This window comes from Ylistrum balloti, unplaced genomic scaffold (genome assembly GCF_031769215.1).
Source record: "Ylistrum balloti isolate Yb309-2 unplaced genomic scaffold, AGI_CSIRO_Ybal_v1 Utg370054, whole genome shotgun sequence".
NCBI classification, from domain to species: Eukaryota; Metazoa; Mollusca; class Bivalvia; order Pectinida; family Pectinidae; genus Ylistrum; species Ylistrum balloti.
This window is the reverse complement of record NW_026782105.1, coordinates 277,467-336,797: the sequence shown is the minus strand read 5'-3', so window position 1 is coordinate 336,797 and position 59,331 is coordinate 277,467. Positions and strand designations below refer to the sequence as shown.

General features: G+C 34.7%; 3 protein-coding genes across 3 annotated transcripts; 1 reads left to right on the top strand and 2 right to left on the bottom strand.

The window, feature by feature from the left end:
• Window positions 1-4,987: 4,987 nt before the first annotated feature.
• LOC132549327 (autophagy protein 5-like) lies at window positions 4,988-15,884 on the bottom strand. Its single transcript, XM_060213251.1, has 8 exons — window positions 15,814-15,884; window positions 13,570-13,734; window positions 12,766-12,893; window positions 11,986-12,064; window positions 10,628-10,790; window positions 10,262-10,353; window positions 8,583-8,691; window positions 4,988-8,325 (listed from the first exon to the last, which is right to left on the bottom strand). The coding sequence occupies exons 2-8, from the start codon at window positions 13,675-13,677 to the stop codon at window positions 8,180-8,182; spliced, it is 825 nt and encodes a 274-aa protein (XP_060069234.1). The 5' UTR covers window positions 13,678-13,734; window positions 15,814-15,884; the 3' UTR covers window positions 4,988-8,179.
• A 6,344-nt stretch (window positions 15,885-22,228) lies between these two features.
• Window positions 22,229-23,314, top strand: LOC132549320 (alpha-(1,3)-fucosyltransferase C-like). Its single transcript, XM_060213244.1, has one exon. It carries the CDS (start codon window positions 22,229-22,231, stop codon window positions 23,312-23,314), a length of 1,086 nt encoding a protein of 361 aa, XP_060069227.1.
• Window positions 23,315-29,939: 6,625 nt separating this feature from the next.
• Window positions 29,940-46,215, bottom strand: LOC132549334 (putative uncharacterized protein DDB_G0290989). The gene is made up of 7 exons (XM_060213259.1): window positions 46,139-46,215; window positions 37,708-38,377; window positions 36,669-36,901; window positions 35,991-36,178; window positions 35,172-35,294; window positions 33,123-33,218; window positions 29,940-32,835 (listed from the first exon to the last, which is right to left on the bottom strand). Exons 2-7 carry the CDS (start codon window positions 37,976-37,978, stop codon window positions 31,758-31,760), a joined length of 1,989 nt encoding a protein of 662 aa, XP_060069242.1. The 5' UTR covers window positions 37,979-38,377; window positions 46,139-46,215; the 3' UTR covers window positions 29,940-31,757.
• Between the last annotated feature and the right edge of the window lie 13,116 nt (window positions 46,216-59,331).

Here is a 59,331-nt window from a genome sequence, read left to right as displayed (position 1 = left end):
ACTGATACAATCATATAACTTGCCTAAACCAACGTCATACACTATTATTCTATTAATTTAGACATTGCATTGTCATATAACAGAAATGTTCCGTTTTTTTAAAATCAAACCAGAACGTTGTCAGTCAGTGGGTCACCTCTCTCCGGAATTATTTTCCTTTCACTTGAAGTTTCATTTCACTCACGCTGTTTACACTGTTAACACTGTTAACGCTGGTGATGCTATTGACACTGTTGACGCTATTGACACTGGTGATGCTATTGACACTGTTGACGCTATTGACGCTATTGACACTGTTGACGCAGTTGACGTTATTGACGCTATTGGCATTGTTGACGCTATTGACATTATTGACGCTGTTGATATTATCGACGCTATTGACACTGTTGACGTTATTGACGTTGTTGACGTTATTGATGTTGTTGACACTATTAACGCTATTGAGGCTGTTGACGTTGTTGAAACTGTTGACGTTATTGACGCTTTTGACGTTTTTGACGTTGTTGACACTATTGACGTTATTGACATTGTTGACACTATTGACACTGTTGACGCTATTGACTTTATTGACGCTGTTGATGTTATCGACGCTATTGACACTGTTGACGTTATTGACGCTGTTGACGTTATTGACACTGTTAATGTTATTGACACTGTTGACGTTGCTCACGTTGTTGACGTTATTGACGTTGTTGACACTATTGGCATTGTTGACGCTATTGACATTATTGACGCTGTTGATGTTATCGTCGCTATTGACACTGTTGACGTTATTGACGCTGCTGACGTTATTGATGTTGTTGATACTATTGACACTATTGACGTTATTGACGCTGTTGACGCTTTTGACACTGTTGACGTTATTGACGCTGTTGACATTGTTTCATAATTCTATACTTGTTGCGCGTTTTTATTTTCAAAGAGTTTAAATCGGCTCGAAGACAAAATATCATACATATACATGGAGATTAATCAAGCAGTTAATGTTTTATCCAAAAATGCTCAGTTGACCAGTCTGTGCCGAAAATTCAATCAATGAACGGATATTAATCGATTTTCTTTGTAAACGCCTTGGATGTTGCCATGTAATCGAGTCAATACAAAAGTTTAACCAAAACGAAATTTAACAATCGCTTCATAGCATAATTAAAAATCAATGCATACCATAAAGTTGGAACCAACCACGCAACAACCATTAGCTTAAGCGACGCCGAAACCGAAGGGAGAGACAATGCGACGAATTACCGAAAAAAAAACGTTTGGAATAGAGGCACGGTTCAGAATATTGAATTATGGGGCAATACCTGCCCAACAAGATTCTGACAATGTTTTCAATCACTTCGGATTTCCTTCAGTCGCCTCCCTGACTTTAAATTCTGTTACTTAACGTCACTGACGAGTCGTAGAAGGACAAAACAACTGTACGATGCAGTTTAATTCTTTGTTCGGCTCTACTGTATACGACTACAAATTTGTATTAAAATGCGTTTTTCATTCCCGTGTCTTCAATCTGGCACAACAGAATACTGGTTTCTGCTATATGCTAGCATTACAGTTAATATTCTGAGTTTGTATGTATTTTCTGAACAGGAAATTAATAACTGATACACCGTGTTTGACAATCTGGAATAACCGTAGACCTATCAGTTGTCTAATGACAATTCATTTTTATTGTAATCAGCTTCTATACCGTAGGTAATACATGTAAAGCTTGGATATAAATGTCCAAGACGTTCATTCTGTAGAAACAGGAGCAGAAGGTCTCTCGTAAATTTGGGAAGTAATTTAATATGGAAAAAGACACAAAAATATCACATTTGCATACCTTTAATTTGCGGATTTCTGATCCAGCAGTTATCACAAATCAGTAACTTAACATTCAAAATGTATGGTTCTCCAGTCAGCTTCAACTATCGTTCAGTGAACATTTGAATTGGGTGCATACTTCTCCATTTACAATAAAAAGGTGTGTAACATCCATTATCTTTACATCGTCCTTGGGTGATTTCATTTAAGTCTAGAGTTAATATTTCAATCATGACAACATGCATACACCAAAATAAATAACGAAAAACTCTCTCCGGAAAAATCACATAAGGAAACAAAAAGTCCATAGAGTCTATACCGCTCACCCGGTTTGTTTTGGTCACAACGACTTATATAGACGGAAGAATTATTTAAAATCTTTTCGACGCAAGTCATACAATATTAAAATCCCCTAATCAAATAAAGCTTCAGACTAAAATGGTCTTAATTAATTTTCAACACAGCAGAACAAGACGGACCTTCCTAGCTATTCCTTCATTAAACCTACTAGACCCTATACATATGCTGGAGGGGTTATGCCCCTTCTGCCCCAAGGGGCCCAAATGCAGGGTTTATACAAAATCATTTCACTTCATTCAATGATGATTCAGACCAAATTTGGAGAGAATCCTGACATTCCTACTGAATGAGAAGGATTTTAACGAATTTTCTCTATTTCCTTTTTTGGGCCCTGTCCTTCCTGTCCATTGGGCTTAGACTCGCGACTTATATTATCCCCCTTTATCCAAAAATAATTCCGACTGAATTTGGGCAAAATCCTAGCATTGCTTCAAAAGGAGAATGATTTTTAAAAAATGCTCTATTTTCTGTATTTGGCCACATTCCTCCGCCCAATCAGGATTTACAAAAAAAATGTTTTCCCTTCATCCAAGGGTTTAGACCAAATTGGGACATAATGCTGTAATTACTACAAGAGAATTTGCTCTATTCCCCCTATTAGGCCCACATCTTAAGACCCCAGGAGGCTGAGACCCACCGTTCATACAAAATTTATCTCCTTCACTCATTAATTATGCCTCAGACTAAATTAAGTGAAAATCCTTGCATTCCTAAAAAGGAAGAGTTTAAAGAATTTGCTTTAATCCCTCAGTCCAGATGAGCTAAAAATAGAACTACAGGTACCTTTATATCTACGGCATTTCCAATTTGTCTCAGGCAAAACTAATTGACTTGTATACATAAAATGTTTAAATGTACAAGAATCAAATAGACCTTAGAAACGAGTTTCACATAAATGCTCGTTGCATATTTTCCCAAGAAAGTATTCCAATGTGGATGGCAAAATATGGGATTCCAAAGTAACACATAAATTTGTTAATGCCAAGGAGATTTTACATTGGTTTGATACTTATTTCTTTTGTTCCGCGAATCAGACAGGGTCATGGTAGCACCTTTAATGTGTTTCAATTCAACTTTCCTCCTATATTAACAAGCAATGTTAAACAATAAAATACCAACATGTTATCAAAATCGGGCACAAAATGGACAAAAGAAAGATACATGAATTTGTTGTTTATTAATTCAAGCCTATTTCATGAAAAATATATGAAAATCTATATCGGTGATTAAGAAGCGAAATTTAAATGAATTTTAAAACATGATAAAATCCAAACATAAAGAGGCTTTAACAGCATGGTTGTTTTGATTATCCTATTAATAACGCCTCATCCCTGTTTCCTTTTCATACAAAGTATTATGCAGCAAACAGCAAATGTATTTTTCTCATTTTGCTGGACATTTTTACACTCATGAGTTCTAATAGACAAATTAAGCCGTAACATCCTATAGATTTCAGTAAGATGACGGCTACTTTGGTAATGTATATGAATTCATTTGAAACATGACATTTCTTAAGGTCAAATTTCAGGACAGTTCTTGGGGTTGTACTTACATGAAAATGTCTAGATTCGTTCTTCGATTAACCTGAACTTTTTAACAAACACCCTATTACTGCTCCAGTGTTCCACCATTATCAATTGAATTGGTAGTTTTTTGAGTGTATGACTAGAAAAAAAATTCTGTTGACTGAAATATGGTGTATATCTCATCAATAATGAATAGTAGGATACGGATAAAGTATGTTTGAAATACATACACAACTACAAACTATAAGTAGATCTTTTAAACTCAATTGTAGACCAATGTTATGGAACATGAAATGTTACACCACATCTATTTTCTGTCTGGGATGCCATTAGATAAAAATATAGGGACAAACACTTTAAGATTTTGTGAGAAATCTACAGAAAGTAGATCCTGATTGGGAGGGAAGAGTGATACAAAAACATTTTATGAGAGAAAGTTCTTAAGGGCGGTTGAACCTGTAATGTTGAAGTCATGAGTTATTTTCTACAAAGTTTTTGATTTAGGATTATCCTAGAAAGTGATTCTTACTGTAGTTGTATTTCTTTTCTTCAGACAACCCTTGTTTTCATGTGATACCCTACAACTGTATATAAACACTGGGGATATCTCAGTTGGTGATAAGATTGGGCAAATCAAATCAGATTAATTTTACATGATCTGTTTAGATTTTTTTTATTTCAATAACTTTAAAACCAACTTTTAATATTTCAAATTCCACCCTATTAGCTTATCCACAATATTTATATGTTGTAACACACTGAAATGTATCACTTTAGATTTCAGTTTTACTTCTCCTCTGTAATAATTGAAATGACAGTTACTTCTACACAGGTTATTCTTTTTCTTCTGACTTTAAAGTAATCCTAATTGACAAGTTAAAACTAAACTTAAGTCATATCTAAATTACAGAATGTGACCCTGCTTCAGATTTACATATGTATATGATGAACTACTAAAATTTATATTGATAAACACTTACAAACAACATAGTTTAAGATATACAATAATCATGATTAATAATTATCATTTCTATTCCTTCCAATTAACATTTCATAGTTACCAAAATAGCAATTTAATTTCCATATAAATTCAATGAAACATTGATAAACTGACGAAAATGAAATAGAAATTAAAAACAGATGTTTTTACCATGGAGCATTTAGATTTGAAATAATATTTCTGTAATTTTCCTCATATTGACATCAATTAGAGTTTGGTAACTACTCCATGCCATCATTATTTATTCTGATAGATTTACATAAACATACAAATACAACACAAAGTAACTCATACATGAAAGTCATTCTGATAGAATTATTATTTATTTGTCCAAAGATTATATATATGATTGAAAAGTGACAACTTTTATTACTGGTGTGCCTCTACAACGATACACACACTGAATTCATACTTAATATCTCAAAACATTTCAGAAAATACCATTCCCTAAGCAGTCCAACAAATAAACTTTGAATCAAATTTCAAATTGCTTTATTGAATAACAGTAACCTATCACCTTAGCTGAACAACTACCATCACTTAACATAAAAAGATTTCATATTCTACAAATTTGTTTACTCTTGATCTTAAGCTAACCAAACGTTGTATGGATTTCAGTGTTTCAACGTCAACTTAGGATTGACAAAATATCACAAGTTCAGAAAGAGGAAATAGAAATAAATTATTTGTAAAAGTAAAGATATGGGCCTCTATGGCAATCCATATGATGGAAAGTATATGTACTAAGGGAGATAATTAGTATCACATACATGTATTTCAAATAAACTAGGGACATTTTTGTCAATTTACTACATGTGTTTTAAGGACATATGTTCCACAGGCCATAACACAAAGTTACTAATTTCATTCATTTCTGAAAATACAAAAGTCAGAGGTAAAACAACTTCATATTACTAACATAAAAGCTATTGAGAACATTATAAGTGGTAACACCAGCTTATTCTGCATGTACTGATCACAATGTATTTTTACATGTTTACAAATTAAGGTATAATATTGAAGTTAGCATCTATTGATCACAATTATAATGTTGCTAATCCGGAACCAATAAAACTGATATTTGCAAGAGTATAATCACGATATGTTGTCACAATTTTAAAACACAATTTATCCTCATTATAATGTGCAAAAACACTGTGTATATTTTTCTGAAATCTCTGTCCTCCTGTCCAGGATTAGTGATGCTAGTGGTTTTACAAGCTTGGAGGACCTTTTTGGTTACACTTAGTACTGGAAGTTGTTTTTATGTCTGTGTTTGTCAATTTTATTTGAAAGATGCATCTGGGCTATAATTACACATGAGTTTCCACAATATATATCATGATAATTCTATTACAGATAATTTTCATTGACCGAATAGATGCATGATATCTCAAATGAATAAACTAAGTATTTGTTTGTATGTGGACCAACTTGGGATAAAATTGTGACTATTACTTGTATCTTGTTTTAATAGTAATTGGTTAAGGCAGCACTATTGAACATAATCTCCCTCTGTCTCCCACTCGGTACATTGCACACACACACACATCTAAACACCACCCCATACACACACACCAGTAACATGTATACATCATCTATACATGTACAACTTCACTCTAAAGTTTCACAAAAATACATCAAATCAAATACTTGAACTTGAACATATAATTTTAAAACAATCAATACAAACATGTGCTAAGAGAACTTTTCAACACTCTCAGAAAACTGTCTTTTACATACAATGACATGACAACTTTTTGATGAAAGTGATATATGAAGTAAAAGTTTTACTACAGAATATATTTATATAGACAATGGTATGTGTGGTGAACACTTTGATTACTGTCTATTAGTTTCATGGTTTTAAAGAAAGCTATAAAACTCAACTTAAAATACAAACAGAAATGTTGAAATAAAGGCCTAACGTACATTACATCAAACCTATCATTATAAAAAAACCTTTTTTTCACAAATATCAATGCTTCAAATTATCAGAAAAATCTTAGATTTCCTGTTAATACAAACACTTCAACCTGTATCATGATACATGTAATAACTATGAAATACAAAGATTTATGACATCAATGTCTGACTTTGGAAACATGTCACAGCTGTAATCCATTCTGTTGTGTATAAACATCATCAACAGAAGGTCAATATGATGTAAATCACTCACCGGAAAATAAAACACGAGGTTAGAGATCTTCTTTTTTCAGGTCTGAACATCACTTTTCTTACATTTGAAGATTATGAAATTCTATCATAAATTGAATCATCAGACACAATATCCAGGAACATTAACAAAAAAAGTTTAAATTGAATATACAACCAGACAGCAGTACAATAATCCTGTATTATGATATCAATGGTTTGGGTTAATTATCCTACTTATGATAGTTTAAAGCTAGTTTAGGTAAAACAAAACATATTTATCACATTATTAGCCAGTTATCCAGTAAATTTTTCGTGAATATTTTTCATCTACAACATAAGTGTATAACAGAAATACCATGAAATATTCAATTGACTGGTAGTCAGATATTTATTGTTCTGTCATATATGGACAATAACATTATGTCATGTATTGAAAATGGTAAAGTAAAACAGTTGCTTGGGTCTGATTTTGCCATCAACAGCATTTTGCCTCTAAAACCTGTCAAAATATAATAAGTGTTATTTGTTATTTGAAAAAAATTATCTATAATTTGTTTTCATACAAGATTTTATGAAAATTGCCTAAATTTTTTTAAATTTTGCTAAAAAGATCTTGCAAATTAAAATCTTCTAAGACCTGTTTCATAAAATCTCATACAAAACGGGAACCCGTTCATATGATACAATATTTATTGTGGGAGTGACTAAAGAGGACATTTGTCTTGCAAACTCTCACATAAATCCATGAAAAATTTTTCAGAATTGTAAAAGAAGAGGCCGTCTGAGTTTTTACTTATCTTCAATCTCTGTTGGTAACTTATCATCATTAAATGAAGACATTTTTCTTTTTTTCTTTTTCTCATTTCAGACTTGCCAAATAACATCACAAATTGTTAATGATTTTTTTGAATTACAAAAACAGGATTAAGTTATATTTACCAATTTTAGATTGTTAATCTCTTTAAATATTAGTTCTTATGTTATTTAAACTTTAAATAAAGTAAAAAAGAATTTAACTAAACAGTTCACCTATACAACTCGAAATAATGCTAAAAAGTATTTGTGAATTAAGATAGTAATGCAGAGACAGACTTCCAGTTCATCTTACATGTTTGTTTCTATAAACTAAAAACATTCTCATGGGAAAGAGCTAAACTCCCATGAAGTATTTCATACATACTTCACTCAACATGCAGAGAGCATTTTAAGATATTCTTCAATACAAATTTACATACTGAACTTTGGTTAACTATACTACTGACTCAGAAACTCATACAATGGTTTGGTTAGATTAATTGGCGTAAATACAGACTAGTTGATTATCATGTTGTCACCCCTTTTCCACTTTAGGTCTGTCCAGTAAACATATGTGGAGGTAATTATCTGGATAACTAAGATGTTCCGACATCCAAAGCAGGGGTGTATCAAGGCAGGGCTCCACACCATGTATCACAACTCTTCTTGAAAATGTTTTATCTACGAACAAAAAAAAAAATTTTTAAATCAAAACAAGAAAAAACATTTTATCTGTGACAATTTTGCTACTGATTTTAAATCATATTAACATCCTATTTTTTAAATTTCTTTAACAATAGATCAGAGTTTTAAAGCAACTGTAATCCTAGTAAAAATGCTACCTGCAATTTATCATTCAGCTAAAGAGATCTTCTATTAAGCTAAAGCCAATGTGAATCAATGGATGCTGGCTTACATATTATAAATTTACCACCTACCTTCATTCCACATGCTAGGCACTACTTCCATGAGAAGGTCACGGAGAGTCTGATTGTAACCCTCTGTATTAATAGGTCGAAATAACTGCTGTATATATGACCTCTCAGGCTGTAACATAACAGTATGAGGAACTGATGAGAATTAGCAGTTTTAATATCTTAACTTTCAGTTACTAACAATTAATGAAAGAATCTGTATGAATACTGTTAGTTTTGCTCAAATTTCATTTTCAGCAGCACCAGATCTATTCAAATACATGTAGCAGTGATTCACCATAGTCTGCAGCCCTTTATATAGCATATATTTGCAAAATTACTTGATGACCTGATTTAGATGTCTTGCCAACATCAGTCGATAACATTTGGAATCACATCTATGCCTTCCAGCTGATATCAAACATTTGGAATCTGTCTGCAGCATGGTCTACTGCAGTTTACCAGTAAGATTTAGATTTTGTCAAATTTGAAAACAGATGCAGGAATAACTCATATTAATGTGCTAAACACTTATAGGTACATGACCACATGTACATTATCTATCGCAAAGGAATTTTCTTTTAAATAGCAAGTGACTATACCTTGAGGTATAAAAGTTTGTCAGATGAACATGTTTCATAGTATATCAATGTGTATTTAGTTAGTTTGAACGACATGGAATATAACACAATTGTAGAATGTGCCTAACATTAGACTGCCAAACCATATACATAGCCGAACCTTTTCTGAATTATTTCCAAGGCAACGAAAACTAAATAATGTTAAAAAATGTAAGTTTTCTCAATAAACTATAATAAACTTTACTCCTTCCACAAAGGGTAAAGAGATCCTGGGGTTGTGAAATTCACCATTTTGGTAAAGCACTTCTTGGAATTGAGAAGATTTTTAAAAGCAAAGTGATATGATCATTTTTGGCCATACTCCTCAAGCCCCTGGGGAGTGAAGACCATATAATTCACAATTATGGTGCACCTTTATCATGATTGCTTCAAGTTCAAAATGTGCATGATTTGCTGACACATGTCAGATGATGGACTACACACAATGCCAGAGAGAAGATAACCTGGTACATGTAATTGATCATGTTTTATGCATTATTCTTAATTTCACCTTGTAGAGAGATGTATTTATTTAATAGGTTTAATGTCCACTATCACAGTCTTAAGGCTTTTAAACAGATGAGAAGATATTGGTTAAAAGTGTCAGAGAAACTGAAGAATGCTCTCCGAAAATGACTTTATAGGACACAGAATTTTAACAAAGGGCAATATCTCTGTACTGAGGTATCATGGACCGTGACGTTGCTACACTGCACATTGCCTTTGTATGAATAATGCAGGCAAAGTAATGCTCTGGGCAAAAGATTTTAACAAAGGGCAATAACTCTGTAATTAATGGGATGCCAGCCCTAACATTGGTACAACGCACATTGCCTTTGTATGATCAATGCATACACCAAGTTTCATGATCCTTACTAAGCTGTGGGCAAAATTATGCTCTAAACAAGGCGGCGACTATATGCTCCTCCAAAAATATTTGGGGAGTATAAAAATGAGACATATGGGAAAAGCAATGAGCGAACATAGACAGTAGGAGATTGGGGAAGGGATAGAGATGGAGCTGACTGTTCTTGTGTTTCTTTGATCTAAAACACTGGGAAAAGTGATAATAAAGTTACTTACCAAATATAGTCTATAGGGAATATTTTTAAACATATCTTCTCCTGTGGACTCCATTAATTTCTTGTTGACTGACCAGAATTGATCAAACTTTTCTGAAAAGGAGTATGTGTATAACCTTGTAAGTATTAGGCAATCAGTACATAAAAGTACACGAAATAAGACTGACTACATAGGAAGTTTAACTATCATATGGGTTTTTAGACTCATTATGATAATATACTATTTAAGACTTACCATATATATATATATAGCTTAAGAGAAACCATGTAGTGTTGGACCTACCAAGGTATTTAAAGACTTTGACTGACCGTGACACGACAGTACATTTTAGACCTGCAGATTTACCATGTAGCAGTTTAGACTTACCATGTAGGAGCCCAGACCAGAGCTGTTTGTGATCACGTTTCTGCATGCTGTTGATGACTTGGCCGCGATGTTTGAGCGTGTCGGCTTCCTTTACTGTAGAGATAAAGTGAGACTCTACCACTTCCTTACTGTTGCAGTGTAGAAGGTCCTCCTCAGGAAAATTCTGTCCACAAAAGTTTTATAAATGTAACAGTTGTTCAGTAATGTGTCTAACTAAATTTCCAGACTTATAGAATTTAGAATCCACACTTGATAGGATATTGCACAGTATAGAAATGTATGTCAAGTGAAATGTCCTTCAACTACAAACTACCATATATATATTATATTGTACATTTGTGTTAGAACATTGTGAAGTATTTTTCATTTGTGTTTTATTGTTGTAGAAAAAAACTTATGGTTTTTCATAGACAATGATGTATACTTTATATTTAAGAAGTACTACAGCAAATACCATTGGCTATTTACAATATTCTTTAGCATCAAATGTAGTTGAAAATTATATTTCGTGATATTCAGGGATGTTTACTTTCTATTGCATACAAATACATTATAATGTTACATTCTAAAGCATTAGCTTCCTAGTTTATGGTACTTCAATTTAATGAAAAAAAACATCACAATATGAAATATCTCTTTGATCTTAATTTCTTGTATGGAGATATAGGATGCTTAGCAGGATAACCCAGATAAAATGGTTCAGGTTACCCAGAATAATTCCACAATAAACAAACACCACTGTGCCTGATGTTGAAAATGTTACATGTAAAGGTCAAACTGTAAGTACCAATCACAACAGGTCCTGAAGAAGCCAGGAAGGGTGAAACTGGTAGACAGTACTTAATAAATTGAAGAAAAAAACGCTCCGCAGCCAGTTGTGATTGGTACTTACAGTATGATTCTCCCTTTTGCTCAATCACCCTGCATACATGTGGGTATCCAGCTGGGGAGTGGAGGAACCTACAAACCACCTAACTAAAACACACAGTGTTGGTTCTATTACCTGTACTCATGTAAAGATCAAAATGCACATTTTTGGAATTTCTTGTCAAAAAGAAAACTATAACCCAGTCACAGTATATGTCTTATTTAACCCATACTGAATATCATAGTATTTCCAGAGAAAGGTGCATGCACTGACCCTTCTTTATGCAGAAATTTTAAAAAGTTAGTGATATGCAGCAAGTTAGTTTCAGAGAGATCTGGCTGGCCCCTTTAAGCTTCACATGTTGAATATTGTGCAGTCTAGCCTTGGTTCAGATCTTCACCTGATGATTCCCTGAAGATTCAGCTGATGCAATTGTATGAACTACTTATTTGAAAGACACTTATGTACAGAAAGGATTTTGATTACATACCTGGAAATGTACAGTAACACACCAAGGTAGCATATCATTACAGGCAAACAGGTCAAACAGGAGGCCTATAGGGTAATGCCTGTAACAGATATACACTACATCTACATAAACCTGTAGGACCAACTATATCATATCTTAACAATTTGTAATACATACTTTTGTCAAAACTTCATATATATAAGTAACATTATATCAAATAATACTAACAATATTAAGACAATTATTTTCCCCTTAAAGTTTAGATTACCAAGACAATGCAGGTAAAATTACAACTGAATATCAAATCTACCATTCATTATTAGGTAGATGTGACTTACATCTGAATACAACAATGTTGTTGTGTACTGTAGTAATGATAACCTTTCCCACCACACAGGAATCAGCTATTTTGCTATTGTCAGCTGTCAGACTGTTCCATCAGTGGGTATAACATGCAATAAATGACTTTCATTTTTTCAAATAACATGAATAAAAAAAGGAAATTTCCAAATGTAAATATGTGTATTTTTTTTTTTTTTTTGTTGTTAGTGGGTGTGTTAACTGCATTTCTCTACCAATATTTCAACATAAAAGTGTCTTCTAAAACATCTGTTAAAATGCTGTATACACACCAGTAAACAACCAAAAAGAAAAATTATCTCTTAAATACATCTCAATTTATAAAGAGGAACTTAGTGGTGGCATGATTGTACATTAGAGCAATTTTATATAAACGAAGATCCTACAGCTTTACGTTCTAATTCCTTCCATTGTGGTTATAAAACAAAATTTTCTACTTACCATTTCAACGGTTGGCCTTCATATTCAAGCCACATTTCACCCTGCTTTTCAGACGAAATATATTTGATAAAATGCTTTTGGATTTTGTCGGTTACTAAAGGGAAGTAACTTAGACGAGGCATCATCAGCTGAGAATAGACAACAAAAATTGACATAGTAAATCAAACACATATAAATTGTATTGTAACTTCTGTGTGATAAAGCTTAGTAAAACATTTGAAATTTCTGTTGACTTTACTAGAAACATATTGATTCAGATGAGATCATGTGTAGGTTGGCTGTAAATAGTGAATCTCCTATTCTTGAATCACAATATACATTTTATAAGTTTATATACAACACATGTTGGATACAGAGTATCTTAATTTGGTTTAAGTTTAGGAGAATGCTAGTCGTAAAACAAAAACTTACATACAAGCAGTAATAATCCTAGTTATGTGTCAGTGAAATTTCCTCTTAAAAGAAAACCCCATTATATTTCTTTACAAATCCCTGATACTTAGCAAATATTTCTTTATGCAAAGACTAACAAATCTGGATGAAGATCAAGCATTAAAAAACCAGAAATTATTAACAAATGACAGACATTATTATGACAAAATATAAAACCAAAATATCCTGAAAAGAGCTAACATAAATGATGTACATAATTGTATGTGCAGTACCATATATTATACACCAACTGAATTAAATGTTGGTTTGAATGTAGAGTTGAAGTTTCAACAGGTGAGAATAAAACAAGGGTTCATTGGAATAAGACTGATCATTGCTAAATATATATCAGAAACTAATAACAACACTTACATAGACAGATTCTGGTTCTTCTGATTCCACGTCCTCAAGAGATATGGAGAAACATACCGGTATTCGTCCTTCCCAAATCTCCCGCATTATTTCCCTGTCTTCAGCCATAGTAATGATTCTGATCAGTCAACCATCATTTCATGACTCTATTTCTAGAAGATCAAGCTGAAAATCAAAGTATAAATATATATAGTAGAATTTAGGAGATTCTGAACTTTATACTACTACAGCACAAATATTCTGTACACAGGACTTTTGTGTTTTTCAAGATTGTGTCCATATTTGAGTTTGGACCAACTTGAAAAATAACATGACTTGATCAGGATCATCTCAGGATCTTTTCGGGCAACTTTCAGCTAAATCCCACAAATGAAATTTGAAACGAAGTTTAAAATAGGTGCTCTTCACTGAAACCATGACTGAACAAATATGTTACAAAATTGCTGCCACACTGAACTTTCAACGAGCCAGAAAAAAAAACAATAATTTCTGGACTTCTTCTTTACCATCCCCCATCAATTTTCAGCTCAATGGCACCAATGAAACTTTAGAAGACTTTATAAAATGTGTTTTTCAAGATGGTGGCCATACATGATTTTCAACCAACTCGAAAAATAACAAGACTTGGTCAGGACCATCTCATGGTCATTTCAGGCAAGTTTCAGCTTGATCCCAAAGATTAAACTTGAGAAGAAGTTTAGAATGCAAAAAGTTCATGCATAGCAGACAGCAAAATGCAGCAAGCACACAACAACTGATGAAATATCATGGCTATAGGTCATCTTGATTCTTCAGGTAGAAGAACTAGGGAAACCGAATCAATGCATTGTTAATTGTTTAACCCATAAACAAAGCACACTGGGAATGATCACTCGATGTTAAGAAAAAAATAACCAAAATGGTTTATGATGAGAATCTGCCTTTGGTCCCAATTTTGAACCATTTCTTTTGCAATTGAAAAACATGTTTTCATTTGAACTGTGTCTAGGTTTTAGTTTCATTTTTAAGATTTTTATGGCTTTAACAAGATTTGATACAGTTGCTTTTCAGAAATAACAAAAGAAATAAAAAATACCTTCATATGAAAACCGTTTAAAACAATGATTTTGGTATACAGCATGCTCAATTATAAAAAATAAAAATACAAGTGTCTCTTATTTCTGAACTTGTTCAACAGAGTTCATAACTGATATCATCCAGATATAGCAGTGATGCACCTCTTAACTGTTAACTAGCTGGGAACATTGCATTATCCAGGGTCCTCTTTTACCCTTTATGGTCACTCTTGTGGCATCCCAGCATGACTTTGAGTCTTTATAGCATTAGAGTATGTTTCTTAAATAATTATGGTAAAATTAAACCTCCCTTGGCAGTGAGTATTTCTCGTGTACATAACACTATACAGCTCTAGAATTCATATCTTCCTTAATATGGCAGATTTAGAAATGCTCTTCAGGATGTCAAAAAAAATTAGAGGCAACCAGATAATGAATTAATATGACAATTATGGTTATAAACTAAAACCAGTCACTCTGATCTTGGTGTACATAATGAATGTCCTGGGAGGAATGAAACTTGGGCCTTTTTGGTCAGTAAATCAGGATGTTGTTCGACATCGGTGTCAAGTGTTCAATACAAAAAGAATCATGAAAAATATACATCAATGAATTGTTGGGCATGCATAAATCTCGGAAGGAAAATCACTCCTAAGTGGTAATTCAGTGTAGTGTTCGTTATGTACATTCCGTACATTAATTTCAGCTGTGTATTTCAGTTGGGCAAATACAATTAATAGTTTTTTTTCATGTAGCTAAGACATGAGTGTAAAGCGTATAATACGAACAGAATTATTAAAAATCTTTATTACCAAAATGCTGTTTGCAAAAGTCTCAAGACACTTATTCCTCCCAGAACACATTTTTTCACAAAATGTTAGATTTTTATATCTGGTTTCCATAACATATACATTATGAACCATTTTAAAATCTCTATTAACGAAATATGAAATACACATACATATAGTTCTAAAATAAAACACGAGTAAGCTTTTTATATCAGTAAAGCATTGTGTCAAAATCTTATGACTTGGCTTATCGCCGTTTGCCCGAAGATTCATGTTTATGTTAGTCGACAATTCGACATGTAATTAGTATTGGTTCTGTAGGTCTGTACCTTAACGGTGCTGTCAGATATTTCAAAATTTGCATAAAATATAAAATTTATAATTTCCATCGCCTTTTTTACCTTGATACAAACATGGAAAGAGTTTAGACATTGAACTGTTGCAGATTTCACTATACAATCCAGAAGCAAACTCACCCGGAAGTAAAGGTACATTATTACCTCCACGATTAAAGAGCTCCAGTTTCTCGTTGTCCCACACCATTAAATCATCGCCGTGTTTGATGAACACATTTTATACAAAGAAAGGTCTATAGGATAAAGGGGAAATGGAGTGACTATCGAAATTTTCCCCCTTTTATTGAGATTTTTTAACACATTAACAAAATGTATATTCACATACAAGGTACTTTAATGATACTAAAATTGCATTTGTATCAAAACGCAATGCAATGAAAACTAACACCAATTTTATTTCAAGTATTTCCTAACCTAATAAGTCTCAATCCAGTAGCTACACAAACAGAAATTATATTTCACTTCAAACTCTTGATTTATCATGCCATCCATGGGAATCAGATGCACATTTAAATAATCAAAAGGCTGGGCCTGAATCGCAAAAAAAAAAAAAAGAAAGAAGTTATTGTATCTCAGAACAATTACCCTACGTATACAACAGAAGAAAAAAATAGATTAAGACATTCGTATGAATTCGATTGTTTGAAAAGATTTCGGAAGATACTTCGTTTATCGACGCCTTCAACACTAGAAGTATATTCCATTCGTTGTAATGTTACTTAAAAGGTTATGGATATCGCATTTCGTATAGGCTAATTTTCCCGATAGGAAAGTATTTTTGGACACATTATTATATTGTAGCTTTATCAGATATCTCATTTATAAGCAGTATCCACATGCTAACATTCATAGGATATTAAAAAAAGTTTCTCTATCTTGTCTACAAAGGGAACATAATGGACTGTTAAACATAAATACATTAATTTTTGTTGCGACGAAACTAATTATAGCTAGTTAGTTTTTATGAACAAATTTGTCCTGAAGCCATTTCAATTATCCACCGTTTGTTGTTTTTAAAGCAGTTACTGGCTTTATCTAAATCTGAAATAGTGGAATTTTTTTCAGTGCATGTTGCAATATATTTGATCTTGGAAATAAAAAATCATACGTCTCTAGAGACTCTCTTTTTTACTCCTTTATCAAACCAAGTTTGATAGAAAACCTAGGTATTGGTTATTATGATCTGTGTATCATACCAAATGGACAGTGTCATGACGACATTTGTTTTGTGTCATATTTTCTCAATATATGCCACATTATTCAGAAATGTTTTTTTTTTCTGAGTAGACTTTTAAAAATTGTTTCTTTGCTAATTTTAAATGATAACTGTCCTCGAAAACTATCAACTTACTGCTTTCATGGTCCGAAGAATGTTTTTCATAAGATGGAATAGGCTCAATCTTAGGACACTCACTCACAGTCTCAACCGAGTGAGTGCAAAACAAAGACAAAACCGCTCTTATGGAGGAATTGAAGGTCTTCTATAAAGACTACATCTTAGAATTGACTAGAGCACTATGGTGATATTTAGACATGATCTGCCCTTGTACATCTGTTGTGTACACAATTTGTTCCCACTTACATGGCCACAGTCATCTCAAAGTTGGCCGAACCCGTCGCATTCGTCCTTCTGTCTAACATTAGCTTTAATGAACTTAAACAATGTGACGTGTGCTTGACTCCGGATTCCAAAATCTTATGTAAATTATATTTTTCACTGAATCGAACTGCTCTTGCACCCCATGAATTATGTCCACGTTTTGACCAATTGTGGATTTTGTTTAATAAACATCCATGATTTACAAAACTTCAATCTTATGTTTACTATAGAAAGTTGTTTGGTTTGTTACAGGTTTTCCGTTTCTGTGACTCCTCCTATCTCTAGATGTTCTTGCGACGTGTAGACAATTAATAGATAACCATCCCATCATCACCGATAACGCCAAAGAAGACAGTTCCATCAGCTGGAAACGTTATAGATTTCTGGAATGCCGATGGTATTCTGATGGTAGATTATCTGCAAAAAGGACAAACAATCAATGGCAGATATCATGCATTAACTCTAAGACAGCTAAGTGAAAATATTAAACTCAAGCGGCGCGGGAAACTCTGCAGTAAAGGTGTACTGTTCCTCCAGGACAATGCCCCTATTCACAAGTCTGTCATTGCCATGGCTGCATTAACGATTTCCTAACGTTAAAGAAAATGACTTCTTTAAAAGTTGAATTGAGACCTTAATCATTGCTGGTAATGGTTTGTAGATACTGAAGAGGATTCTGTTGAAAAATAATACAACATGCCCGCCAAAAGCCAAACCATTGAATATGAGGCTAGCGACTTATCAATCAGTCATCGTATATATATACATATATATATAAGCCAAAGGTGTACATATACTGATATAAGACAACTTAAAACTCTTACTAATTCAAGAAAAGCCCTTGGGAAATTAGAGTAAATATATACATTTATCTCAAATGTTGTATTGGTCAGTATTTTGTCACTATCATGTACCTTAGCTAATAAAGTACGCGAAGACGCATCGAGTACAGTCTAAGTGTGTTATATGGCTGGTTATTTACACTTACAGACACTCTAACATGTACACTCGTACACAATCCACAGACAACTGAAATATATAGAGATCGTGAAAGAAGAAAGTGACAGAAAAAATAACAGAAATATGATAGACGGTTTCATATATATATATATCACACATTTAATTTGTCTTTATATATACAATTTTCACAAAAGATTTTTTAACCGAAACCAGCATCCCAAAAGGGATATCAATACACATTTTTAAATATGTTTTATTTACAATTATATCTTTATTCACAGAACCGTCCCGTTCACTGTCATCTTGAATTAATTTGTTAATGTATCATATTCATTATTTAATGGTTTACGATTCTTGTTTATTTTACGTCACATATACATATATATCTGTATTGTTACATGTTGAAACAATGAAACTATTGATTAACACACACTAAAGTGTTTCAGTGTTGAATAAATAATCAACAGTGGCTACATTTCTTGTTATAGAGATGAAAGCTACAGGCAAGTTTTATTTTTGCTTATTTCCTTTAAAATGTGTTTGTTATCATTAGACATAATGATCAACCCGACAGGGAAACTTAAAGCCTGAAGGAAAATCCATTTACAAATTTGATAATATAGTGTGTTTATCCCTGATCCTTCCCAGAGGTATCTGTCCGGCGACTGAGAAATTTGCCAATGGACAAGTGTAAAAGCTCTTTATGTGAAAGTATTTTTTATGGGAACAGAATACACACATTTTTGCCAACGTTATATAGATACAGACTCAAGGGATTTGTTCTTTCTCTGCACTATCGTAATGACAAGTGGCCACTTCGGACACTAAAAGACAGCGTCAAAATGGATCATCGATTTACATTTGTTAGGCCACTGTGTCATGTACTTTTGAATATTCTAATAACGATAACTGCGCCACACAGGTAAGTATATCATGATGATTTTTACATTATTCTATAATTCAACACTAAAGGAATTTCTCATATTGAGTATCTTTTATCGTATGATGATTGCTACGGTTTATTGTCACTCATTTTGGATTCTATTTGACGATTTTTATAAAACATACATTGTACTGACCATACTTTCTAGGAGAATTTGTCACGAAGACACGGACGCAGATACATTTTTAGTACAGATATACTTATCATTATGGGAAAAAGAGACACAGGCTTAAAGCTAACTTGGAAATGAAATGTTCTACGATATGAAACTGCAAAAATTAATCATATGCTATAAAGGATATCAATTTTGATGATTTGTGAAACTCGCCACAATTATTCCATTCGCCAAACAGTGTTTTGGTTACGACCTTTGAGAAAGAATTAACTATCAACTGATATCGAGTGGGTCCCATAACCTAAAGACACATGTTGCATATATCCTTAACTGCTGCAGGGACAACACTTAAGATAAGCAACTGAAAACATGCTCAGGTTATCTTAAACACGTGATGATTAAATGTAAATTGCGAATTAACAGTTTGAATTGATTTCTTTTCGTAATGATGAAAAATCATTTACCACTTAAGCATTAGTAACGAAGATTTTCAATACGAAAGAAATTAACTTTCTATTTAACTCGATATTTGTATGTGTGGTAATTTCGATTTGAAAATTAAGAATATGATACTACATCAAAATGACTTAACATTCAATCTTAAATGTACAAGGAGAGTAAGACCAGGTGTTTCGGAAGAGTACGCGGCTTCTGCTACATCGACAACACTCGCCATGTAAACCTTGGTCAATTCAAAGAAATAATGTCATGTTTCCAAATGAGACAAGGTATACAACACTGGAACCAACAGGCAAATCAACGAACATCAAACACGTCCAAAATCATATCGCATTAGGAAATACAATATTTCCACCTATGACGACCATTAAACTACCCATAATCTTCATCAGTCTGCATCTTTCGGTATCCTGTGTCGTGAGTGTATCAGCTGCCGGAATTTTTGTGTGAAAGTCGTTATATCGCGAACACGCTCTTGAATATTGAATAACTTAAATGCTACACATAGAGAAACGGAAAGATCACGATAGAAAAATCAAAATAATAATTCTAGTCATACAGCTCCGTGGAAAGCTTTCCATTTTGGTTTCATTGTAGGTAAGCGGCTGACGTGTAAGAATCTGTCGTGTCCTAGATTTTCAATTCTGGTTGGAACATGCGGTCATGGTCAATAGATCTCTTGATACTTAAAGACCAAACGCTATTAATAAATGAAAATTCGAAGAGTGAAAGTGAGACTGACGAACTTTGCATAGTCTTTGTGACGTTATTATAAGCCTCGTAAAAGTCAGCGAAGAGAAAGACGCAGTTTGTAACCAGTGTAAATAGTCTGTTGGAAGTTCTTACTACCACCGAACTCAACGTTGATATAGTAAACCAGAAATTCGACCATTTTCATGATTTCGTCCTACAAATTTTTCTTATTAAGAAATAGTTTTACCGAAATACGATTCAGTAAAGTTAACAACCATGTATTTGTACCGCCGTTCATGATCACCTTTCGTTGAAAAAAGCTCTTATAACAAGAAAACGAGGATGTTTCCTCAGATTAAAATGGGCTACGGAAGTGTAAAAATCAAACATTTTTAGCTGAGGAAATATCTTTTTAGAAGAGGGCACTGAAGATTGGTCAAACGTTCATTGGGGTTCTTTAAAAGTCGCATACAATTAATTCTTCCTCTCCTATAAACAGTATCACAATCAGATTGTAACCCTGACTTGATGCATATGTAGGATGGTAAGATGTAGACAAGATAGCAATAACGGGTTTAATGGATCCTTATGAAGTTAAGGAATTAAATATAAACGAGAGAGGTGCGGACCATTATCATAAACTGAAAAAAGTTTGGATGTAATAAACTTGTGCTATCTGTAGGCGTATATCTGTTCTGAGTTTCCGACATAAAATGATGTTAATAAGATCAACTCTCTTATTTTCAAACTCAACTTTGGAGAATCGCGGCTGTTCGCAAAGAGATGCTTAAACAGTTATATGTGTGCCGCATCATCAGTTATCACATATAAATGTCGTGTTTGTTTAATGATCACACAGAATTGATGTTTAGGAATGAATGAACAACTGAAGTATGCGTCTGATGTGTTTTCAAACTGTAATAACATATCAAAGAAAATGATCGATTAACAGTCTTCAAGTTCACATAATAGTGAAAACATCTAACTGAGTGCATTTAAAACCAATTTTATGTATTCCTGACTTATTTCGGTTATACAACGGATTTTATAACATATTTATGTACTGAGGAACTCGCAGAAACAAAAAAACAAAGCATTGACAGGTAAATAAAAACTGCCGATGGATAGATAAGAAGCTGCAAATGGTGAAACGAAAGAAGAATGAGGGAGAAAACCTCAAGTTTCCTAGCAACATGACCATTGGTATACGGCCGATAGACATGTGACAAAATTGTGTTACGTTCTCAAAACACAGTTTGTATTATACATACATACACTTGTATATATTAATATTTTGTATTTTATTATAGGTATATATAGCAAACGTGACATGTTTTTTTATCGCAGAAATGAACAAATCTAATCCCTGGACTCGTACCATGGTTAGAAAAATATTTGCATCTACGAAGTGTAATAACAAGTATTTTATTTCATTTCCTGATACTACGTAATAAAATTCAATGTCAGATAGCTTGCATAATTTTATCGTTATAATTCTACCGAGTTTGTTATAATTGTGTCATTCTTTAATTACGGCGTTTCTTGTCGTTTCAGGTATCTTATTCCAGTTGTACTGTTGATGACCATCATCACATTTATTTTTTACTCTACTTTTGAGACTGAAACTCCAACAGCAACCCCATGGGAAGTTTCACCATTTATAACACTAAACCGAAGGCACATACGTGAAATGGAACTAAAACCCCCTGATAGAACGCGACAAATCCACATGCACTTTTACAATCCTCCGGTATGGTTCGAGGTTTCCAGTGCTTTTAAAGGTTGCTCAAATAAATGTTCAATATCGGTTGGAGAAGGTCTAGATTATTATGATAAAGATGTTGTGATATTTTTCGGTCCACATCTTAATGGTCAACCAGTGGAGAAAAGACAAGGACAGATTTGGGTCTTGAATGGTAGGGAGCCACCTTCACATTACAATTTCCAAATTTCAGAGTGGATGGGACTTTTCAATTGGACAATGACTTATCGGAGGGACTCGGATATCCCAAACATGCGCGGACATTTTGAAAAAAGATTTAATTCGTCTGCGCGCCTTCCAAATGTGACTTCGAAACTTACAGGACGTAAAGAAAATGTTAGTTCGACTGCCTGGTTTGTGTCAAATTGTCACACGGAGAGTAAACGGGAAGATTACGTTAAAATTCTTAAAAATAAGCATTCTGTTGATATATTTGGTCGCTGTGGTAAAAATCAATGTCGTCCCAGAAACAGCATTCAATGTCTTTCATTGTTAGGACAGAGATATAAATTTTATCTCTCCTTTGAAAACTCACTTTGTAGGGATTACATTTCAGAAAAGAGTTTTCAATTTTACACAGAGGGAATTGATGCTATCCCTATTACTCGAGGCTTTAATGGGATGTATTCGTTATATTTACCTCCAGAATCATTTATTGACACAAGTAATTATGATAGTATTGATAAGTTAGTAACTTTTTTAGATTATCTTAGCAAACACGGTACACTGTATGAACAATATTTTCAATGGAGAAAATATTATCAAGCGGAATTTGACAGATATCAACAGTTCTGTGATCTTTGTGAAAGGATGCATGAACCAGACGTATATACAAAATATCACAGGGTGTATCATGACATCAATAATTGGGTTTTTGGTTCATCCGATGTCGCCATGTGCACAAAAGTAAATGACATTGAAACTAATTCCTCCTCAAATGGAACATCAAAACTGATGTATAAATTTTTTCCAGAAATACCAAACGTGAAAAGGAGAAAGTCTCTATTTCGATGATTTTTAAAAATGGAGAAAAATGTTCTGAATATGATATCAAAATATAGTTTTATAATGAAACTATTACATTTGTACTTGCAATACGCGTTAATCTTGCCTTATATGTCTTTAGTGTATACTACAATGAGAAAGCAAAATGTTTCAAATGTAAACAAGAATCGGCGGTCGGTCGCTTTCGCTGCCATGTCGATAAAACCATGTATAGATTGAAATAAAAATATTGTACTTGTATAACGCTATCAGGTGTCTTAAAGGTGTCTCAAAACAAGGTCGATGTGATTGTTTGATATGATAATCAATCATTTATAAAATTGTCTATTTACAGCCAGGTAAATGAGAAAATGAAGAATAGCTATAATTTTCTGACTCGCAAAATGTGTGTGCTAATTTTTAATCTGACGGCATCCTAACTACTACACAAAATTTGATATATGACAAAGAAAAGGTCAACTGAACAGGTATAGACTGTTTTATCATTGATATTACAATGTGACTATCAACTTTTTTACCGAAGGTATCACTTCCATAAACTTAACCTGCAAATCTATTTGAAATAATTCCCAAAATCATAATGAAATGTCCTATGGCATCACACATATAGGCTCTACTGAATAAAAACAAAATACTTTCGATATTCAGATTTTGATATTTCTTCTGATCACAATGGATGTTTCTCAGTCGCCCCATAGGTTTCAAAAGTCAGTCTGTTACGCATCACTGATCAGCCTAAGAAGGGCGAAACAGCTGTATCATGCTGTTAAGTTCATTGTTTGGTTCAATAAATCTTATTCTCAATTTGTATTAAAAAGTGCTACTCACTTTTGCGTCTGATGCACAGTCTTAATATTGTAACTTACTTTTACTTTTTCGTGTTCACTTGGAAATGCAGAAGTGACAGCTATTTGATACTGCACTACATACTTGAGATTGTATTCTTAGAGCTTTTTGGTTGCATCATATGTAAACTTAAGAAAACTTTTGGTGTGTTATAGGTTCGGTATTGTTATTAAAGAGTAATTTATGAATGTGCACTGTAAGCTTGGTTTGCTAACACAAATCACTGAAACAGCGACAGACAATACGAATGTCGTTGACTCGAAATCATGACACAAAAAAACCGAAGTGTATTTACAGAAATAAAGATCTGAAGCAGTGAGTTTAACGTTCACATTGACGCCTAGTGTTTACCGTTTAGCAATGTATTAAGCACTATTGTTAAAACAATGCTTTTTAAATTCAGAACAAAGGTAATGTTTTGTAAACTTAAAGACGTCACAGCACATTTTTGAAACAGTTTACACTTAAACAAATGTTTTAACTGCCGCATGGGAGACATTTCTGTAACATTGGTTGTACAAATGGACAAAAAGAATGTATCTGAACAATAATGAAATATGGTTTTTGTTATACGTAATCCATTGTCATTTTTCATTTCCTCATACGAGGGCCAGCTATCAAGAGAAAAGGTATAATAAATCAAATTTTAAAGTATGTTTGGTAATTGGTTGTTTTTGCCTAACAAGGTGTTGATTTGTATTCAAATTATCCTATAACCGCAGAATACACAACAGACACAAAGGTTAAATTGAGCAATTTGGTAGTGTCTTACACCAGTCTCCACCAATCATCAGCAATCCTCGATAATTTGTCAGGGCCTAAAACAAGCTTCAAAAGGATCAAATATCTTTTAAAATGTTGATATTGTTTCATACAAATCATTATTATATCTATTATATGTGACTCCGTATCCAAAGCCAATTTCAAATGATGCAGAAGAAAACAAATTCCATCATGTCAACATAATCATAATCCAAACTCAGATTAAATAAAACTGGAATAAGAGTGAAATATGTACAAAGGAAATATTTATATTGAAACTCTTGAAAAAGTGCAAGGGAAGTAAGACCAGTTGCTCCGGAAGAATAAGTGGCTTCTGCTTCATCGACGATACCCGCCATGTAAATCAGATCAATTCAAGTAGGAAATTCACATTCTCAAAAAAGAACAAGGTGTTTAACAACGGAACTAACGAGCATCAACCATGTCCAGTTTCATATTGGTGATTGCGGATAATCCGCTGATTTTATATTATAAAAATCCATTATATTTGAGTAGAAAGTATGTTAACATTATCAATTCACTGCAAATCTAACGGCTGTTAAATGTTTAGAAACGGAAATGCACATTGAGCCGGCTGCCAACAATTACAGTGTACTGGTCATGAAGTTGTCAGCTACCTGAGATGCAGAGTTAACACAGCAATTTACGTTCAGATCTACGGTGGTACATTAAGGAAATAAACAATTTTATTTTCTACACTAGCTATCTCGACCTCTCTATTTAACTTCTGGAGCGCCTGACTTAATTTCTCGAGCTTCGACAAATTTTCTCTGGTTACTTTATTGCAAGAAAACTGAATTACATTATGTATATTCGTATACTTTACAAATATAAGAACTAATCAGTATTCCTATATTAATACGGTTAAGATGTGATAAGTCGAGCGCTTGCAATGATGAGTCGAGCGTTCGAGAAGTTAAGTCGAGCGTTTTATATAATAAGTCTGTAAAAAGAAATTATATAAATCTGTAGGAGAATTAACAAAGAATGACTGGCGTTGAGAGAATGTTTGTTTTGTTATTTTATAATCCCCATTAACCAAGTATGATATACGAATGATCGCATGATTAAAATATTGATAATATTAATAAAATAAATCTTGTTATATAACTTTGAACCAGAAAATATCGTTTTCCACTAAAACTGTCAATCAAATTAAAATTGATGGAATTCGTCTAGAAATTGAGTTGTTAAAGCTCTTGCTAAACCAAATAATTCTGTATGTAAATGATCTTTTTATGTCAATGTTTACATGTATTATGTGGTTATTGATAAGTATATTTTTAGCATAATCAATAAAAAATAAATATCAATAACAGCATAATAAATGATGACATTAAATTTTCAATTCTAGACACTGAAAATTTCGGTCCTGGTTCCTGCTTACTAATTAAACACAGATCAGTACTACACAAATTTAAAATACTGTCTATTCCAAACACTAGCGATCTAAAAATGGACCCACACAGCGGATACTTTAGCAACTTTGATTGAACGCGTTCGTTACTACAGAGAACAATTACTTGTCTATTTCTGTAAGCTCACTCTTTTACTAATGACAAGACACAATTCTTCTCAATTTTGACTATGGTTTCGTTTTGTTCCTGTGATAGCTTACAAGGAGAAGCTCTAGATTGTTTCTATTGGATTTAGGTGACTAATTCTGATTAGGCCTAATCCTAAGGCATGTTTCTGTGGGCTTGTATTCAAGATTGCAGTATGTCACAAGTTTAATTACATATAATTAGTTTTTTTTCTGAGAGACATCCAGCATATTTCTGGCTGTAGACACCATTTTATACTACAAAAGGGAACACCACCATGTAATACAATGACTGATAGTAACACAGCGATCATGCATATCAATACATAGTATTATGAGATTTAACATCCTATGATAGTTAAAAACCTTACGGTACTTGTTACTATGCACAATATCTAATCAAATGTTGTCTTAATTCATGATACATTTTTTTAGCTATGCAGACACTAATTCCCATTCATATAATCCATTTTGCACATCATACATAAGCAACAAACATCGTAAAATATTAAAATTAAAATGTTAACAGGACGTCTGCAGACTGAAAATTGTACAGGTCGATGCCACCTTAGGAGATATTTTAAAATTACGTTCTTGATATGGTTATCCAGGTACATACTATCACAACTTAATCAAATATAATCAAATATTTAACAGAGAACGAGCTGGTCTCTGACTAAAGTTTTATCTTTTTCATTGACTATATATCAGCACCACCACAAAGTAGGAAAATCAGGATGAAAGATGCAAGGACAACAAAGATAGCTCGGAAAATGAAAATGGTTTCACTGCAGAAAAAAAATCTTCAGTCGTCGATGAAATCTTTGATCGATTTCGAATTTTAACAATAGTTGTAAACATGTCGATATCTTATTTTGGTTCATTGTAATCTTAAATACATAATGGAAATAGGAACTCTAATGGCAGCAAAGTATGGTACAATATTTATCAGAGCTGGAATGGAATGCTTCCAGGTTTTGATATTTCGTTGTGACGACCCCTGAAAGATATTCTTGAGGGCCGCATATTATGCAGGAAACGCATGCTCAATTTGAGTGCATTGTTTGTATGCATAGTATGGTTTTTTTTTTTTTTTTGTTAAATACTATATATTCAAATATTTCCATTGAAATTAGTTCCGAGTTATAATCCTACATCTTGTGCCTTCGTACATATGGTGATATTAGATGACCTGAACATCCATTGATGTATGTCATTGTGCAATATTGAATATCGTGTAACTATATCTCTGGTGTGTGCATTCGATCACATAGTTCACAGAATGGGCGATATACCACAGAATAAGCAAGGTAATTTTTATCCATTCAAAATACTGCGAAAAAATGAGCTCTTTTGCTCAGATCATTTAGAAATGTCTTAAATGAAAGCTGCTATTAAAAGCATTGGTATTTATGAATGATCCCGGACGTAAATACAACCTGTATATATCGTCGAAACCACGAGTAATAGGAACAATATCTATTCTTTTAGTAAAGAAATTAAAACTCTTTTCTGTAATGTAATCCTTACAAAGAGAGTTTTCAAATGATAGATATGATTTGTATTTCGGATTTAGAAGCGATTGACAGTTAGTGTCACTTTTTCTTTGGTACATTTAAGTGTACCACAGCCGCCGTATATATACACTGGGTGCGTTCTGTTGAGTGTTCTAACTTAAACATCCAGTCTCCTTTGAGTATGACAACAGGATAGAAACCAGGCAGAGGAACGAATAAATTCGGCGTCAGAAGTAAACCTTAAGGTAACGGTAGGAAGGTATGCAAATTGATCCGACTTGCTGTAAACTTTCCGTACAAATTTGGGATATCCTAGTCTCTGCGGTATGTCATTGTCCATGATGAAGTGTCAGTGGCTCTGTATTATGCATAACCCAGATTTGTCATCTTCTTTTCTTCAATGGCTTGAAAGAAACAGATGGACAAAAATAACACGACAGTTTGTCATAATAGCCTTGAGCTTTTCCTGTTGACAATAAACAGCGAATTTTAGCATCTCTTAAATACACTAGTACGAGTTGAGAACCTATAGGGGGGATTGCAGTAGTGTATGAAAATTCTTCTTTGTGATCGTATTTCATTCTTTAATCCATCTGAATTGACAGTAGTATATGATGTTGAAAGCATTGGTTGGATGCTCCATACATCGAAACAGATGTATAAAACACAGTTCAGAATAATAACGGCCAATGTGATAACTACAAAACGCACGAAAGAAAGTTGATATAGTTGATCAAAGAAGAATTCAACATTCATGAATCGATTGATCAAACTACAACTAAACCCTGCATTAAAAGTCACAACCAATCATATCCACTTCACATTGATTGATATGCTAACATACCACTTCCTTTTAGCTCCAGTAAGCATCAAATAGACTGTTTTTATTTAGTTTTTTCAGTTATTTCTAAATTGTTTGGCTATCTAAATCCGTCGAAAGTCAGAATACAGTCATTAACAATTTGATTAGGTTCGTGTCGAATTAATGTAGAAAGTTTCACTTCTCAGCTATTAAAAAGCTTCGTTAAATTTTTATTTGGTATATTTTTCATGCTGTCAGTATAGATGTAATCAGTTACATTTCCACGGTTATGTTTCTGTATAAACTAACCAGAGCGATGTGGGGTTTCCTTCTAACAACATTTCCATCAAAATGACCCCTTTCATAGTATCATTAAATAGAGTCGAAACAACATATTATGTTACATGACTTCAATTGTAATATTGTAGAATATGTTAATAGGCATTGGGATATCGTAGATAATAAAAATCATTGCTTGATTGCTAAAAAGATAATTGTCCAAGCAGTATGGAAAAGACGATTATAAGTTGCATATATGCAGAACTCCAATATAAATATTTTTGAATGACACGTTTTCCTTAAAAAAATCAGATTTATAGTCAGCGTATTTCTGCCGGCATATATTCCGTCGAAAAGAGGTTCAGTTTGAAAAAGTCAATCTGTCACTGTCAAAAATGTCGGAGAGTTTCATATAAGTATGTATGTTTCTGTTGTCAATATACGAACCAACCCATGCTATTTTAGCATGAAGAAATATCCAGTTTATAACGATATTAGAACCAGAAACGTTCATCTATTCTGTTGGGTGAAATAATTCGATTAATACAACTACAGACTAAGTATCAGAACTATCCGGATTGAGGTACAGTAAATAGGAAAACACGTCCGTGATATAGGGCAATAAAATGTCTATGTGTCAGTCCGTCTGTCCGTCCGTTATTCTAGACATGATTTGTGCTACCTCTTATCCATTTAACTTGTTGGTTGCACCACACAATCATAACAAATTCTGAAAATTCATTGAATTTTCGTCCATTCTGTAGCTGAAAAGACATATGGTAATTGAGGTTTAGTAATAAATGGTGAGTTCTATGTCCACCGTAAAGGTAATTTGAGTAGACAATAAACAACAAAACATATAGGATTAGTCATTGTTGTTTATTAAACATCACCTTTTTCTGTTTCGTGTTAGAAAATAGTAACAAAACCATGAACATTATTAAGACTTGTGTTTTTTAAACACAGAGTAGCACACATTCTTATCACAGATAAAATTACCAATATTCTCACTCACATTACTCTATCAAACATGTCCACGCATTTTTGTTATCGCAATAAATATATGGCCCAGTAAATATGTAAGCATGTTTCATACACCCCAAAGCTCAGTACAGTATTCTGCCTTGATAGCAAATGCTTGTTAAAGTTTTGCATGATTTGGTCCATTGACAGGCGTATATGAATGGAAATGACAAAATCTTTTAGAATGTGACCATTATTATTGTGTGCGAGATATACGAATGAGTTTATGAATATCAGGATAACACTTTATGCTGTAAATCACTTAAATTTCACGCGGTATTTATTTTCGCGATAATACGCGATTATTTGTACGAATCTCTTGGTTTTAGCGCCGTTTATACATCCATTGAACAAATCTGCGAGACATATATTCCTTTCATATTCAGACATCTTTAGAACTCTGTACTTTCAAACGATTTCTATAAAAAAAATTATAGAATTATACATCCTCGATGCTATTTATGTTTGAAATGTGGCAAAGTATTTACAGTAACTGAAATTAACATGAAAAATATCTATTTCATTGAACTGCAAAATAAACAATAGGAAAACTGTCAAAGATGTTACAGCTTAAAAACTACTGTATAATTAGTATAATACATAACGAAGTGTAACGTTAAACACTATACGATACATCTGGCCTTTTGAAGTCATGTCATCTTACCCCGAGAACAACTCACTTCACTCTTCAAATATAACATCGTGTGGGGTGTTCACGTTAATTTCTGTTGTCTCTGTACTGGTCTGTACTCCGTTAAATACCATTCAGTATGGACACTTTAAAGGTATAGTCACATGACTTTCATAAGCAACTTGGCCAATATGAAGCTATTGGTTTGGAGTTGTTCTGAGTAAATGTCTCTAATAGCTCATCATTCTCGAATCCAAAGTCATCATTTTCACGAATATGTCTGCAAAGGTGAGTTCCGGAAATTAATTACTCGCGAAGTCTAAGTGATTTACAGTTCTTGACCGTGTCGTATTTCATGGTAAAACGTAAAACATAAACAGGAATGAACAACCAGAAATATCTCATTTCCATTAATATGGTCGCACTAAAGAAATAAACTTTATACAGTTTACAACAATTTCCAACCTATATTTATCACTTGTTATATTTGTTGGCCCACATGGAAGCGCGCGAGGGGTCTTACTGTAGAAGGGAAACCAGAGTACCCGAGAAAAACCCACTTGGTCGGGCAGGTGACCACATACCTGTTCACATCCATTCCGGGAATCGAACCCGGACGGCTAAGTGAAAGTTGAGTGCGTTACCACGGCGCCACCCGACCACCCCGACCATCACAATGCATGAATATCCAAGAATGCAGATTTCTATGCAAAATTAAAGTAATCCTTAGTTTTTAAAAACAACTCGAAAAATATATTTCCTGAAATATTGGAGATTTGTATCAGAATTAGTCCTGGCTTAACCGACAAGATTGTGCAACTGCCATAGTCAGGTAAAAAAGCATCCTTAGTCATTGGAGACAGAACAGAACGATACTGAATGAGATATATACATATATACTATTTCCATCATACATTCACGCGTCGTCGGAATCCAAGCTTTGTTGAGAAGATTACTGAAAGCTTTTATAAAAACTGCACATAACGTATCGATCACACATTTTCACATACCTCAAAAGTATTTTGTTGTCATATACGTACATTAGATTCCTTCATTAAGTTGGGCAATTTTATGACACCATTGATACTATTCTGTTGTGCACGCTGAATTTGTAATTGAGTATTTTCTAAAACATTATTTTGCATTTCAATAATTTTATGAACTTCTTGTTGCTGATGGAAATTTTGTTGTCGATTTTGCTGTGGTTGTCGGTTCTGTTGTTGATTTTGTTGTGGTTGTCGATTTTGCTGTGGTTGTTGGTTCTGTTGTTGATTTTGTTGTGGTTGTTGGTTCAGATGTTGATTTTGTTGTAGTTGTCGATTTTGCTGTGGTTGTTGGTTCTGTTGTTGATTTTGTTGTGGTTGTTGGTTCAGATGTTGATTTTGTTGTAGTTGTTGGTTCAGATGTTGATTTCGTGGTGGTTGTTGATTTTGTTGTAGTTGTTGATTTTGTTGTGGATGTTGATTTTGTAGCTGTTGTTGCTTCTGTTGTTGATTTTGTTGTGGTTGTTGCTTCTGTTGTTGATTTTGTTGTATTAGTTGTTTCTGTAGTATTTGTTGTGATTGTTTGATCTGCTGTTGATTCTGCTGTACACTTTGTTGTAATTTTTGGTTGTTTTGTTGATTTTGTTTCATCAATTCTATATTAGCTTGTACTGGTTGATGTTGGTGTAAATTTTGTTGTACGTGTTGATTCAGCTGTGGATCTAACTGCTTGTTTTTCGTTTGTTGTATTTGTTTTGCGTTTTGTGCCTGTTTTTCCTGATTTTGTATTAATAACTTTTGCTTTTGTTTTTCGCGTTCTTCTATCCTTTGTTTTTGTTGTTGCTTTTGCAATTCTTTCTGTTGTATTCGCTGTATATCTTTCTGTATTTGCGCTATATGTTGCTGGTCGACATTTTGCTCATCAAACTGTTGCTGTAATCTATGTTGGTGTTGTAGCTGGTGACTTCTGTTGTATTGTCCGTTACTCATGATATACACCTCGTCAATATCCACCAAGAGGTACGTGTATAATTTGCGCAGTTCGAGCTTTACACGCGAGTATTTAAGGCTGTTTAAACCGTCCTTTTGCCACCTCTTTTTAGAACCTTGTAGTAAGTGAAATCTGCAAAACAAATCAATACTTTTGCTGCATGATATATCAAAATCATTATATACTTAAAACGATTCCATTTCTTATAGGAATTCCATAAAGCTTTTTTATCACAAAACAAGATGGGCATCCATATACATTTATTGCAGGGCATCACTTCTTTTGTTAAGCTTTATAACAATTATATCCATATACAACTTCGTAACAATTCAAAAGTAACACTTGGATTTCGATTATCTTGTTATTTGGTCATATTTTAAGAACGTTTTGAACGTGTAGAAATATTCTTAAATACCCACCTATTTGGATTTCCGTGTTCTTTTTTATGAGACAGCATTTTATACCGGGACACATCACCTGGGTATCTCGTTATAGACATGTTGTTATGTCTTATTCTGAAAAACGAAGCAGTTCACTTCATAAACATAACAGAAAAAGTGGAGAACTGTACGTCATTTATAAAAGGCTATGAAACTATAGAATCAGTGCGATGAGTACATGTATATGTCTTATTTTGTATTTGTTGTACTAGTTTGTTGTCCAAAGAAAAGCAAATATTGATATTAATTTGACGGTTTAATTGTACAGTATAGTATTGAGCGATTGAGACTTTCTACACCCGACCATTGCTTGCCACGAACGAGGAAAATAAACTGTAGTTTTTGGAAAAATGTTATTCTTTACAACTAATCCACCGCATATTTAGGATAAAAAGCACATGTAGACCTGTTGTCGAGAAAACTACGTAAGCTAGATCCAAAACCAAATTTCAATAAGACAGTCTGCTGTTGGGGGCCAATTCTAAATCTCAAATTATCTATCGTATCAGTTGAATATAAAAAAAACCCTTTATATTGTGTTTTATATTGGACATTAAGACATTCAAGTTTAACAATGATGTCAAAATTAACACCCAATAGAAATTAATCGAAATTGATGTATGATGTCATTTAAATCGCAAAGTTGTCAAAAACGGTTTCGAATTAGACTCTTTCTGCTTCGTGTCAGTTTAATTCATCAATATGCACACTTTTACTCGGTAAAAATCGAAAGGTCTGTCCAACCCTATAAAGTCGATTAAAGATATATCAAAAATGGGCCGTTACGTTACCTACCAACGATGTGTCAATGCTACCTTCCAGTCATGTGTCGATACGATACCTTACCAACCATTTGTCGTTACAATACTTCCAATCATGTGTCGTTACGTTACCTTCTAATTGTGTGCCGTTACGTTACCTACCAACCATGTGTCGTTATATTTTTCTTCAAATCATTTGTCGCTATCTTGCCAACAATATATAACATTAATATTATGTTATATAAGATCCTTACTAGCAATCTTCTGATAAAATACTTGTGTTATAATGTGTGAGTGTACAATGTGTGAATAAAACTCTTGCTCAGAGTTGTCATGTTTATGTCTCATATATCAAAATTATAGACATTAGCCAGACAAGTTAAATTAACAGACGAAAATAACGTTTAGCAATATGCTTTGCTGGTGTCTTGTATTTCAACCATTCAGAATGAGTTTTATAAAACGATTATCACAATTTTTCATTAAAATCAGATAGAACATGAACGAGTTTTGATACCGCTTTCGCCAAAATTTTTATCTACGCATCAGACTTTTGCAAATGATTTAATCGGATATGAATTCACGAGAAATCGATGCAAGAACTTATAGTAATGTCTTTGTGAAATCATGACATTATTTTTCTTTGTGGCGTCACAATATATATTAGACTTTGTATATATTAAATACGTATATGACGCTGACAATCCATTTATGTCAAAAAGGTTTTATAGATATTTTCATTTTACATGTAAGTGACAATACCGTCACACGTTCAACAAATATATCTTTATTGGTTGTTGTTTAAGCTTTGCATAAAAGAAACTTCTGCTTCGGTGATCTGGTGATCTCTAACATCCGTGATCTTTTGTGACCTTCTGGTAGAGGGCTGTTCCTGTTGTTCCAGAAGCATCATTCGTAAGAGACGACTTAATCTGGGATTTGGTCTTTTCTTTTTTCTGAACTACTTCTCCCTAACCTCTCCCGACATTGCCTCCTTGTTTGCCTTTAGTTAGCTGTAGGTTCTGTCCTTTAGCCGAGACATGCCTTAGTTTTAAAATATGGCAATTACAAATTCTTCATTAACGCTCAGCAATGTGGAAGTGTAACGACCCGTTTGTCCATTTTGTAGTTTCAATATAAAGCCAGCTTCTCTTCCTCATTAACATATGGAGGATTACTATATTGTAGACGCTTACGAACAAACGCACTTAACGCCTCGCATAAATGGACATTTACAGGTATTCTCGACCAGTAAACACATACATACCTGTTGAACATATCATCGTCTTCCCCTCCCCATCCGAAGTACTTATTAGAGAAGCCGTTGACCTGCTTGAATTGTTCCTTGGTCATTGCAACTACGCCTCCGAATATATTATTGTAAGGCAATCTGTGAAAAAAGATGGCGTTTACCATATAAAAGAATGGATCGGAATCACCTAAACGTATGAGTCGATACATATAATCAATACAATTATTATATATGAGCCACAAAAGCATTTACAATTATGGGAAACAAGCAAGGAGTACATGATATGAGTCACATAACCAAGTACAATTATAGGACTCGTGATGATGAATCACATAATACAATCCAGTGAAACAATCATATAGACACGTTGATTAGGGTTACAGATGTACCTAATCATGTACAATCGCGGTATATATGGATACGAGTCACATTCTCATAATTCATTTACTGTGTATAGTCTTCATCCATATACATTGCCCATACATCCGTATTAAATACCAAACAGACATGTGATAGAGATAAAGTATAAATGCCAAACTAAAAACAAGAGTCATGCTTTTCTTTCATTCTTATTTTTTCATTCCTCACAAATAACAACAAATATGTTCCTTCCAAGAACGACTTTCAAGTTTATAGTATGACACTATGACCGGTGGATAGTTCTAAGACATGATTAACGCAGTGAACATAACATTGAAGATGAAAATATGATTTGCCAACTCTAGTCGTAATGCTAGTGCGGTGACCACTGGTCCAATTGTCGTTCTTTTCTTTTCATTTGTGAAGATTAAGTGACAAAAATCAACTTTTTCGTATAAATGGTATAAAACTTACCTGTAATGCATTGTGTCGATTGCAACTGACATATGACGTGGATTTTCTGGACAGCTGTACATATTATGACCCATCTCGGGAATAAGATCAACGTCATGAAAGATAAAACACTGGTAATCATACAGTTTCAAGGCCTCCGTAAACCCTATGTTTAGTAACATTGCCCTATTAAAGGTTACCTCCGGCATCTAAAATATAAAAATAACAATAATGTAGAGATTGTAATGTTACCATCAATTAGTGATTGATTGAAGACGGATTTACACACCCGTATTGAAAATCTAAACAGATATACTGTATACTCATACACAACAGCTGAACTCCGCACATCTTTGAGAAGCTGTATGCTTAGTCGTGTAAGGTACTTTTCTCTTTGTTATAACTAAAGAATGCAGGGAAAATATTTATATATTATATATTCTCTTCCAACGCCATCACGTTTTACATGGTTATAGACAAATTGGTTTGTTGACAAATTTTCCATCTCCGTGAATCCTCCCGCTGCCAGGCAGCATCTCACCGACAAATGTCAGTGTAACCGTGCTTCTAGTATCTATTTGATGAAAATGAAGAATAATATGGCTCTATTTATTGTCATGAAAGCAATTTCTAACCATGATTAAAACAAGCAAGAAAACACAAAAGACAGATGCAGATATCTACCAAAAGCTTACTTACCAGGTCGACAATGAATATAGCATAGTCGAGTTGTTGTTTTTGTAGGAATGGGTGAAGGTTGTTGAGAAAGATTTTCAGGTGTATCTCACGGTCACGAAAAGGCAATATTATGGCCACCCTGTGACGAGCAGTACAATGAGTAGGTCGGTATCGGCCTCCCATCTGAATGTCGTGGAACTTGTCCTCTAACGACTCCCAGCTGTATACAGCTGTTGTCACAGGTACCTTTCCCACTGAAAAACATAATCCCATGTTTTTGCAAACATTTCCCGTCGTGCATTTGTGAGTTGGCACATTTGCATATCAAAACAGTTCTATAAAGCCACCATAAACTAGTAAAATGAAGTGCAGACCGCAGTAGTCATTATAAATAGCATCAGTTGTACTCAAAATATTGGCAAATCAAACACGAGGCAAAGAGTCAGAATTCTTATAGCCGGAAAAATATATTATTAAGTTCGATTTAGCTCAACAGACATATACTGTAAACGTACTCAATTTGATACAATCATATTTCTGTGCATTATCATTTTTTGCAATGTATGAGGTATGTATACACTTAAATTTGTATGTACATTGAGAAATATTATGAATATGTATTGTCAGAATTAAAATTGGTCTTTATTATGCAAAAATTTGATTTTACTGTCATGCACGTCCTATTGAGTTCATATCCCAACACAAATTATCACATTTGCTTTAACTATGTACTTTAGAGTTAATCCCCCTTTATCGACTTCTCCAAACTCTTCACTTAATAATTGTAATTGATGAATTTGTTTAAATATTTTAAACAAAGATCTTTTGTATATGATCACAGATCAGTAGGAAATGAAAGCTGTTATCGCATCATTAATGATATCCTTACCACACATCTTCTCTATCATTTATGTTTTAGATGTATGATAAACTGGTTATTATACTTGTCACTTCTTTCTTTCGCCTATAAATTGAATAAGCAAGTTTGATATGAATTACTGATCTAACAAAATTGAAAGTTTGGGAAAGCAGTGAACTCACGTCATTGCTTAATACTTACCAATGGTAGGAGGAATCAGGGGACATAATGGTAACTTCACTTCCGGTTGTGAGTTTGCCCAAATCCAGCTGATATGTCTGCCTCTGGAAGAATTGTCACGTAATCTCTGTACCGAACATAATCCAAGTAAAGACCCCATCATAGCACATTTTGTTGGGTTAAAGGTCACCAGTTCAACAGTCACCAAGACGAGAAGAACAAAGAGAAGGTTACGAATGTTGATAACATTTCTTGCCTGTGTTATGATGTACGATAAATTGGTACATTGCATGGCGGGAACAGTTCTAGTTTAGAACCAGTATGTCACAGTTAACTAAGTTATCTGTATCTCTGCTTTTAGTTTCATTACATGGTGAAATATCCTCGACATATAAATTGATCGTGTTTTCAAATGAGAAAACACTTTTAGAAAGATCCAGAGTATAAATCCCACGCTCTTAGCCTGTAATTGATATCAATGGATAACTATGTAATATCAGTCCACTAGTATCTTTTGAATTAAAACAATGTCAAGTAGTTCTTGTTACAGTAATGCTGATCGGTGTTGGCAGCATTCCGGTGTCCAGACGACCATTATAATGCACGTGGTCCGTACTATCCGGGGCCGCTCCTCACCTGTCCACATCCCACCACGTGGGTGACCCTATCACTGTCTTACCTGTCCGCCAATCTGCAATAAAGACATAGATTTAATATATCGCTACGATTATATTCACTCCTGTCGCCATTTTATCGCGAAAAGCAAACACTGTAGTGAAAGAGAGTTATGTGGTTGCTAACTTGGATTTTGTTACATTGATTCTTATCGAAAGTGTGGTATATTGTAAGACTAGGTAGATTACACCTGGTACGGTCGTTCTTGTGTGTGGTATATTTACCTCGGTAGAGAATTACACTCATTAATAGATGGATCTGGAACTCGAAACTTCTCTGAAGATGGCGGATCGACTAGTTTGTTTAACCATCCAGTGTGTTTATGTATTTAACAGGTGATTTCAATCACAAAATATTTCTACTCTACCTGTAAATATATTCATTTAGCTCTTAACAATATTTTTTTCAACACTCAAAGTCTTATTTATGGACTTGACGCTATTAATTATGAGGCTGCTGCACCTCCCCGTCTGGATTTTAACTTTTCTTCCGATCACTGTTGATTTTCCTCAGTCGCCACCTAGGCTTCAAAATTTAGGCTCTTACCATCACTGATAAGTCCTAGAAGGACGAATCAACTGTATGATGCAGATAACCTCATTGTTTGGCTCTGCTGTATCTAACTAAGTCATTAGAAGATGCTATTCACTAGCGTGTCTTTTGTACAATCTTAGAATGGGAACGAAATGTACCGACACATTTTCCCGGGTCTGACACGAAACATCTTTTGTTCTACGATGACATTCAGTGTATATGTTAAGTGGCTATCGTACACACCATGCTGAGATTTTACTTCAGAATTGACACTAATATCCCTCAAACATCACCTTAAGATGGTTTTCGCTCCTTATAAAGGACCAACGTCTAGCAGGCCAAAGAGATTATAAGGACATGTTGTATAATCACTCTCCATTAAGTTTGTAACACTGTCTTTGTTTAATGTTATATGCATGTGATGCAACTTGTGTAATATATTGTGTCTGGATAAAGAAGTTGATTGCCTTTGACAATTTGGCTTGTTTGTACTGTCATTTTCATTTCATTGATCGAATAACATGCAATTTCATTTATAGTAAATTCCTCAAGAACGACCAATATATGGAACAGCATTAAACAGTATTACAATAGACAACTAATTCTTGGTTGATACATGTAACGGATTTCATTCTTTTTCCTTTAATTGTGGTTCGTTCTTAAAACAAGAAAAAAATGCCTACAAACAGTCACTAAGTCATATTTATTTGTGTACACAGTTCAGTGTGTCCAAATATAGAAATCTCTTCCATCAAGACGACAATTATTGAGCGACATTAAGAAGAGAATAGTTTAGCAATCAAGTTAAGTGATTGAGTGAGTGAGTAAATGAGTGACATTGCATAAAGTTGCATATGAGGCGGTGACTACACAGAACAATGGCTGGCGTGTTTACAACGATGAGTCTGGCTGTCACTACCGAGGTCTTTATTGACTAGTGTGATTTATAGGTTGACATCAACTCAGTGTGTTTGGTGTTGATGGTCTAGAGGTTGATAAAAACCAACTGACCGGCTTATAGGCATGTCAATAAATTTCTGAATAATGAAATTCAATTTAATCATAAAGTGAACGAGAAATTATAACAATGATATATGATCGCACTTCCTCATTAATTTCTTAAGAGTTTTATGGATCAACGTAAGAATGTTAAGCCAATAAAACTAACAGAGACGTGTCCATGTTTCACCCTAACCAGGTTTAACGCGATGACGACTCCACAAAAATATATAATTTAATATAAATTGTATACCTATTTATCGTCACATGATCTCATGACCATTAGGGATTGCCAATATTTTGTACAACACATGCTCTTGTACTGGAATATAAGGAAGGGAACCATAAATTTACGGAGCGGCCCACGAAATATCGCCAGGAAAACCGTCATAGTTTCATAATATTAAAACAGAACATACTGTTTCGTTCTCCTTTAGTCCTAGAATTTTTTTTCAAGAACAATAAAGAAATTTCCTCTTTTAATATTCATAATCTTATTATTCTTTAGACTTGTCAATTATACATTGATATATATATGTTTTTGTACTATGTACAGCTACAGTATATATTTACATCTGATATGAGGGTTCAGTCGCTGTAGAGGTGGTCTCATATTACATGTTACCTGACTTAACGTTGAACTTTTAAATTATCGTTGGTCTTAACATCTACTGATCAAGAAAGTTATACATATAAAATATTTGATATACAATCAAGGTTAAAAAATATTTACAGATTACTAATGTCAATCCCTCTCCTTGTATAACAAGCGGTGATATGACGGGAATGGTACACATATAAAGTTAAATTTATTTACACATTAAAGGAAGAAACGTGCAGAGATGGAGGGAGATGGGGTGGAGACATCTTAACTACAAAGTCGTGGTATGAAATGGCACATGTTGTATACAGCATTGATCCCGATCAAAGACATCATTCATTGTAAACTGACCTTGAGCAGCCGCTTACATTTGGATATGATATCGGAAAACGAAATTAAAAATAAACAAGTCTGATATTTTTATATGATGATTCACTGAGTATATGTTTTGAAAACTAAATCCAAATTGTACAATCTTCAATTATTTATGAATCAATGTAATATTTTTCTCTTAAAACCGCTTAATTCTGATGTCATTAAACCACGCGGAGGACGGGCGTTCCTTAATGTATGACCATTACGTTGATCAAGTGAATTTGATACCAGGTGGAATCCATATTACTTGACAGGTAACATATAATTTATCGCATAGTCTATCACCACTGCAAGCAATTACTATATACAACATCCTAAAACATCTCGTGTATTCCCTGTCGCTATGCATTAGTATCACATAAATCAATCATGATAGGGACATGCTTTCTGATATCAAAATCCAAATTTCAAATTCGAACTGCGAACTGCATACCACGTTTTAATTCATTCAAATACTTCAGAATGCACAGCCTTTGTTCTAAAATCCTCAGATATATGGAAATTACGAAATTTATTGAATTATTGAGATAGAGCACCTCTGTAGCGTGCCTATTTGTTACAACAGCTACATTTGTTACCATAGCAGTTGTAAGAAATTGGACGTATTTTGTCAATGGATATCGCAACATATATTTTATAGACTTTCTATTCTATTTTATTTTTTAATACAGAAAATGTTGTTAATAATCATTCTAACGTCACAGGTAAAAATATTGATTAAAATCGATTTTTCATTAATTAATATTGATTTTTTTATTGTTCGATATATTACGTTCAGTATTTATATGACCCTGACTTTATCAGGACTTTTCACCTCATCACAAACAAATTACTTCAACTTCAAATTTACAGATGACATTTACAGATAAATATTATTGTTCATCGTATATATAATGATAATTATTTTGTCTGTAATTTCTTTTCGAAAACAATATGAAGACATTAATTCCTCTTTACATACACGATTAATTTCTGATAAAAAATGAGACACGTGCCACATTAACTCGGCGTTCTGTTGAGGAGTGTTTCCTTCTTTTCTTTTTTTGTGTATAATTCATTAACAAATTTTACAACAGCATATCAAAAATATCTAATGATATTCTGAAATCTCGTAAACTTCTGATTTTATAGGCGTTTATTTCTTTACGAGGCATTTTTACACTCATCAAGATTCTGGATATATTGTAAAAAAATGCATATGTATTTTTTGCCTTGTGTGCATTAATTTGGCCATCGTTGTCATGTAGACACCGACTAAGTAGTAAAAGTAATATACATGTCGCCATTAATTGCTTGTATTAGATGTGTGTGTGTATATAGTGGAACACGTCCTCTTCATATTCCATCAAAAACTAATTACGTTTTTATATATATAAAACGTGCACCGCATTATTTACACACGTACAAGTCCTGTTACAGGACTTCATCATATATTTTTACCTGGTATATAATAAATCAAAATATTCTACAAGGTAGACATGACTTTCAGCATAGATACGGTTTATTACAATGTCTGTTTGTTACTTAATTTCGTGAATAATTTGTCACAGCTGAATACTAATCTACCACGTGAAAGATATCATAAAACATTGGTCATAATTGTCGGCCTGAGAAGGCCTACATAGATATCAGTGAGTAGTCCATGAATGAGAGAATAGTGAACACGCGAAGCCCCATAATTCACAATAAAAACGTATAATAAGGTGTCAGAAATGTTTATAGTTTAGCCCCGACTGGTACTCTATGTGGTAAACACTTACTAGATGTTATAGTAATAAAGATAGGCCGACTGTTAGTACTGGAGACATGTATACGTAGGTTTGGTGTCAAATAATATTCAATATGTATATGTATTTATAGTCTACAAATATTTCCTGTCATGTACGCAATATTTAGTGGGAAATCATGATATATCTATCACGAAAGAGCAAGGACATTCATGGAATGTTACGATTGCATGTCTAAGTCAATTTTAATGAGTTACTTCACGTGGATGTCTACAGAGCTATTTTTCTTAAGATTGATGTATTTCATTAACGTTATTTGTGCAACAAATTAACAGTCCCCTGTTAATGCAGTAGATCTACAATCCCACAGAAAAAAATGGCTAGACTTAGCAATATTCTGATAATAGCAAGTACGAATTGACTTGTTACCATTGTAACCAGGTCGACAACTTGATGTAATGAAATTCCTCTTTACGGTCCTTCAAAAATATTGGTAATGAGAAGGCATATTTATAGATTGTATGATTTCTTTGTTAATAATTGAATAAGAATTTGCTTAAACTAAACTAATTACACATATATAACATGATCAATTGGACATTTTTCTGAAATAAATAAAGACGGAAATGCTTTCTGATCTGCTTCCTCGAAAAATAAAATCGCTGTATGCGTTATGATGTACCTTACCTGTCTGAATTAACTCCGTTAAGAAACACCACAGTTCTGTCGGTCACGCTTGAGTTATGTCCGTTAAAACATTAATTTCAAATGAGCAACGTGTTACGGTAGCTTGATTCAATGAATTACCCGAAATTGCTGCCACTAAATTGTAAAGACTAGTTTGTCTTCAGCCTATTGCGACAACGAATTCCATGACAAATTTTCATTTTCCACACATGCATACATTGTCTCTATATCATTCATGATAGATGTGTACGGTGACACGGTCGGGCCAACGAGAATCATGATCATTTTGTAAAAAGGATATGATCAAGTTAAAAAATTGGTTATAATTTGACCATTATAAATCACTCTGATTTCGTAATAAACAACCAGTAATTCAAAAAAGAAAGAAAGAAAAAAATTGATTGATTAAATTCTGAACTTGTAAATTTTGACAGAAAACAAGACATTTCACCGAGTTCACCTTGTGATATGGTCCATATAGCTCACCGTAGTTGGAAAGGGACGTTCACGACGTTCTGTCACCGTTTAAACGGGAGAAAAGCATGTATATATAAAGTAGGTATTATAATCTGACGCGAGACGCACGAGACCCTGTCAATCAAATCGCACAAGATGGCTAATGGCTGTACATGTATGTATACGACACACATTAACCTTTCTATTCGCCGTTAACGTCGTTTTACAAATAAAAAACATTTAGGGGTTCGGTGAAGGATTCATTTCCTTCTTTATTGTTTTTTTTGTCGGATGGACTATTCATGAAATAAGATATGCCGAATTTTGCAGAATAAAACTGCTTTGTCAAAATAAAAAAGACGTTATATATCACAAGATATGCGTTCTTTAAACTGTGTTTTTAAAGATTACGTGATAACATAGGATTTGGGATTTTTCTGGTTTAAAATGTTATTTTCTTCAAAAAATTAATTTTTCTTTTTTTTTTCTTTCATATATTGTCACTTTTCTGAGAGTTGCTCCTGCTTAGGTCGTGTATTCGATGAAAAATGTTTCAAATAATGATTGAGACATATAACATGCCATGTGACCTACACGTGTATTTTCGACAGAAGAGGACTACACAGAATCTGATATATCTACAAATGTTAGATTATCAGGCGTAAGACAGGTGTTTATTTTATCAAGCATCTCGTTTTATTATATGAAATTAAACGGGAAGATAGTAACAAATTCACCACATACCGATTATCTTTCAAATTATCTATCAATTATCAAAGAATTAGACATATAAGCACATCCCTTATGATATGATTATTAACCTGCGATTTGTTCTACGACCTAGGAATGTCTGGCCCCATTGATTTTGTGAATTTTAATTAAGACAGATATCCATAACAAAGTCCCCTATCCCTGACTTATGAATTACTGGAGACAATATCAATGCTGCTCCTGTAACGGCGACACTCTATTCAGAGTTGATGGATGACATGCAGCCCGGGGGCAAATGTGACGTCATGTCGCCGGATACGATGTATATGATATAAAACTACACAAAGGTGTACTGTGTTTAGCGTAATTTGTTTCAATTCACGGCATTCTGTGAGAGTAATCAAGGGAGGTAATTTATATATTATGAATTAATATACATGTCCACTATGTGGCACATCAAATCTCTTCACGTGTGCTTCGACAATCGCCATATCCTCTTACATGGGACTATAACTAACTTCTCTTGGGATAACTAAGAATGAACATTATCGACATTTGGGGGTGTTGAACATTTTAATTGGTGTGATCCGTAATGAGACACCCAAGAAGGATAATTATAATGGGTATCAGTGCCACCATTTCTGATCTAATGCGCGATGACCTGAGATAAGAGTGGGGCAGGGTGGGGTCAGAACAGTGTTATTAATGATGATTACAGTTTGATATTACAGTTTGATATAGAATGAAAACTGATGATTACAAGGTACTTTAAAACGAAGCAATATTTTTGATTGTCTTGTTAATATATGACCCGATACAGAATAAAATAGTTAAGTCGACCCCATCTCTATCTAACCCTTCTGCTCTCACTATCTACTTTCACTCTTCCCGTCCGTTTTCGTCAGCCGAGAGACCGTAAGTTCATTAAATAAACGAATAAATAAACAAATGATATGAACGAATAGAGAATTTCATCATTTCTAGAAGATATTATCATAACATTTGTGTACCATGCCTGGTTTATCATTAAACCTATATAGAGTAATCATAATAAAATCATCACACAAACATGACACATCATCAGCAAAGTCATACTTTCATGTTTTCACATTGGTAACATTATTTGAAGTTATGAATTTCTATTACTTACTTGGAACAGAAGAGAATTAATGTTTTGCCGAATAGGACCAAACTCATCTATGTCTTGTGAATGTTTGACTTCTCGAGACGGTGTTTACAGTAAGTCCACGCGACAACAGGTGAAGACAGGTGCACATCTATTGGTACAATACAGATCGTGATTGATGGGTGCCTGGTCCTTAAGTTATAGTCTGTGTTGTTTATAGGAACACTAAGTAAGGCCACATATGCACTTGTATGCACCACACTGATCGCCTTCCGAGCGAAGGGCCAAGTCCAATACCTGATTGTATTTACACGTATCAATGCATCATCATCTAGATGTTTTTACGCTACACTTTTCACGATCTCGACTTGCGGGACTTATGTGTGTTTGTTTGACGTGAGCAGTGGTAATTATCCCCTAATTTTAAACTATTAAGATAAGACTGTATTAAGTTCATACAACTTCGAAACAATAGGGTTTCACGTAAACTAAGACAATAGATCTGTGTCTACGCTATGCGCAGAGTCATAAAACAAATCACATTGTCTAAAATGTACTTACCTTATCGCTGGTCCGAATAAATTTCAAAACAAAAACATTCGTCTTCCGGCATCGTATATGAACAACGTCCGCCGCCATCTTGGGAACGTTTTCAGGCTTGGCTACTGAAGCTGTAGTGTTGGGTTACATATGCGTAGCAACCGTCTGTAGATCTATGGGAAAACCCGTGGAGATGTCTGGAGGGGGTACGTAGTGGGAGCGTGTGTGTAGTGGGAGGAGGATTAGATGTATGGAGAGAGAGATGATGTGAACATGCTCATAAATACAAGACTTTAGATATATTCTATACTAAGAAAAAAGGACGAGGAATGCATTTTATTTTGAACTACAAAACTATTTATTTCAAACTATAAAGTTATTTAAATGCATAAAGCGTCAGTATAAAATGCTAAACTATGTCTATGTATAGATTAAAACTATAACAAAACCTGAATTGATGGTGTAGAGATTGTAGTGTAATATCACTTTAATGTCATTAAATCATGACTCATTTAGATAAATAACTCGTTCAGTAATTTATGTAGATTGTATCCTATTGTCCAGTACAACATTGACCTGCTTGGTCCATTGTTCGAGTCATTATTCCTACCTGTTGGCATTTCATCTGGATCCTCACATTATGTTTACAGAAGGAACTCGCACAGGTTCAAACTGACCAAATTCGAAGGTAACAAAAACAAACAACAAAACAAACGAAAACAAATTCAGTATCCGCATATCAAGATGGGAAATGCTGACAATACGAGTTTTAAAAACTTATGACCCCTTCCCCATGATAACAATATCATCCGGTTATCGTATGTGATGAAGTAGAAAACGTTTAGTCCAAGCTTTGAAACGTGTACGAGCATTCAAGGGTATAACAGGGCATGCAACCTGTCAACCCGGTTATCAAAAATATATCAGGACGAACACCTTATTAACAAATAACTAACATAATGCCTGTCGGATAGGACTTAAAATGATGGCCCGTACCTAGTCGGAGTTCGGCTAGGGCTATCAAGGCAGACGTCTTCAAAGTTATAGAGAAATAACAGATTTAACTGTATCTACGTCTCGTCTCTACCTCATCTCTATATCCCATTCCCTACTAATTCTTTATACTACATTCTCTCTACTCATTTGCCTATCTTTTCTCGTCCGCTGAAAGACCAAAGAGCCGTAATAGTGAGCGTAAAACCCATCAAATGAATATTTATTGATGTCAAAAATAGAATCATCTATATGTATATATGAATATAGGAACATGTCGCTTTTATTTTCACCTCCGGGTATATGAAGAACCTGGAAATAGATGTTGAAGAGATATCTAGAAAGATACATTGTTGGCCGGATGAAATTTACAAAACATGTCTTTACGTTACATTAAATGAATCATGCGTTTTGAAGGAAAACAACACACCAAATCAATAAATAAATCACAATACAAGTCCTACCTTGTTCAATTTGTATTGTTTCTGCTACTTTTTTCCCGCTATTTTATCAGAAGATAATCAAATCTACGCCAGGTCATCACTTTTCTTGTGTTTTACTGGTGAAGCGTTTAAACGATCAAGATCGAGAAACCTCATATAGCATGTTTAAGGTGTTTCATAGTACCATTTGTTGTGACTAGTGTTTAGTGCACATGTACTTATTACAGGGAATGTGACAGACTGTAGCAAGTTTGCTGTGTTTTTACTTTTATGATATCTTATTTAAGGACGTAAACTTTATAGTAATGATCATCTTCACCCCACTTCGGCGTCCTCAGGTGAGTGCACTCTAATAAAATACAGGTTTCACTTCGGCCGGTCAATTCTGAAACGATGACCGGTGTGATTGGTTTGGTTACAGGTTTAGAGACACGAGAGGGGGTGTCTTGTGTTATCTTTGTCACTGGTACGACTCAGGCCACTGGTACGACTCGGTCAGAGTCAGGCCTGCCCTCTGGAACGGAGTGTCAAGTTCAAGTTCAAGTTCTTTATCATCTTTGAGTTTTCAGCGAGTACATAGATTTCGCATTTGCATAGTTCTACAGCGTTACATTGTTGATTTACATACACTGTCACATAGCACAACTCGAGGAGGTTTGGCAAGTTTCATATCTCAGGCTACCCATATTACATTCCAAGCAAGACATAAACTCAAACGAATACCGCTTCCTTGGATACGATGACTGTAAGATATTGATATCATAGGGACGTCTGCGAAGTATTTGGATTTTTTGTTTTTTTTTTTTTATTTTTTTTTGGTGTTTTTTTTTTTTTTTTTTATCTCAACCTGAAACATGTTTAACTATTCACCTTTAAGTTTATTTCCGTGCTCTGCTGGGATAATCATGACTTATTTCGCGAAAAGAATATTTGGGGATCAATTATAATACCAGGTACTACTTCAATCTGTTTTCAATTAGGTAATCGTGTGACTTGTGACGGACTAGGCGTTAAAATCAAAACAACGATTGAGCGAACGAGCGTGACTGACCTGGTTTCCACTTCCACCCGACATAACCATGAAACAGTTAGATAAAACTTGAACCTTTTCCTCATTTGATTCTGACGTTATCATGATCAGTCGCTTTGTACGTTAAGAGACTAATTGTTTTGTCACCAAGTGCGTAAATTACAACGGTTCTGATGTGCTGGAATTCGGTGGCGTCACGTGATTTTTAATGTAAATATTTACAAAATGGCATTTCTTGTGATATGGAGTGAAATTCGCGTATGACCCAGTACCCTGTATTTGGAACAGACCACAAGCCATACGTGAACTTAGATAAGGGTTACAAAACACAAGGATACATTTGACGTATGCTGTGAAAGTCACATGATACCATTCGTTTCGAATAAAATCGGCTCTACGCCAAGGTTCTTCACACTTCCGTACCCGATATTCAGATTCCAACGTGCAAGTGTCTTGTAATACACTAACGTGGGCAATTGCAAAGTTCCAACAAATGACACACGTGGATTTCTAGCTGTCAACAATACCGAATTTTAGCATTAAGTAATAATTTATTTCCGATGAATTAGAAGTATTTGGAATAACATACAACATGGCTGCTTTCACAACTTCACTGGTAATTTGTGCTGTGATGTGCATCCTTGTATCAGCAGTCATGGACAGAAGTAAGTATGACAGTTATTTTAAATATATAACTGAATTTTTATGACAAGCTATTTTCTGATACCGCGGTATCGCGTCTGCTATAAAAGCACGTAAAATGCTTACATAACTATAATATTTTTTGAGAAAATATGCAGGAGTATATTTCTGAATTTCTATAGCGATACAAATGTTGAAGAGACTAAAAAATATCTTTTTGTTTGCATTTTCAGTTTTTATAATATATAGTAGGGGAGAATGGCCCCTAATACAAAACTCAATCTGATTAACTGCAGACATCTAAATTGTCTAAACTTGAACTTTGTGTTATAGTTAAAACAGGCTGTATGAAACGAAAAATCGCAATCAACTATGTTCAAGATCCCAATATCTTTAATACATAAACGTCGATCTTATGTTTTAACCTTCTTTCTGTTTGTTAAGATGTCATTGGGGAGAAAGAGGCCGACGACTCGCACCAGCATGGTGGGCGCATACTCAAAAGCTTGGTGAAAAGATGGGGCGAGGACATGTTTGGTGGCTGTCATTGCAGTTGGCACGTGGGCTGCATCAGTGATTCATATTGTCACCACGAACATGGCCACGGATACTCCTGTCGACCTACATGTTGCGGGGTTGAATGCATTCATCATGGTCACACAGAATAGTAGACACAATGAAAGAATCAAGCCTTCAAATGATATATTTGTTAACAGGTGCAAAGTTTGGAAATTTGTTTCATGTTTGTATTTCATGTTTGGGATTGAACTGATGCATGCAGACAATACATGTGTTTTTGTGTAGAGTTGACACAGAGGATTTTGTTTGCGTTGCCCGCTTTGTGAAATGCTTTGTGATACCCAGAAGAACGATGACCATGGAAAAAAGGGATTTCTAAACAACATCCAGTCAACTGAAGTCATGAACAATAGTTCTTCTGCATATATTACGGTGTGTCTTCGTTTTCAGTAATGATTAGACGACGGAGAAAACGTATTACATCATTGATATGTTGTATAATTACAGGTAACGGTAACGAGTATGGATTTTAAAAGCAAAATCCTGTAATTTATATCATTCCTCTGGTGAGTTGTGATTGTTAAACTTGTGGTTTATAAAGTAAAATCTTTTAAAAGATTTTTTTTCTTCTTTAGGAAAGTGTTTTTTTTTTATTATCGATCGTTTGGAAATAAAACGTACGTTCATAACAAATTTGTATAATTTGTACAGTGACGAACACGATAAGGAAAATGTCGCAGAAATGATCTGTCGCAGCCGTGAATAATCAATGTCTTCCAGTATAGATGGTTATTTATCATTTTGTTCATTGACTTTAATATCGTTTCATATTTTTAATGAAAACATTCGTTATTGAAAACAATTAATGATACATATGTTTTCAATAGTATTACATGCAAGTTTTTTTTTTCGAATAAAATGAAAAGTTTTCAATAAACAGTCATGGATATCAATTAAGCAAATCCAAAATTATCCTGATAAGATATAAAGTCAATATATGTTGATAACGACACCACTCTTATTACATAAACTGACATTTTTATTCGTTGGCATTGGTGACGTCTGTAGATTAGATTGCAGGTGTAGGTTCAGTTTTGTTTTGTTCAAGTGGTAAGGGTTGACATCAATAGTCACAACCGTCATAACAATTAGTTAATCAAATCCAGTAAAAATATCTAAAATTACCCAGCTGATGTAAAGAGAATTCTGTTTCTTACTCGCCTATCTCTGTGTTCGCGTTCATGCATTGGTAAATTGGCCGTGTTTCCAAATCTCACCAGATTGTACAATGTTAACTGTATCAGTGCGATTATGTGAGTGAAATTAAACTTAATACTGTTGAAACTAATTAGATGTATTCAAGATAACGAGTTGTGTTTTACGGCGTGTGGACAGCTTCTCATATTGACTAGAAAAGATGAAATTCAGCATGGTCAGAAAAACGACTGTTCTGTTTCCAATCAATATGTGATTTTTTATGTATATAAAATATTGCCTTAAGTTGGTCAGTAAAGTTGACTTTATTTCATGTATTTTATCAATAAAAATATTTATGAAAGTATAATTGGTGTATCATTATCGTTTGATTTACTCTAAAAAGAAAAGTGATTTTTCTGCGGATGAAATGTCATTTAGACAAACAGTATCGTGGTTTTTAACTACACACACCTATGGTCGATATCTAAATATGGTCTTATCCCCGAAATTTACACGGTGTATTTAATTGGGAAATAATTCTGTTGCTTTTCATATCTGGATTTGTGAAAATTATTGTTGCTTTCACTTTGTATATAAAATCAAAGTTATCAAAACGTTTATGCTTTCTTTCGACCTGTTTTGGTCCGGTAATATTTGACATTAATTAAGTCGACTCCTGTTCACATGCTTCACAATTCAATAGAAATCCTGTAAGCTTTATAGCTAATAAGTTAAAAAAATACAATATCATACATATTGACAGCTTGTGTAAATACATACATTATAATGAACGGGAACGCATCTTTAAAGTAACTCGTATGTATTTACCAACATAATACAACTTATAACAATATCAATACTAATTTGACAATTAAATGACTTCAGATGGACATTTGAGGTCAGAATGAAATACATCATCAACAACATGGGCATTACGTAATATACATAGTCTGTTAGGTCTAGCAATAATCTGGTATCACCCATTTTCATCTCGAAACTTAAGCGAATACATGAAACACTATTTTTGTACAAATGTTTTTTTTCTTTATGAAGAATATTGCAAATTAAAACTATCTACAAAATGTTGATACAATGTTCCATTAGAGGATTTCTATATATTGGATAATATTTCTTGGATATTTATATATAATTATATTTGTATACAACCTTACTTTGTAGTTATTCCAGAAATATTCTCGTCCTATGGTACTCACCTCTGATTTCTTTACATTTCTAATCCAGCCATCACTATCTACTATACTCTTGTCATACCATGCTTTCAATATACAGTTGTTTGTTTCTTTCACTTGAAATTCAGTATTTCAATTTTTTCCATTTTACGAGCAATAAAAAGCTTTAGTCTGACTAATCCATAAAATGCAAGGTCATTACAGGTTTTTCTATTCCCTCAATGTACGTTTTTTTGTTTTAAAGGAGGAGTTCCAATTTGGGCCTTCAGCACCTCTCAGTGTTGAGAGAGAAAATGACAGTGACAGTTGGAGTATCGAGGATGGTGGCTAGCACCTCTCAGTGTAGAGAGAGAAAGTGACAGTGACAGTTGGAGTATCGAGGATGGAAGGCTAGTACCTCTCAGTGTAGAGAGAGAAGGTGACAGTGACAGTTGGAATATCGAGGATGGTGGCTAGCACCTCTCAGTGTAGAGAGAGAAAGTGACAGTGACAGGTGGAGTATCCAGGATGGTGGCTAGCACCTCTCAGTTTAGAGAAAGAAAGTGACAGGTGGAGTATCGAGGATGGTGGCTAGTACCTCTCAGTGTAGAGAGAGAGGGTGATCGTGACAGGTGGAGTATCGAGGATGGTGGCTAGCACCTCTCAGTGTAGAGAGAGAAAATGACTGTGACAGGTGGAGTATCGAGGATGGTGGCTAGCACCTCTCAGTGTAGAGAGAGAAAGTGACAGTGACAGGTGGAGTATCGAGGATGGAAGGCTAGTACCTCTCAGTGTAGAGAGGGTGACAGTGACAGGTGGAGTATCCAGGATGGTGACTAGCACCTCTCAGTGTAGAGAGAGAAAATGACAGTGACAGGTGGAGTATCGAGGATGGTGGCTAGTACCTCTCAGTGTAGAGAGAGAGGGTGACAGTGACAGGTGGAGTATCCAGGATGGTGCCTAGCACCTCTCAGTGTAGAGAGAGAAAATGACTGTGACAGGTGGAGTATCGAGGATGGTGGCTAGCACCTCTCAGTGTAGAGAGAGAAAGTGACAGTGACAGGTGGAGTATCAGAGTGGGACCTCTCAGAGAGAGTGAGTGACAGGTGGATGGTGGCTAGCACCTAGAGAGAGAAAGTGACAGTGACAGGTGGAGTATCGAGGATGGTGGCTAGCACCTCTCAGTGTAGAGAGAGAAAGTGACAGTGACAGGTGGAGTATCGAGGATGGTGAGAGAAGTGACTAGCACCTCTCAGTGTAGAGAGAGAAAGTGACAGTGACAGTGGAGTATCAGGATGGTGGCTAGCACCTCTCAGTGTAGAGAGAGAAAGTGACAGTGATGGGGTGGCTAGCACCTCTCAGTGTAGAGAGAGAGGGTGACAGTGACAGGTGGAGTATCCAGGATGGTGGCTAGCACCTCTCAGTGTAGAGAGAGAAAGTGACAGTGACAGGTGGAGTATCGAGGATGGTGGCTAGCACCTCTCAGTGTAGAGAGAGAAAGTGACAGTGACAGGTGGAGTATCGAGGATGGTGGCTAGCACCTCTCAGTGTAGAGAGAGAAAGTGACAGTGACAGGTGGAGTATCGAGGATGGTGGCTAGCACCTCTCAGTGTAGAGAGAGAAAGTGACAGTGACAGGTGGATTATCAAGGATGGTGGCTTGTACCTCTCAGTGTAGAGAGAGAGGGTGACAGTGACAGGTGGAGTATCGAGGATGGAAGGCTAGCACCTCTCAGCGTAGAGAGAGAAAGTGACAGTGACAGGTGGAGTATCCAGGATGGAAGGCTAGCACCTCTCAGTGTTGAGAGAGAAAATGACAGTGACAGTTGGAGTATCGAGGATGGTGGCTAGCACCTCTCAGTGTAGAGAGAGAAAGTGACAGTGACAGGTGGAGTATCGAGGATGGTGGCTAGCACCTCTCAGTGTAGAGAGAGAAAGTGACAGTGACAGGTGGAGTATCGAGGATGGTGGCTAGCACCTCTCAGTGTAGAGAGAGAGGGTGAGAGAGAGAGGGTGACAGTGACAGGTGGAGTATCCAGGATGGAAGGCTAGTACCTCTCAGTGTAGAGAGAGAGGGTGACAGTGACAGGTGGAGTATCCAGGATGGTGACTAGCACCTCTCAGTGTAGAGAGAGAAGGTGACAGTGACAGTTGGAATATCGAGGATGGTGGCTAGCACCTCTCAGTGTAGAGAGAGAAAGTGACAGTGACAGTTGGAGTATCGAGGATGGTGGCTAGCACCTCTCAGTGTAGAGAGAGAGGGTGACAGTGACAGTTGGAGTATCGAGGATGGTGGCTAGCACCTCTCAGTGTAGAGAGAGAAAGTGACAGTGACAGGTGGAGTATCGAGGATGGTGGCTAGCACCTCTCAGTGTAGAGAGAGAAAGTGACAGTGACAGGTGGAGTATCCAGGATGGTGGCTAGCACCTCTCAGTGTAGAGAGAGAGGGTGACAGTGACAGGTGGAGTATCCAGGATGGTGGCTAGCACCTCTCAGTTTAGAGAAAGAAAGTGACAGGTGGAGTATCGAGGATGGTGGCTAGCACCTCTCAGTGTAGAGAGAGAAAGTGACAGTGACAGTTGGAGTATCGAGGATGGTGGCTAGTACCTCTCAGTGTAGAGAGAGAGGGTGACAGTGACAGGTGGAGTATCCAGGATGGTGGCTAGCACCTCTCAGTGTAGAGAGAGAAAGTGACAGTGACAGTTGGAGTATCGAGGATGGTGGCTAGCACCTCTCAGTGTAGAGAGAGAGGGTGACAGTGACAGGTGGAGTATCCAGGATGGTGGCTAGCACCTCTCAGTGCAGAGGGAAAAAGTGACAGTGACAGGTGGAGTATCCAGGATGGTGGCTAGCACCTCTCAGTGTAGAGAGAGAAAATGACTGTGACAGGTGGAGTATCGAGGATGGTGGCTAGCACCTCTCAGTGTAGAGAGAGAAAGTGACAGTGACAGTTGGAGTATCGAGGATGGTGGCTAGCACCTCTCAGTGTAGAGAGAGAAAGTGACAGTGACAGGTGGAGTATCGAGGATGGTGGCTAGCACCTCTCAGTGTAGAGAGAGAGGGTGACAGTGACAGGTGGAGTATCGAGGATGGTGGCTAGTACCTCTCAGTGTAGAGAGAGAGGGTGATCGTGACAGGTGGAGTATCGAGGATGAAAGGCTAGTACCTCTCAGTGTAGAGAGGGTGACAGTGACAGGTGGAGTATCCAGGATGGTGGCTAGCACCTCTCAGCGTAGAGAGAGAAAGTGACAGTGACAGGTGGAGTATCGAGGATGGTGGCTAGCACCTCTCAGTGTAGAGAGAGAAAGTGACAGTGACAGGTGGAGTATCCAGGATGGAAGGCTAGCACCTCTCAGTGTTGAGAGAGAAAATGACAGTGACAGTTGGAGTATCGAGGATGGTGGCTAGTACCTCTCAGTGTAGAGAGAGAGACTAGTGACAGTGGATGTGTTAAAGTCAGAGAGAGAATCTGACAGTGACAGGTGGAGTATCCAGGATGGTGGCTAGCACCTCTCAGTGTAGAAGGTGAATCGTAGAAATGACAGTGACAGTTGGAGTATCAAATTTAAATAGCAAAAAAAAGTAAAAGAGAGAATGATGAATAATAATAAAATAAATCTCACTCTCCTCTCTGTCTGTCTGTTCCCTGATTTACAGGTAAAGGGATGGGACTGATTTGCGCGGCAAAAATGCTGTCAAACAAAGCTGATATTACACTAAGTGCAATCAGATGGATCAGAGAACATTTACAAATACATACATATAGAACAGTACAGGATTAAGAAGTGGGCCTGTTTGTCATTTACATCTATCATAAATACAATAATGAGACAGATCACTTTTGCATTCGTCCTCTGATAGGCCTGATGGCCAAATAAAGAGGACGTAAAAGTCGTTAAATAATGAAATATGTCTTAGTTTCGGTAGTCGGTTCTCCTTCATCCTTTTGTTTTGTTCATTTTCTCATGAAAAAGAACGTCGAAATATTTTATACGAGTTACTTCCCTTCACTATGGATTTCATTGTCAATCAATTTCAGAGAACTTATTACGGATATATGGCAAATAAGTATCATATAAAACTTTGTTTGGCTATATCAGCTGGCTGTTAAACAGATTATCAAGTTTTTCTATTACACAATTTGTTTGTAATGCTAAGCACAACCTAAATAGCAGGACTTAGTTCTGGATAACGTTACTTTTAAGAACATTTACCTCCCTTGGATAATTATCTTAAAAAATATACTTTAATTTTTCTATTTTTAAGTTGGAATGATTCGTTGCAATTTTTATAGGTCGATATATAATACTGCATATAAAGTTATTTTACATGTACATATTTGTTTGTATAATAAAAGTTTAAAACCCATTAGGATAAAATGTATTTACAGCACCACGTATTATGGTTGTAAAAGGGTATAGGAAAGTTAAAAACATGTATTCTGGTGATTTCAATTTTCTAATTGTGAGTTTATGGAAACAATGCAGCAATTGGTCTTGCTGCATATAAAAATTTTCAATCTAACAATCTAACAGGTCTAACAAGTCCAGAGGAATCTACTGTAGATAAAATGTCATTATTTCTTACGTCTGATCACGATTTTTACGAAGGGCAATGAATCATAAGATTATAAAAGTTGTTTTATGGTCAATATTCGCCAACATGACGCCACATTGAGTGTAAGGCACTAAATAACGCTCACAAGGGATTAACATTTAATTGTGTTTGGTTCGATCACTCAAAAACAAAAAACGATTACAGTTAATGTTGCAGAATTGTGTACAAATTACTTCCTGTCTTCTGTCGATATCTTCGGGAATTGAATTCAGTGCATTTATAACAAAAACGAAACAAAAATTATGTCAAGATTTTTTTTGCTATATGCACTGGCGGTAAGTTGCACATAAAGATTTTTAAAATGTGTATGTTTGTATCTAGGATTTAATTCTAAAACGTAGAGTAAATATGCAAAAAATCTATACAAAGTTTATTATTGTCTTTATTTCTACCAAATATAAAGAGCATACAAATATAATATGAAAATCGTGCAATTATAGTGAAAAATAATGTAAATTATAAATTTTTTACAAATCATTTCAAAAGAAATTTCTTATTTAATTTGTTTTTCTGTGTAGAAAATTGATTGGGGAGGATATGGGCATGGGGTAAAAGGGACGACTTTGTAAATCAATGGAAAAAAAAATGAGATTGGGTCCAATTGTATTGGACGGGCTACCAACCGGCACCTATTCAAGGGCGCGATCCCACTACTGTCTAACACGGGGGCTTCTGCCTGCTGTGTTTCCACCCTGGGCCGATTCGTCCCTCCTTAGACAACCTGGTCACACTGGGCTCCCCCGATGTAGCCATATTGATGCCAGACTTAGCGCGGACGCCCTATCGACACAGAGCACCGGAGGGTAGTGCCCCCACCCTCAAACCGTCCTCCAACCTCGGCCTCCAAGTATCTGGATTACAGGAGCACGCCACAACTCCCAGCCGAGAGAAACGTAAACATATCGGGGTTTTGATCTTACGTAATTGATGTTTGATAAAGTAATAACACGACGATGCTTATAACATAATCTATTCGTTTTTTCTGCAACTATTTTGTGTTTCCTGCCTATGTAAATTGTAATCAAAATAATACGAACCATGTTCTTATGAAATTCCATTTTCACCATTATTTGCCACGTAGGATAAAATATTTGACCTTTGACATGTGGCACGTGACGCCCAGATCTGACCCTGGGGCAGTTGTAACCCAGATAGGTTATCTGTCATTGCAATGGTGTGTATTTTTAATACACTCCTAAGGTAGGTAATGATATCTTACCCTCGGGATTTAGATTTACTAGATATTTTCATGTGCATTACACAAGTAAAACAAATAAAACAAATGAATTCGATTGAAAACAATCTTTAAGTTGATTACTAATCTCAATGCACTAAATGTACACGTGAACAAAGCAGTCAGATATTGATATCGTCGAATATTTCTTTTCCGGCATTAATTTTTTTCACTCAGCTGTCAAAGGCAAAGGAATGTTTGTATTTTGTGTCATTATATACCGTCCGACGTTTTAAGTTCTAACCCGGTTTGAATTATTTTCGTTGGAAATTGAAAAAAGGAAATATTAGACAAAGTAGCGACCATGAATTCAAACTTTCGGTGAAGCAACATAAGATCATTTTAACTTTCGAAGGGATCAAAGGGACATTTAAAGAGATTGTTCTTTATTATAGCTTATAGCTATTGCTTTATAGTCTATGTATGAGTTGTAACTTGTGTAATATTTTGTGTCTTGATAAAGGGACAGATTGTCTTGAGAACTGGACAATTCACTTGTTCATACTGCCGTTATTACTTCGTTCCTGTATAAGACTCTCACCTCGTCTGTTGGTCTGTCCCTCTGGAAGAAACTCGGCACACAATAGTACAAGAAAGACTTTCCAAGTATTTGTCAAAAAGTTAGCGAAATCAATTTGAAATCAAGATTTGTACTATACTGCTTTTTTTCACGATTAGGTAGGAACATTTGGAGTCTATGCAGGCTACAACAGATGCCTATATAACCATGGCTGTACGGATCTCCGAGTAAAACTGTGCCTATTAAGTCCGTATTAGTACATAGTGAAATTTGATAAAATCACTCATCCATGACTGGTCCTTTCTATCTTGTGGCCCTATCGTGCTTACGACTAAATAAGAGTTAAGGGTACGTAACCCATGGTATCCCGTAGAAATAGCTGCTTGTTTATTGATATTTTACAAATAACTGCAAAACAGACTATCTGAGCCACCATAACAGCAAATACATACACATATATATTTCTGCACATACATTAGTGTTATGCTCTATGTGATGCATTTATATTTGTTCTTAAAAACATTTAAAAAACAAACACTACTTTATAGCATTTATCTCCCTTGGTACTATAACATTTGTTTGCATTTAAATATATTTACTAACTGTTTTAGCATAACATAAAGCTTAATTTGTATAACAGAATATATGTTATAATATATTTAGATAAATTTTTGAATTATTACTAATTTTTACGAACATTTAATGATAAATAAATATTTTTAATTATATACCCCATATAATAAAAATAATTGTTTTATATAAATACAAAGGTGTAAGTCTCTGTGGTAACCAAGTTTCATTAAAATTTGAAGATTTTGGAATTTGCAGTATCTTAATTGAAACTGCTTTCA

What these genes read in the sequence shown, in the direction of transcription:
- LOC132549327 (XM_060213251.1), bottom strand. Translation starts at nt 13,677, where the DNA reads ATGGCTGAAGACAGGGAAATAATGCGGGAGATTTGGGAAGGACGAATA. An exon ending in AAGAACCAGAATCTGTCTAT is followed by an intron (nt 12,894 to 13,569) that starts GTAAGTGTTGTT and finishes GTCTATTCTCAG; the next exon opens with CTGATGATGCCTCGTCTAAG. An exon ending in TTCCCTATAGACTATATTTG is followed by an intron (nt 8,692 to 10,261) that starts GTAAGTAACTTT and finishes GTTATGTTACAG; the next exon opens with CCTGAGAGGTCATATATACA.
- LOC132549320 (XM_060213244.1), top strand. Translation starts at nt 22,229, where the DNA reads ATGGAACTAAAACCCCCTGATAGAACGCGACAAATCCACATGCACTTT.
- LOC132549334 (XM_060213259.1), bottom strand. Translation starts at nt 37,978, where the DNA reads ATGCAATGTACCAATTTATCGTACATCATAACACAGGCAAGAAATGTT. An exon ending in CCTGATTCCTCCTACCATTG is followed by an intron (nt 36,902 to 37,707) that starts GTAAGTATTAAG and finishes TATGTTTTTCAG; the next exon opens with TGGGAAAGGTACCTGTGACA. An exon ending in CTATATTCATTGTCGACCTG is followed by an intron (nt 36,179 to 36,668) that starts GTAAGTAAGCTT and finishes TTTATATTTTAG; the next exon opens with ATGCCGGAGGTAACCTTTAA.